At 34.0% G+C, this 72089-nt stretch overlaps 5 protein-coding genes across 5 annotated transcripts; 1 reads left to right on the top strand and 4 right to left on the bottom strand.

Moving 5' to 3' along the window:
- Nucleotides 1-18973: 18973 nt before the first annotated feature.
- Nucleotides 18974-21060, bottom strand: LOC132604790 (lysM domain receptor-like kinase 3). The gene is made up of 2 exons (XM_060318252.1): nucleotides 19783-21060; nucleotides 18974-19517 (listed from the first exon to the last, which is right to left on the bottom strand). The coding sequence occupies exons 1-2, from the start codon at nucleotides 20642-20644 to the stop codon at nucleotides 19078-19080; spliced, it is 1302 nt and encodes a 433-aa protein (XP_060174235.1). The 5' UTR covers nucleotides 20645-21060; the 3' UTR covers nucleotides 18974-19077.
- A 3043-nt stretch (nucleotides 21061-24103) lies between these two features.
- On the bottom strand, nucleotides 24104-35842 carry LOC132604774 (ABC transporter G family member 28-like). The gene is made up of 14 exons (XM_060318251.1): nucleotides 35277-35842; nucleotides 34188-34264; nucleotides 33373-33663; nucleotides 32810-32873; nucleotides 32479-32625; nucleotides 32333-32367; nucleotides 31538-31611; nucleotides 28979-29841; nucleotides 28084-28380; nucleotides 26747-27235; nucleotides 26265-26413; nucleotides 25235-25524; nucleotides 25021-25151; nucleotides 24104-24802 (listed from the first exon to the last, which is right to left on the bottom strand). Exons 1-14 carry the CDS (start codon nucleotides 35501-35503, stop codon nucleotides 24646-24648), a joined length of 3291 nt encoding a protein of 1096 aa, XP_060174234.1. The 5' UTR covers nucleotides 35504-35842; the 3' UTR covers nucleotides 24104-24645.
- Nucleotides 35843-40048: 4206 nt separating this feature from the next.
- On the top strand, nucleotides 40049-48043 carry LOC132604758 (ruBisCO large subunit-binding protein subunit alpha-like). The gene is made up of 8 exons (XM_060318250.1): nucleotides 40049-40224; nucleotides 40618-40804; nucleotides 44544-44665; nucleotides 44808-45015; nucleotides 45093-45238; nucleotides 45696-46002; nucleotides 46545-46996; nucleotides 47547-48043. The coding sequence occupies exons 1-8, from the start codon at nucleotides 40168-40170 to the stop codon at nucleotides 47838-47840; spliced, it is 1773 nt and encodes a 590-aa protein (XP_060174233.1). The 5' UTR covers nucleotides 40049-40167; the 3' UTR covers nucleotides 47841-48043.
- Nucleotides 48044-48972: 929 nt separating this feature from the next.
- On the bottom strand, nucleotides 48973-50766 carry LOC132626262 (3-hydroxyacyl-[acyl-carrier-protein] dehydratase FERN, mitochondrial). The gene is made up of 3 exons (XM_060341071.1): nucleotides 50130-50766; nucleotides 49515-49630; nucleotides 48973-49431 (listed from the first exon to the last, which is right to left on the bottom strand). Exons 1-3 carry the CDS (start codon nucleotides 50373-50375, stop codon nucleotides 49311-49313), a joined length of 483 nt encoding a protein of 160 aa, XP_060197054.1. The 5' UTR covers nucleotides 50376-50766; the 3' UTR covers nucleotides 48973-49310.
- A 17701-nt stretch (nucleotides 50767-68467) lies between these two features.
- Nucleotides 68468-69148, bottom strand: LOC132617590 (PKS-NRPS hybrid synthetase cheA-like). The gene has a single exon (XM_060332635.1). The coding sequence runs from the start codon at nucleotides 69146-69148 to the stop codon at nucleotides 68468-68470; it is 681 nt and encodes a 226-aa protein (XP_060188618.1).
- Between the last annotated feature and the right edge of the window lie 2941 nt (nucleotides 69149-72089).

Genomic DNA, 72089 nt, shown 5'->3' with positions numbered 1-72089 from the left:
TTGGTGTACCAGTTAACGTACCCAGGGTAAACGCTGGGTAGCCAAGTGCGGAGCGGATAACTACTGAAAGCATCTAAGTAGTAAGTCCACCTCAAGATGAGTGCTCTCCTAGTCCGACTTCTCCAGAGGCTCTGGTAGCACAACCGAGATAGCGACAGGTTCTCCGCCCCTGCTTCGTTTGTCAGTGATGATACATTATGGTTGTGACTGCATACCTGTCACTTCATGTTGCATGGACTAATTAAAACTTTTACCATTCGCACAATTAGATCTGAACATAGATCCTATATCTATGCACGTCTGATTTCCGAATCAGCAATTAATTATATATGTCGTTTTCTATTTCTTGTTTATTAATCTCGTGAATGGAGGTGTAAATTCTCATGCTTATTCCAATACGACGTGAGTGTGTTTGTCGTTTTCTATTTCTTATATAGTACTATCTTGTTAATTAATCTCGTGATGGAGGTGTAAATTTACATGCTTATTCTAATACGACGTAAGTATGCTGGCTTAGGAGGGTGCTTTACCCCAACTTTTTGCTCGTTTTGTGCAATGGCCAGTTCCACCATTGTTTGTTTTAAATACAAACAAAGTTGGAATCATTTTATTAAGCTTAAGCCAAACTGTTTATTGGATAGTTTATTAATTCGGCTCTTTGTAATGAAGACAATGCCAGATTGCCAAATGCCAGTACATCTGACCATCGGGTCTAGAATGATGCATATTAGTATGAAATAATATTTCCTTATTAACCAAAAAAAGAGAAAAGGTATCTGGATATATCAAGGATGAGATGGGTTAACCATAAAATAAAAATTTATTCATGTTTTAAGTTTACGTCAAATAAACAAATATAAAATAACTTTCGCAATCAAACCGTCGCAATTTTTTCCGGACTAAGAAACCAAAAAATAAAATTTGAAAATGATTTTGAACACCTAGCTCTCTGCTTTTTATCAGTAGGGCTTCAGCTGCCAGTATACTCCAATTGTACACGTAGGAACATGATTAAATGTAGATATTTAAATGAAGATTAGGGTAGAAGGTTAGTAGATAGTTAAGCGTTATCTCTCTTTTCAGCGGGATTAGGCTTGCTAGTTGTCCGGAGCATCGTGTCTGTCGTATTATTAGACTTATTCATGTAGTTTCTTGCTTTTGATATCTATTACCATCTATTGTTTATTGGGTCTCATCACACTATTTCGCGGTTGTTCGTGCCTTTTTTTTCTCCTGAAGCGTTGTACTTCTTTTCTTATTAGTTGTCATATTTTCTTCACTATCATATTTACTTTTTCATAACTATTTTGATTTGCTGCACTAAAACTGAAGGTCCTTCGTAACAGCCTCTCTACCTCCACGAGGTAGCTAGGAAGGGGTAAGGTATGCGAACACTCTATCCTTTCCAAATCCACTTGTGAGATTACAGTAGTTATGTTGCTGGAGTATTAAGCGCTCTATATATCATTTTGAAATTATAGAAAAGGGCATGGTCCGCTTATGAAATGTTTTTTAAGATTTTATTCTATACAAGTCTAAGTTGGCATGGTGTGTTGAAACTTTTTTAATCTTGTGGTTGTGCCTAGCTATGATCTAAAGGAAATTTAAATTCATACACACATTCTAATAGTCATTTTGGAGAAAAGTCCAACTTTTTTTCTTTGTCTAATTTGATCGCTTCTCAGCTTTTGAAATTCGGGGCATATTGTTTCACGAAATTTCTTGTACATGGCAGACAAATGTGACTAACCTTATTTCTAACATTATTCCTTATTGTACTTAGTGATAATATTATTTTTAGTCTTTCAGTTGTGAATAAATTTTAATTTTGATCCTTGTATTATGCAATATATTCAACACATTTAATCTTCAATTAAATAAAATATTTTTTTTATCTCTTTATGTAGGAAATATCTTATATTTAAACTATTTTTAGAAGTACATCACCCTCAATAAGAATTGACAATATAAGTTTAACATAACAAGGGAGTATATTAAATGGTAAAACAATGTACTTCAGGACATTAGTTTTGATTCACAAGCAAAGGGATCAAAAATGCACATTTCAAGTAATTAAAGGTTAAATGTGTTTAATTAAATACCATCGGAACTAAAATTAAAATTTAACAATGACTAACGGACCAAAAATATTATTAATCCTTGTATTAATACACTTTCTCTCAGAGCCAAATTCCATCTAACCGTCCAACTCTTTTCTCCAGAAAACAGATCTTATTGATTCATATCAATTTAATTTACAACTAATCAATTTATTTTACAGTCAATTAGTTTAGTTTTTAAAATCGGATTCAGATATAGAGTATGTAATAATTTTGAAACTATAATTTGAATTATAGTTTAGTCTATACATTGAAAATTGAGAACATTTTTGTCAACGAAAGGACAAGTTGATTAGGCTTTGGTTATAGGCAAAATCTTCAACGGTTACGTTCTTCCTTATAGAGGCTACTATTGTTTTAATGGCGTTCTTAAAAAAGATCAAATCCTCAGTTTATAAATTTAGGGGTTTATGGCTCAATCTTATGGATTTCTAAGTTTATATTTCAAATTTCAAGCCAATACATACATAGATATTTCATGTATATAATCTTGTGTATATGAAGCTAATCAATTACTTCGTTCAGCAAAAAAAAAAAAAAAAAAACTAATCAATTACAATTGAATATCACATCATCCAGTTGTTAATAACTCAGTTTAACTCAACTTAATCAATAACCATAACTCAATTTCAACATTAATAACCATATAAGTTGTAAGAGATTAAGTTATACACACCGTCAATGTAAGAACTTTTTTATACCGTCAGGTCACCTTTACATATTGTGGTAGGTAACTTGTCCTATTTTCAATATCACAAATCCCACATTTAAAAGAAAATTACATATAAATATCTTTTCGATGAACTAATAGTGTAAAAAATTTCTTACACTGACGATATGTATGTAAGACTTAAATTCATGTTATATTAATACTATAATTAAATAAAAATAAGAAATATAATTACACTGAATTTTATAGACCAAGCTTGATTCCTCTTCTTCTTTTCCATCTATTTATCATCTTTTTGTTTCCTCTATCTATCCATCTATTTACCTATTTTCTCTCTCTATCGATGTATCTACCTATCAAGTTTGATTTTTTCTTCACCATTTCCTTCTTTTCCTTATCTCTACTTCTATATCTATTTATCTAATCTATGACGGCTGGCAGGCTTCAAAGGAGCTAATTGCCTTGCATTTTATTAGTATAAGCTTCGTTGTGTTGACATAATATTCTGCTTGCCGATGGAGGCCATTGATTTTCCTGGTTAGAAACTTCAAAAAGAAGATTAATGCTCGATTTGCAACTTGTTAATTCCTGCCAAATTTATAGCCCAAGGTTACTTTCGATACTGACTAACAAAGGAAACCGATAAACCGTAAACCGAGTTAAACCCAAAAAAAAAAACCCCGATTAGTGGTTTGAGTTGATTTGGTTTGATATTGAGAGAAAAAACCCGATCATAATTGGTTTGGTTTGATTTTGACTAAAAAAAAGTCAAACCGAAGCCAAATCGACCCGATTATACGTATACAATTTTTTAATTATCTTATACATATATAATTTATGAATGTTTTTATACCTTAATCAAAGTTTTAGCTTCATAATATTTTGACATTAGGTTTGGCTTATAATTTTTAGCCCATAGTACCTATATATGTCCAGCAAATTACAAAAAGTCAAAACCAAAACGAAGTTTACAACTGTAGTGTTTACACCTCTACAGTTGTAATAGGTTACATGATTTAGAGTATTACTTTATGAATTCTAAGGTGGATTCTTATATTTGCTATATTTTTGTTTTGTCTAAGACAACAATTACAGAACAAGTGTGACATTTACATTTTAATGTTGTCATAAGTGGATGTGCATGTTTGACTTGGAAAAAGAAATTTTTGTTAATGACCAGCAAGAGATCAAGAAAAAATGGGTAACCGACCCACTGGAACCAAGAAGAATGGTAGCACAGTTCAAATCAAGGGACAACCAATTGAGCAGAAAAGCAACTGTTGTGGCCAATTGCTGATGTTATTGCTGAATCCCTCTGTTCCAATTGCAAAATATTAAACAGATTGTAACTAAAAATAAAAAATAAATAAAAAACTGGACAGAGAGAAAAAGGGTCGTTTTTTAATTTTTGGTCAAGCAAATGCTATTGTAAGATGCTTCGCATCGAAAAAAAAACCGAAAAACTGACAAATTCGAAAAATCCGAGAAAATTCAAGAAAATCCGAAATTGAAAAATTCGACTTTTGTTGGTTTGATTTGATTTATGAATTTAAAAACCCGATATTATTAGTTTGATTTGGTATTTATAAAATCTGAACCAACCGGTCCATATACACCCCTACTGACTATAACGGTGAAGGATGTTAAAATCACTCCACATTGGTTTTTAGGCCTCTTTATTAGATATCTTGCAATTAATCTTATTCAAACCAAGACTTCAAAACTCACAAAAGGTAGACATTATTCACCCAGCTATTTCTCCTGTTGGAGTTAGCTTGTTTGGTCAAGTTTGAAAATCAACTTATTTTAAAAAGTGCTAATGTCAAAAGTATTTTTTTCAAAAGTAACAATCTGTATTTGACTAAATATTAGAGCAACAACTTTTTTCTACTTCTAAAATATAGTTTCTGATTCTATTCAAAAACACATATATTTTTCCTATAAACTTTGTCGAACACCTCAATTTTCTAAAAAAAAATATTTGATTAGCTAGTACTATTACCCAAACACAGCCAAAATAGGCTATAAAATCTGAAAAAAGTCATTTAAATAGGCAGAGGAAGAGGAGATTAGCTAGTACTATTACTCACCACGATGACTCTCAGAATGCAGATTACTATGCAATTCTTTGATTACTTTGATAATGGATAATTTAATCAAAATCAACTTATTTCAAAATAAGTCATTCAAAGATCCACATTCCTAGATTAAAATTATACCACATCAGACAAATTGACAAGAAAGCAATTTCAAAATAAGGCAATGTCACGGTAAAATAACTGCTGACTGGTTGACTTTTGGTGTATCATAAAATCCACTGGCAATAAACTGAGATTCTTTAAAGTATATTTCACCATGCGGATAAATTGTTTTCCTTCAACTCCATCATTTAGATTGTTTTAAGGGCCATCTTATTCGTCTAATATGGCAATCCCGCTTAGTCTTGCCTCATTTGGCGGAGTACCTCAGAATAAATTTTAAAAAACAGTATTAACATGAAACCTAGATTTATTTTCTATATAAACATTGTTAATCTTACTTATACCTCACAATTGCTAACGACAAACATCCTTTAGGTCTTCTTATTGAAAAAAATCCAGGTAAGTTTAAATTTCACCAAATTTTTCATTGTATATTATCATCAAATGTCCAAATAACAAACATCCTCAATTTATTTTTGAGTTTAACCTCCAGGGATCTTTATATAAATAGCCAATCGGAATCATTGTTTATTTTTCCTATCCGGTATACATAGATTATACACTTATTATACATACATCCACCGGCTATTTTTAGTTTGATAGGTTAGCAGGACTCTATTTAGGTTAATTCTGATCTAACGTCGTCTCTGCATTGATTGCTTTGATCGATCTTCTTTTACAACATCAGGCAAAATAACTACATCTACAAATAACTGTCTACGTTATGCCTAATTTCATGACCTAGAAAGTATATGACCATCTATAACCAGTTAAATATAATTATAGTGTAAATATTCCTTATATCGTTTGTTTATATAAGTTAAATGGCAGGAGGAGATCAAAAGAAGTCTGAAAAAATGAGAATCGTTGTTGTTGTTTTAGTTATGTTGGTGATGAGTTCTTGTTCGGCTACTACAAGCAGGAGTTTGAATAATGAGCAGCAGCCTGGAGGAACAAGAACTATGGATAACCACCATTATATGAGTAGGCAAGACTTCAATAACAATTATGGTGGTGGAGGTGCTACTCCTAAAGGAGATAACACAGATGCTGGAAAGATCTAATATACAACGTATATGCATGGTATATATATCTATTAGTGAATGGGAATAAGTTGTGTGCGGTCAAAGTTCATCTCCATATTTGACCTTACGTAAACATGGTAGTTGAAGTATGCTTTATAATCTTGCTTTGGCAGTTGTAAGTGAAGTTATACTTGGAGTTTATGTTAAAGATTTGTCTATTTTTGTAGCAAAAACTTCATATCAATACCTTATCTGTATATATATGGCTAAGTTTAATTTTTATATATCTTGATATATGCACGTTGTAAAAGATACTAGCACGATCAAGTCATTACAAAGTATACATTTAACTTTACAAAAATATTTCATAATCATTTTTTATATAAATTAAATTACACCGATAATATAAAAAGTTTATGCCGCTAATGAATGCAACTTAGATCCATATAGCCAAACTTCCTGTAGTGTGTAGTTGGACCACAATTTTAATTTTCGTCATTCTCCTCCCATATTTTGTCATTATATGTATGTATCATTTTTCTCACTGTTCGATATCTGGGGACAGCTCCAAGCTGCGTCCAACACCCTTTCGCAATGATCATGGATCAAGGGCGGCTAATAGAAGCCTAAAAAATTATTTATTTTAGCTTTATTTGAATTATGTTCTCCAACTTTCTGAGATGTATATGCAAAGATTCAGTATTTTAAAAATATTTTATTTAATTGACAATATGACCATTTAATTTTTTCTTGAAATATTGTTGATCGTAGGTTAAAAATTTATTTCATCAAATGTAACAGTTATCGAAATTATTAAAATCTAAAATGCAATGTAGATAAGCAATATTGTTAGTTTGTTACCAATCATCCGAGATTTGACCTGGGTCCATTATAGGATGTAATGGTTGTCCTTGTAGAAAATGAGATTTGTTAAAAATATCAAAAATTTATCCCCAATGAAGTTGAAAATAGGTTGTCTTGAATTTTGAGGAGACTCGGAGCACTTCCCTGTTATGATGGGGTTGCATCAAGGATCAGCTCTTAGCCCGTTTCTATTCGCCCTAGTGATGGATGAATTGACGCGACAAATACAAGGTGAGGTGCCTTGGTGTATGTTGTTCGCGGATGACATAGTCCTGATTTACGAGACTCGCAACGGAGTTAACGATAAGCTGGAGGGATGGAGACAGACGTTGGAGTCTAAAGGATTTAGATTGAGTAGGACCAAGACAAAATACTTGGAGTGCAAGTTCAGTGGCCTACCGCGTGAGGCTGACGAGGAAGTGAGGCTTGGTACCCAGGCCATTCAAAAGAAAGGAAGTTTCAAGTATCTTGGGTCTATTATACAGGAAGATGGGGATATCGATGACGATGTTTCACATCGTATTGGTGCAGGGTGGATGAAATGGAGGCTCGCCCCCGGAATGTTGTGTGATAAGAAAGTGCCACCAAAACTTAAAGGCAAGTTCTACAAAGTGGTGGTTAGACCGACCTTACTGTACGGGACAAAGTGTTGGCCAGTCAAGAAATCTCACGTTCAGAAGATGAAAGTCGCGGAAATGCGAATGTTGCGGTGGATGTGTGGGCACACTAGGAGGGATAGAATTAGGAATGAAGATATTCGAGACAACGTGGGAGTGGCATTGGTGGAAGACAAGATGCGGGAAGCGAGGCTGAGATGGTTTGGGCATGTGAAGAGGAGAGACACAGATGTCCCAGTGCGGAGGTGTGAGAGGTTGACTATCGACGGTTTCAGGAGAGGCAAAGGGAGGATGAAGAAGTATTGGGGAGAGGTGATTAGACAGGATATGACACAGTTTCAGCTCACCGAGGACATGACCTTAGATAGGAGGTTGTGGAGGACTTAGATTAGGATAGAAGGCTAAGTGGCTAATCATTTCACCATAGTAGTTGTAGTCTTGCTCATTTGTTTATTGCCATTTGATTTCTGCATTGGATTGCTGCTTATATTTGTTGGGCTATTGTACTTTGGTTATCTTAGTTATCTATAGTAGTTAATGCTCCTTTCTTTCCGAACTGTTCTACCATGACTTTCTCGCTTTTGTTATTCCTTGTTATTCCTTGCTTTCTTATTGTTTTCGATATGCTTGGTCCTATCTAACATTTTGTCTTGTTTTTTCCTCTCTTGTTCTCCTCTCTTGAGCCGAGGGTCTTTCGGAAACAGCCGCCCTACCTTTCAAGGTGGGGGTTAGGTCTGCGTACACTCTACCCTCCCCAGACCCACATGGTGGGATTATACTGGGCTTGTTGTTGTTGTTGTTGTTGTTTATTCCATGAGCAAGAGTTCAAGGTCAAAACGTATAGAATATAAACATAATTTTATGAAACAAGCGGGATCAATTATTCAAAATTAATCACCTCCAAGGTCATTCTTATAAATCATCCAAAATATTAATATGTGGATCACTATTGTCAGGCGTTGAAAAAGCCCAAAAGAGACTCAGATGCATTTGCTTCAGATAGTAGCTGAATCAATTAGGCCTAAATTTGTTACATAGGGGTGTACATGGATCGGGTTGGTTTGGATTTTTCAAATACCAAACTAATTGTGTCGGGTTTTTAAATCTATAAACCAAATCAAACCAATAAAAGTCGAGTTTTTCAACCTCGGATTTTTTCAGTAAAGTCTTCATACAAAATATATAACTTGTGCTTCAAATATTTCTTTAGTCCTAGTAAGATACAACTATCTGATTAAGGTGTTTCTTAAGAAAATAACACAAAATGTGAGATGAGTGATGACATTGTACTAAAATATTTAACACAAAAAAGTAATGAAATCATTATGAAAATGATCATAATCTAAAAATACTAAGTCATGCTAAAATAAGTATAACTAATAAGTATTAATTACATGACAAAATATCATAGAAAAACTTAAATAAGTTTATGTATTTTCACTGTCTAAACTAATGCAAAACTAAGAATAGATATCCGATATTATTGTTATTCCTAGTGTTCGAATTGAATTTATTTTGTTTGCATTAGTATTGATTTGAGTTACTAACATCAATGGGCTATAAAACTTATGGACATTCAAAGTTGTAAGTCCAAACTTGAAATAATATAAAAGACAAAACAATGAAAGTCTAAGAAATGTATATAAGTTACATTATAAATAAATGTTTTTATGCATAAAATACTTTTAAAAATTATATACATGTAATGTCGAATTGTTTTGGTTCGGTTTGACTTTTTTTAATTAAAATGAAACCAAATCAATTATAATTGGGTTTTTTGTTTCCAATACAAAACCACTAGTCGCGTGTCTTTCTCGATTTGGTGAAATTTGTCTACATCCCTAGTGTTACAACTTACAAGTCCAACGTCCATCCGAAAAACAATTGGACAGGCTTTACCTTGTGATAACTCCATTCAATCAAAAGCTTTTGAATGTGAAGTCTAGGTAGATATAAATATATATATATAGTAAGTAGAAAAGAGATTATTGAGCGAACTCATAGTCACCTAATCTGTAAATAAACCGCGTCGTATTTGGGGCTAAGGGCTAGCTGACCTAGTGAGTTTCCTGCCTTCCACCGATAATCTTAAGGATTCAAATCCTGTCAGTGGCATAGCATAATCCAGGAGGGGATTAGTACTATTATTCACCAAGATGCCTCTGAGAATGCAATTACTATGCAATTCTTTGATTACTTTGATAACGGACGATTTAATCAAACACTAAGATCCACTTTTATAGACTAGAATTATACCACATCGTACAAATTGACAAAAAACAATTCAGAGATTTTATCGTAATCAAAATAAGGCAATGTCTCACAGTAAAATAACTGCTGACTGGTTGACTTTTTGTGTATCATAAAATCCACTGGCAATAAAGTAAGATTCCTTAAATTATATTTCACTATGCGGATTAAAAAAAATTCCTTCAACTCCAGCATTTAGATCGTTTTGAGGGCCATGTTATTCATCTAATATGGCAATCCCACTTAGTCTTGCCTCATTTGGTGGAGTACCTCAGAATTAATTTTAAAAAAAAGTATTAACATGAAACCTAGATTTATTTTCTATATAAACATCGTTAATGTTTTCGTACACCTCACAACACTAACGTCAAGCATCCTTTAGCTCTTCTTGTCTAAGAAATCAAGGTAAGTTTGAATTTCATCAAAATTTTCATGTATATTATCGCAATGTTCAAATAACAAAGATTTTTTGAGTTTAACGTCTGTGGATCTTTACACAAATAGCTAGTCGGATTCACTGTTTATTTTTCCTGGCCGGTATACATATATTATGCACTGATTATACATACATCTACCGGCTATTTTTAGTTTGAGCAGTTAACTGGACAGCTATTTAAGTTAATTCTGATCTAACGTCGTCTGTGCATTGATAGTTTTGATCCTTTTTTTAAAACATCAGGCAAAATTACTACAACAACAAATAACTCTATATAACAACATTTCGCTATAACAACCATGTTTTCTGTGGAACCTATATCTTTCATGTCATGTTACACTATATGTTCTCTATAATAACATTTAATTTTACTAAAATTACCAAAAAGTATCCAGACAGCGACACCGTTATAAAGAGGTTTGACTGTATAATCGGCTATAATCAGCTAAATACAATCATAGTGTAAAAATTATATATATATAAGTCAAATTCGGTATTTTTTTATCCTCAAATGGCAGGAGGAGTTCAAAGGAAGTGTGAAAAAATGAGACTCATTGTTGTTGTTTTAGTTATGTTGGTGATGACTTTGCATGGCTACTACAAGTAGGAGTGAGAATAATGAGCAGCAGACTGGAGGAAGAAGAACTATGGATAACCACAATTATATGAGTAGGCAAGAATTCAATAACAATTATGGTGGTGGAGGTGCTACTCCTAAAGGAGATAACACAGATGCTGGAAAGTTCTAATATACAACGTAGGTATATGGACGTATATCTATTAGTGAATGGGAATAAGCTGTGTGTGGTCAAAACTCATCTCTGCATGTTTGACCTTATGTAAATATGGTAGTTGAAGTATGTATTATGATCTTGCTTTGGCTATTGTAAGTGAAGTTGTTGTTGGAGTATATTTTAAAGCTTTGTCTAACTTTTGTAATTACCAAAAACTTCACGATCGTTCACCTTGTATGTGTACTAACCGTGCCACCTGAACTATAAGGCAAGTGAAGCAATGGCGGGGCCCACTTTTTCCCAAATATATCCTACACTAGTTACGTGAGGTTCGTGCTAAGTCCGGGCCCAAACCCAAGATATAAAGTAGATATTTTAATTAAAAAAATATAATTTATGTTAGTAATAATTAAATTTCACATAAGTATAGGGGCAGCCCGGTGCACTAAGTTCCGGCTATGCGCGGGGTTCGGGGAAGGACCGGACAACAAGGGCATATTGTACGTAGCCTTACCTTGCATTTCTACAAGAGGCTATTCCCATGGCTTGAACTCGTGACCTCCTGGTCACATGGCAACAACTTTACTGGTTACTCAAAGGTTCCCCTTCAAATTTCATATAAGTATATTTTCAATATATAAAAGAAAAACTTTCATTTCACTCCTTTAATATTTTAACTTTCATTTTGATGAAATTATACTATCTGATTTATTATTTCACTCTGTTATTTTATTATTTTGCTGCTATTACTACTTATATATATATACACACACTATTATTACTGATGCTTTTTTTAGTTCTCCTTGAGTCGAGGGTCTATCGGAAACAACCTCCCTACCTGTCACAAGGTAGGGGTAAGGTCTGCGTACACTCTACCCTCCCCAGACCCCACCTGGTGGGATTTTACTCGGTACGTTGTTGTTGTTGCAAATGCCGAGCCAAAATTTGACGTTTATAAGTTCTGGATCCTAATTTTTTAAAAGTTATTTAGTTCTAAATTACTAATCTATAAATAGTTAATGAACTTTTAAGACAAATACAGAATTTGTACAGCAGATGGGGTTGCTCCTTCCCTAATCAGGGGACACGGGTTCGAACCTGGGTATGAAAAAAAACTTTGGAGGGAGTGCTTCCAACCCCCCCCCCCCCCCCCAAATGGGTGCTACGCAATGCGAGTTATCTGGATGAATCGGGCTCAAATGCGGATATCGGGCACCGAATAGAAAACAAGAAAAAACAACAACAAGGAAAATTAGTTAAGAGGTTCGACAGCTTTTGAAAAGTAGACCTCGACAACGAAAAATAAATTTGACTTTAAAAAATAAGATTAGGACCTAGAAGTAATTAATTGAAAAGTTTAAAATTTTATTAAAAACTTTTGTGAGGACTACAAAAGCAGTAATATATATTTATTTATTTATATATATATATATATATATATATATATATATGTGTGTGTGTGTGTGTGTGTGTGTGTGTATGGTTTTCTATTAAATTTCAAAAGAATTTTTTTTTAGTTATTATTTGTATTTATTCAATTAAATATGTCAACTAGAAAATATGAATCCAGTCATGCAATAAGAGGGAAAAAAGGTGAAAATTTGAAGAACTAATTAATTTGGATTAGTTATATTATCAATTGAAAAGGAATTGTTAGAACAAATCAATTATAAAACTGTAATTAATGACATTGCATATAAAAACACTAGAAATGTAGACTTTAAATAAAAATATAAAGTTTCCTTTTAAAAAAAAAAATTGGCTTTAGGCCCCAAATCTTGTTGAGTCGGCCCTGTGTATATATATGGCCAGAGTTTAAGTTTTATGTACACTAATGTGTGTACATTGTAAATAAGATTAATTAAGACGATCATGAGGTCATTACAAGGTATAAATTATAGCTTTGTATAAATAATTCGTAATTAATTTGCTATTATAGGTTAAATTATACTGCCAATGAATACAACTTATATAATCCATATGTATACCCAAACTTCATGTAGTTTATAGAGTTGCATTCATGGACCAAAATTTTTATTCATTTTTTTGCACGGATTGTCCTTCTTTTGGAGTGGTCTTTAATTTTTGGCCCTCAATTTGGTGGTCTTTGATTTTTTCCCTTCACCTAATACCCCGAGGTTCTAGGTTCGAACCCTAGCTCAGTTAAAAAAAGAAGGAATTTCGTAAGGCAGAGGTTCAGATTCGCAAGGTCAAAATTCTGCCTTGCAGACCTAACTTTGGCCCGAATAGGCCTAACTTTGCTACAAAACTCTCCCTTGTGATTTTTTTTTTTTTGACTGAGCCGGGGTTCGAACTCCAAACCTCATGGTATTAGGCGAAGGGTCAAAATTAAAGACCACCAATTTGAGGGGCAAAAATTAAAGGTCACCCAAAATAAGGGCATTCCTGCGAAGTGCCCCTTTTAATTTCTGTCATTCTCCTCCTATAAATGTCATTATTATATGTGCGTAAACCTGTTAACTGAGAAACCCGGCCTGGTTCCGGCACCGGTTGACCCAACTGGTCGGTTGCCAGTTAAAAAACCGGCCATGGCTACCTATTAACCGGGGCCAGTTATCCGGTTGAAAATACTAAAATTGGAACCGGATATATATATATGTATATATATATATATATATATATATAAGTGATATGTATCATATAACTTATTGTTTTTTTCTAGGTATATAACTTTTTATTTTATAACTTAAGTATATATATATTATAAGTATATTGTAGGTATATATGTTTAAGTTATATGTTTTATAACTTAAATTTTATATCTACTAATAACTCATGAGTATTATAAAATTCAAGATTGTATATTTATAAATATATAAAGTTATAACTTTCTATTTTATAATTTAAGTAGATGTATATTGTAGGTATATTCCTAACATAATATAAGTAATATGAACTTGAATATTTGTAAGAATACGAACACAAGTAAATAGAAGAAAGCTCAATGAGCCATATATTTTATTCATTAATGGATAACATTTATTTGCAAGTTGTAATTTTTTTTAACTTGCAAATAATACATGAGTTGCAACTAAGTAGTACAAGAATAAAATCACATTGTTTCAACCATTTGGGCAATGTTTGCCATATCATATTCATCCATTGAGATATCTTCCATGTCTTTAATTTGGTCTTCTTCACTTGCTATTAAAACTTCAATCTTGTGCTCTTCGCCTTCCACTGCTGCTAGACTTTGGCTGCGCCGCTCCGATCTAATCCAATCGTGAATGCAAACTAGAACTTGCAAGCTAAATCCGGATAAGGAGTGTCTATGGTCTCCAATTTGTTGTCTTCCTTGGCTAAATGCACTTTCTGGGGCCACGGTTGATATCTGAACATTAAGGATATACCGAGTCATTCTTGCAAGTACCGGCTAATTGCAAGAAATTAAATTGCGAAAATTAAAGATAGAATTGGAATGAATGTACCAAATTGCCGGAATAAATTCCGACAATACAGCCGTTGTTGAAGGCGGCTAGAATTGCAAATCCACCAACTCCACTAACACTTTGTTTGTATAATTGCAAAATATAAAATTAAAACTTGAAGGAAAACTTTTATACTTTATAATGTATAATTGAGAGAAATTGTAATTTTAAAGTGGCTAGTTGTTGCAAAATAGCTAATAATTGAGAGAAATTGAGAAGAGAAAATTGGTGTGGGTGAAAATAAAATGGAGAGGGATTTATATAGGAGTGGGGGAGGGGTTAAAGTGTTAAAAATAAAAAAGTTTTGGGGGGTTGGGGGGGGGGGGGGGGGGGGGGGCCAAAATAGCCGTTTTAGGCTGTTGCCAACTGCCATTTTTGCAAAATGGTCCATTGGGCAACGGCTACATCTGACCCAAATTAAAAAAAATAAAAAAAATTGGCCGGTTAATCGGTAGGCCAACCGGCCGGGTCATCGATCGACATCGACTCATCCCAATCTTTAAGGAAGAGATCGACAATCCCAAGTTCTCTTCTAACCCATCTCTCTTCCTTCAAAGAAGACTTCCAATAATTTTCAGTAAGAGTTAAAGTACTCTCGGTTAACCGGTCCGCCGGTTCCAAATATACAAAATCGTACCCGGCCGGCTGAAACGATTAACCGTCAATTAGTAATCGGTAATCCGTCTCCGGTTCCGGTTCCGATCACTGGTTTCAACCGGTTCAACCGCACCGGTTGACATGTTTATATGAGCGTATCATTTTTTTCTCACACGGTTCGATATCTGGGGACAACTAATGAAATAAATAACCTAAAGTCAATTCCTAATTACAAGCCTAAGATTTATTTAATAAAATCTATATTTTAATTTTATTTGAATTATTTCTCCCAACTTTCTGAGATGCATGCAAAGATTTAGTATTTCTTAAATTCAATTGACAGTATAACTAATTTATTTAATTTTTCATCTTAGGTAAGACTTTATTAATTTCACTGTTATAAATTTCTTTCAACATATGTAATTGAAAGCGAAATTATTAATATTATCTAATAAGAAATGTAGATATGCAATATTCTTACCAATTATCCGAGATTTGACGTGAGTCGATTATAGGGTGCAATGGATGTCCTTGGTAGAAAATGAGTTTTGTTTAAAAATAACAGAAAATTACGCCCAATAGTTTTAAAAATAGGTGGCCTTGGACTTTTGATGTCGTTTTTTTCATGGGCAAGCGTTCTAGATCAAAGTCAAAACTTGTTTAACTTAAAAAAAATTATGGTCAATCACCTCCAAAACCATCCTAGTAAATCATCTATTAAAATACTGATATTCTCCTGAAGGAATTAGGCGTAAATGTGTTACAAGTCCAACGTCCAAACATAAAACAGTTGAACAGATTTTACCATGTGATAATTCGATTCAATCAAAACCTTTTTGAATGGGGGTCATTTGCATTTTTGTCCCTATAAACCAGAAATGCAAGTGTGCAAAAGGTAAGTTTTGTCCTATTAATCCGGCCCTCAGTTTCCTCTTTATGTCACTAACAACTTTCATTTCTAGTGAAGTGTTAAGTAGTACATTTTTATTGTTGACCTTTTCTTGATGGGTTCGGTTTGGGTCCAATAGTAGAGCTGCTAGAGTTTTCATCTGCAAACAACAGAGAATGCAAGACGAACGCATGTAAGCAACTTAAACATTAAATACTAGTAGAAAATTTAAATGTTACTTGTTAATTTGGCTCTTTCACTTAAACATTATCATTTAAGATGACAATTTGTATCACGCTAATGTATGTGAAGCCTTGAGGGGCACTTAAATTTAAGGGCCTATCTTGAGCGCTTGAGTGCCCCAAGTTAATTTTCAGAAGAAATTTTGGTCACAAGAACTCGCGTCTCGCTTTATGGATATTGTAGCAATGGTGCCCCAAATCCATTACGCTTACCTTAGGGCGAGTATGTATTGAAAGTGACCAAAGAACCTAGCTTGAGCTTTGACAATGAGCTTACAATGCACAGAGACTTTCTATATAGATCTTTCCTCAAACTAGAAGGGCATGACAAACTGAGTCATGATGGAGAGGTAATAATATTCTTGGTTTTCCTGCGAAAAAAAAGGGGATCTACTGGAAAATATCCAAACATTGAATTGGCCAACAACACTGAAGTTGTTACGGGAAATCACATATGTCTTGCGTCTAGTGGACACCAATTTCCTGGTTCTTTGCAATTTGAAACTAGGCGATATTCTAATTGATGATGATGATGATTGTGCGCTCGTGTGCCATTTTTGCTCAACTCAAGAGGTTTTTAAGCCAGTGTTACATAGGTTTGGCCAGTCGAATTGTAATGAGTACGTTGATCATACTACAAAAGAGGCATGTCCAATCTTTGATATTTAGCTATCGAATGACGTTTTTTCAAATTATCAACAACCCAAGTATAGCCAACGAATCTCTCGTACCTATAGTTAAAAGAAAATTAGATGTTGGTGAAAATATTATCAGAGAAAGTTGAAGAATAGTGGATGCAACAGCCAAATTGAACCCAAAATAATCAAGTTAGGTTTAGATTGCGTTCGAATGTCGAGCGCATAAGCATCTGCATATGTATATAAATGAAACAAATAACACATAAAATCAAAAATTCAATTCATTTGGCAAACATAAAGTCATAATACACGTATGTATATAAATGCACATACAATTGTATTAAGCTTTTGCAGTACGTAAACCAAATACATTCAAATGCATTTATACAACTGCTTATAGCTACGAAATGAAAATTGTAGCTACAAAATGTAATTAACTTAGATAGCAGTTACTAACCATAAATACCTCTTAGAGTTAGTTATGCCATATAAAATTTCTAAAATTAATATTGATAAAAAGAGGAAATTCCATAAGAAAGGAGTTTAGGCCCACAATGATTTGTCCTGCCTCAATAAATAGGTCTTTTCCTCTATGAGATGGATGTCATCCTTGCAATTCAACATATTTTTAACTCTTGCTGTTCTCTTTCGTCAATTTCAAGCATTTACAACTTCTATTTAAATGCATACATATTAAGGCCGAGCAAGTTAAGCCAGGATAATTGATTAGGTTCAAACAAACAATTTTCCTTATCTGGACACCTGTGAATGGCCACATAAATGATGGTCCCAAAGCAAAGAAAATACTAAATCAAAGTCGTCTCATCGACGTAGAGAATAATTGATTGCGCAATAATTAATTAAGATTGGAAATGGAAAATGAAAGTTTAGTCATGTATCTGATGAAGTCACCTGACCATGGCTAAACTGGAAAGGAGATTAATTAACAACTAAATGTGATGAATTCTGAATAATAATACATATATCATTAGGTAAGTGAGACCAATGAGAACATGATCCCGTGGATCCTGCAACATACAATATCCTAATGCTTAGCTTACAGCCAAATTTATCAATAAAATATTTGTCAGAATGAATGATTCAAGCCCGTGCATTTTTTTTTAGGTAGAAAGAATTTATTACAAACTACAAGCCATGAATGTTTCTTCAGTGTCATATTCCAAATTAAACGTTGATTTTTTCAACACTTACAAGTTACGATTATGCTGTCGTTATTTTTGGTGCACTTATTTCTCATTTTATTTACATATTAAAGAGGGGCATGTTAACTCGGCTAAGCTTTTCAGGGTAAATTAGACCTGATTCGTTTGATTCAACACAGAGGAAAAATAGTTTAGTGCAGTGGACTAAGGAAGAGGGGGTCTAGCACATCCTTTGTGTCACAGAAATTTATTTTCATAATTAATTTAAAATAAAATGAAAAAACTGCATGATTGTCCCGTCAATCAATAGTTGAAAAATAATATCTAACCTTCACTTAGGGGCTAGGGCTTGCTTTTTCTTATTTTCATAATTTATTGAGTGAAAAATAAAATGAAAAAAACTTATCAATAGGCCAGATTGTCAGTCACGTCAATCAATAATTGAAAAATACTATTTCTATTTCATACTACTACTTTTTCTTCTTCTTTTCTCCGAGAAGGTTCATACAAAACTAGTATTGCCGCCGCCCCAATTTACATGGCAGTATTTAGTTGAGCATAAAATTTAAGAAAAAATATTTAAAATTTATGATACAAAACGAATCATAATACATATGTGATTATAAACTATAAGAATAAAAATGAAAATTTTTTGTTAAGATATTTTAAATAAGGTAGTACAAAACAAAAAGTATGTCATAAATTGCGATGATTACTTTGAAACTTTTGTTTTCCTTAATAATAAAAATTACCAATTTGATCTTACTAATAACTTTTTTATCTTTCATAAAATGAGGGGTTGAGAGCTCACTTGGTAAATTTCATGACTGTACCGTTAAAGTGGAAAGGCCAACCAACCTTCCTCTCCCCGTCCTTGGTGTAATTACAAAAAGAAATCATCCAATTTAGTACTACTAAAATAGTATAGCAATAAATAAACATTCATAATGTGGGTCAACTAAAAGACACTACTATAAAATATTTGTTCTATGTCTTCCTTCATTATCTTGCATCTAATTTTCTATTATACCATATCATCTACCAGTTGCGTCACAATCATAATTGAAAAATGACAAAATTAGCAGCCTAAAAGATATTCTCCTTTAAAATAATTGGTGGATTTGTGCCAAACTATATTCTCTTGAAAAAGTACATTTCACCTCAAATAAAGAATCAATCATCTCATCGAGCTGCTAATGACACGGATATCTCTGTGGGCATTTTGACCCGATCCGACCAAAATTTAGACTCTAAATACAACTTCGATATCTTACCCGCCACGCGGCGCATATCTGGCCTATCATCAGGCTCCACGTGTAAACAATCCAACGCCAATCGAATTACCTTCTTTGCCACGTCAACCGGAAACGAATCACTCAACCTCCGGTCCACCCAATTCCTCAACCGCCTGTCCACGTCATCGCCACCGCAATCAACTACTTGCCTCGCCGTCTCTATCACCGATATTTTACTGTAATTTCCAGTTGCCTTGTCGTACTTAAACCTCACAGGCTCTTCCCCGGAAAATAATTCCAATAAAACAACTCCAAATGCGTACACATCGGATTTCTGTGTCACTACTCCGGTCAGCTGAAACTCCGGCGACATGTAACCTCTCACACCTGTTGGGATTGTAAAAATCAGGAAATCATGCGGAAGCTAACTATGGTAAATCGAATACAAAGAAAAGTATCCTAAAATACGGTTTGGCCAAAACAAAATCTCTAAACGAGTACATTTTAAATGCTAATGTGTCTTAGTGGTGAAAAAAATATCTAGATGTCCAAAAAATTTAACGAATAGCTAAAAGAATTTCCTTTCAGTAAAATTATAAATTTACTCAAATATAATAGTAAAAAAAAATAAGGATAAAAACCCTAAGAATACCTTCAAACTCGCGAGGTTTACTAGCCGATAGCTCCTCGCCTATCTCACCGACGTTTGTCACGGCCTTGTTCTGGGTTACACTGCAAAGCTCTGCCGCTCCGAAATGGCAAATTTTTGCGTTAAAAGAAGGCTCTGTAACGATGATTCCACTGCTCTTTACATATTTATGAACTGGACTTATCTCCAAACCGGTAGTATTGTGTATATAATCAAGGCCTTGAGCTACATCAGCAGCGATTTGCATTCGAGACATCCAAGTGGAGAGAATCGTATAGCTAGGGTTTCTAGGGTTTCGGAGACATAGAGAAAGGTTAGAACCGATAACGAAATCGTATACTAAGTAAATGTGATCACCGGAAATTGATGCGCCGAGAAGTTTAATTATACTTTTATAATGACTTCTACAAATAACTGATAATTTCGCTCTTAATTCAGATTTCTCCATTGATTTGTGGATTCTTCGCTGGAAGATAATTACATCTTTGCCATGGAGAGTGCATCGCCATGATTGGGATGATGACGTGGAGGAGTAGCGCTTTGCAAGGAAGTTGTTAGTGGCTGCACGGATATCGGAGAAATCGTAGACTTGTGGATTATCAGGTAATGATGTTCGGAAGCTGGAAAGAGATGCTTGGCTGGAAACTGATGTGGTTGCTACGGAGGTGTCGAGGCGGTATTCGGAGCCTGAATTGGATGCGTAACTGACCCGGTTGCTGCTGTTTGATGGGCCGGGTTGAGAAATTGGGGATTTTGGTGGTTGTGTAGAAGATGTTGAAGATTGAGATTGTGTTGGTCTAGAGGATCTTTTTGGGGTTGTTGAAACGGGTTGTGCAGCATTAACTGCCATTTTCTTTTTACACATAAAGAATGGGATGAAAATTTGGGGATTTTGGAGAATTTGGTTACCGTTTATCTACTGAAAATCATATCAGTCGGGAAAAAAGAATCAGGAAATCAGTCAAAGAACCTGGTTCTTATGACCAATCGGGAAAAAACGAATCAGGAAATCAATCAAAGAAGCTGATTCGTATGACATTCAGGTATGTTACTTAAGTTTTGTCCATACTGCTACGTTCTTAGAACCAGGTTTCTAAAACAGTGGAACTTCACGAGACATATATAGTTAAAGAGAGAAGGTTTTGAATTGAATGATGTGATGAACTGGGGATTGAATGGACTGGGTAGAAAGGAAAAGGAGCAGTACGAAAACCGAGTCAAAGAATTGGTGATGAATGATGAAAGGGGAAAGGTTAAGAAATTAATGATTCGTTAGTCGAATTAAACTTAAGGTAGGCGTGAGTAGCGGCTTAATAAATTAGGAAGTGTGGGGTATAGCAGATGCTTCGAGGTTAGCAGTTTGGGTTTGTATCCTGGAAAAAAGCGAAGGGACTCGTAATAAAGGTTGATGTTGAAAATGACAGGAGTCTACCAACTAGGAAATGACCTTTTATTAGTTGACCGCTTCTGGTTATTGCTTCGTGTTTGTTATTACTACCCTTCCTTCAAACCTTTGTAAGATCCTACTCCTTGTTCTTCTCATTAAAATATGTGATGCCTTTTAAACAGACTAATAATAAAATAATACTATTGCGTAAAATGAAATAGAAAGAATAACTTAAATGAACAAGAGTCGAAGCAAAGAATATATCGGAAGATGCATTTGCAACTGTTGAGTCCCACATCCGCTCACTAGGATAGGAAGATCTCATTCAATGATTTTGATTGATCCTCACTTAATGAGTTATTTTTTCGTTTCAAAATACTTGTCACGTTTAACTTATCGAAAGTCAAAATATATAAATTTTAACTAACATTCAATATTGCAACTTATATTACTTTACGTATAGTTTGTTAATATATAAATTTTAATTTTAAAATATTAAATCAATTTAGTTCCGTAAATTAGTCAATAAACGTGACAAGTATTTTGAGACGAAAGGAGTATAATTTTTAATGTTGAGTTAAGCTTAAGGTTTAGAGTATTTCTTTAACATACAATAGTTGGGTCTTTCTAGATGGTCATTTTAGGAGGATATACTGTAGCTGCATATTTAATTTGTTTCCGGAAAATATAATATCTTCTCCAACCTATTCTGTTAATATGGCCACCAGTTGACGTTGAAGTTAATCGCAGAAACCGGGGACAGAATCCTTGTAAAGTGGGTGCCCATACGGAGGGACGTTAGTGTCATGTCTAATTTCTTTGAACTGTTTGATGGATCAAGTCTTACTTTTTGCATCATAGACCAACAAGACATTCCATAGTTTAGTTTGAACTTTTTTAAACTTCGTAGTTTGTAGTAGTATTTTTTTATGCAATTTTTACATGTAAGATATTGTCTTTAAATAAACTTCATTGGCATATGAAAAATCTCTCGAATTGATCAAGATGACAATGGTAAATAAAGTAGCACTTGTTTTTTACTAGATGACATGGCGTAATTGAGGAAGTCTTTTACTTGAATCTAAGCTTTGAAAGTTTTGGAATTGATCAACACGCCTACCTTTAATTGGATACGCCCAAAGAATTTTCTGGCATTTGCATTGCTTTATCTTTAGGGAAAAAGGTCAAAAATACCCCTCTACTTTGAAAAAGGATTAAAAATATCCTTCGAATTTATCTTAGGTAAAAAATATCCCTCTCATCGTTAACGTTTTCAAATATATCTCTGTCTTGATGGAAATTATCCCCCAAAACATTCGAAATCATTTTTTAAACCCGCTCTATCATTTAAACCGGACCCAAATAAATAATAACCCATAAGATCTCCTTATTCACTCAATACGTAGGTTTGAAGTTTGAGGGAGGGTCTTCCGTTGACTTTGAACTCTAATGGATGTAAAGAACAATCCGCCAAAAATAAAAAGAAAAAAGATCCAATATGCAATACTTTGAGCACAAAAAAGTCAGCATATGAGTCTTTTAGTTTGATGTCATTATCAAAGTGCATACAGTGACATTTAGTTCGTATTTTTTCAAAGATTTCATGTTAAAAATTCAATCCCTACAGTATACTCACAACACAGTTAAATGCTATGACAGACAATGTCAAAAATGTCATTAAATGATAAGAAAAGGAAGTCGATGAAATCATAGGCATACATAAAGAGAAAATTTATAGTCTTTTGACATAAAAATTAACTCAAGATTAGGTAAAGTACCTAATTTCTTAATCTGAGTGTTAGTATCTCCGTTACGTGCAGTTGCAATTAGATACTGATAAAGTTATAAAAATCATAGTTATCTGTTGTCATTAATTGAATTTTTATTGTTTTGAGTGTAGATACCATCGTCTGATGTCTTATTTTTACAAAAAGAACGCATCCTTAAAACAACTGAAATCAGGATATTAATTTAATAGAATGGGTAGTTTGTTTATTTTTATCATTATATCAGAACTAAAAGAATGAAATATAAGCGCTCAGTAATACGAACACCTAAATACTTTTATTGGTGACTTCATTAGTGATGTATGAGGGGAGAATCTTGCAATAGTTATAAATCAAACTAACTTTTGGACATCTCGTCGAATCTATATTCCATGTGATTGCAGTGGGAAAAAGGTTTAGGTTATTCCCTTTAACCTTTTTTACCATAGAAAATAACAACAAAAAGTTGTTATTCCATCAACTACTTGTATGACCCACTTCATGATGTGTTTCTTTCTCCCTATTATACTGTCTTCTAGATATTATTATGAGTAAAATAAAGAGAGTGAAAAAAAGAGGATGGGAAAAGTGATGTTATTTGTGTATCAACAAGACAACAACCTCCTCAACGTTGTTGTGACAGTGGATGCACTTTTGGCATAATGATATTTTTATTATTATAAAAATCGGTGACTAAGAAATTCAGCTAGTCAAAAGGGAAATCAGTTAACTCGTAAAAAAAAAAAAAAAAAAAGAGAGAACTTCCAAACCCCACGAATGGCCTGAATTTGAGGACAACACAGTGTCACAGTATTCATAGATCAGTGTCGTAATAATAAGGAAATGAAAGGCCTTCTGAATTGATTTGACCATGTAAAACGAAACACGAGGTATACCTAAAATCATGTGAATGAAGATTGCTGGAAAGGGTTTAAAGTCAACTTTGGTGTAATAATTTAAAGTTGGATGACCATCCATAAAATAAACCCTTTCCCATTTGTTCAATTAAACTTGCTAATTCTTATTGCTTTCACAAGCACTCAAGTTAAACCCAATGAGTGTGGAAGATTGGCAATTATTTCCTTTTGGCTCCAGAAATAGCTGCCATTACAGGCAATATATTTTTCTGAAACAATGACCATACCATGCTATTGGGGGGGGGGGGGGGGGGGCGGTGGTTTACAAAATGTGCTGTCTATAACTACACTAGTTACTAATTTTTGTGCAACATCCCCAGCTCTTGCATTATTGTTTTGCAGCATAGCTATAGTATTTCCAGAATTCACATTAATATTTGGTACCTTTGTCCCTCCAGTTTCTGAGCAGTAGTTGCACAATGATCTCCTTGTCAACTTTCAAAGGATATGGAAGAAAAATTGAGTACAGTAGTCAAGACAGCATTCTGCCATTTCTCTTGAAGGATCATAGCTAATTACAAGATTCTGGAAGCAAGGTAACACCACTTCCAAAGAAACTAAACTTATATAGCTCATATGTACATTTACACAAAAATTGTTGACTTGCAGTTGCCACCACAAACATATTTACTGTTTTTACATTGTGGTGAGAAGACAGTCGTATACTCGTATACATAGTTCTTGTACAATGGTTTTTGATTAGGGACCCAACATTATGTCAATTAAGTCTGCAAACCTGCATTCTTCCATGGTTGTGCTAGAATGCCAAGCAATGAAGTAAGAGAACAGGGAAGACCTATTTTTTCTGGAACATCACCAAACAGAAGAATGCTACACAGCGGCTGAGAATGCCCACAAGGATGAGGTATAGCAAGCAATAATACCAGTCATTAAGATCATAGTTCCTTGACTTTAGTAAACCACATCTTGAGATCAGCCACACACCAGAGTACCTGCAACCAAAATAAATAAAAAAAGAGCAGGAATTTTACGCTTGAACAACTTCTTTAACATTGTTCAGATTTGGCTTTAAGAACCTTTTTAGTGCCAAGTGCCAAAGACCAGAAGCATTTGACTAATGTCTGATGGTTAATGACAAGCTGATCATAAACAATAGAGGAGTAAGCCATTTTGACATATTAGATACAAAGAGGGAAAGGATGTACCATACCTTCTAGCTGTTGCAAGCAAAAATGCTTCCAAAGCCCACTTAGGATAGCAATAATCGCCTATTTTTGCCATAAGTGGGTCGCCATCCTGGTTTGCAACGAGAGTCAAAACAACTGGTAGCAACACCGACCACTGACGGACAAAATTAGTTTGTTAAGTATAGAATCACAGTAAAGATTTCATATTATATCACTGTTTAAGTCCAAAACACCCACCAGTTGGGCTGGACCAGGTTCAAAGTAGATGGCCAAAGCATAAGCTATTCCCGTAACGCAGTATGTGAGACAAAGCAAGATAATGTAATTATCCCAAATAGTGGATCTTGGATTATTGAAGAAATAGAACATTGATAGATAAACTGCAGGCTTTACAATTGTGCTGAAATGGTCAAGTGTATCCTTGGCCATAAAGTAAGCCAAGCTGCTCATGCCGGATGCACTCTCTCTCCAGTAGTATACTTTATCTAGAGCAAATGACCTCAATGCTGCAATCTTGCCAAGGAGAGCTGGAAGTAAGGAATAAACATCATGTTAGATCAGAACAAGGTTTTAGCACATATGAAAAAGGCTAATTGCAGGATTTCAGTTAAAATCTTTTCACAAAGGAAGGAACTAACATACACAATTTATTTTTAAAAGTTCCATGGTTTTCTACCATGTAGACAAGACATACTTTTAGAGCAACAGATACCATGCTTAATCATTAATCCAAGTTTTTAATCTAAACTTGCGACTTTAGAATTCATGGAACTTTAGCACTTATATCAGTTTGCGTTGTATCTTCCCTTTTTGAGATTCAGGATATTATGTCTCTGTTAGTAATAATGATGTGAATAGTAATGAAGTTCAAACAAACAGCAAGCTAGGAACTACTTTATTCAACTAGAAAAGAGTTGGCCAGCTTGATATGATAATTTACACACTATGCTAATCTCCAAGTGCAGCATATATTGTATTTGAAAAAACCCTTTAAAATTATTAAGAAAGAAGTGGAGTTATTTGGGATGAGTTAGAGATAAACTGCTACGAGAAATCATGATCTGTGTTCTGCAAATTTCTCAAGCAGAACTCAAAATTTTTTGAACCTAATAAAACTTGTAAACTTCCTTTTTGGCATTTCTCTCTCAAGAAGTGTGAGTAAAAATTTAACTGTCTTAGACTTCAAGTTAAATGTCATTTTACTAATTGTACATGCTGAAGCAAAATAAGACAAGTGTATATCTGGTGTCTCGAAGTTTTAACTTACAAACTGCAATGACTGTGTAAAGGTAACCCTGTGCCCCAAAGCTTTCATCACTCACTTTAGCAAGTGTTCCTAAACATATCCCAGCAAGTAATAGTATAAGATAATCGACAGATTGTATCCTCGCTTCCCGCAGTCGCTGCTTGCCGAGTCTGACATTGCAGTACTAAATTGTTAGTAGATGCCATTCATCGAATATCACAGATTAACTTGAAATATTCATAAAGCAAAGAACATACTGTGCACATATTTTCCTCATAAACTCTGACTTAAATACCTCATAATATTTATAAAACTGCTTGTCAGGCTCTTGGACATGTTAGCTACTACATAAATATATATAGTCTATGGAAAATCACACTGGACAACTTCAAAATATTCTAACACAGGAATTGAAGAACAAAATACATGACTGAGCTTGCTAGCATATATCTTAATAAATAAATAAAAATTGTAGTATTGGAAATGAAGGGAGCGAGTCATACCTTCCAAGGAAATACCTATATTGGAGTAGGACACCAGGTGTTTTCCGGTTCGACAAGTCATGTGATGACAAAAGTCTATGCTGTATATGGTCCTTCTTCTGTTCAACATTGGATTTGACATCCGACCATAACTCTCCTGCGAAAGATTGATCAGGACCAATAGCTGCAGAACTTCCTCCGTGAGCTGAATTATCACCAGCCGAGGAAGCTGCTGATCCCGAAGAACCTAGCATGTCTGGTGGTACTGCATAACCATTATGAAGCATCCATCTAAGAGGAAGATCTTTATAGCTTACTCCTATACTTGTTGGAAGTTTATAAATTCCCTCTAAAATATCAATGAAGTGATCTGGAGGATTAACACGATCTGGGACATTGATTCCAAGTCCTGAAAAGTACTCTTCAACTTTTGATACTGGTCCATGGTACGCTGTAAGGCCACCCTTAGCTAGAAGTATAAAATCGTCGAACATCCTAAACAAAGTATAGCTGAAACAAGAAATTTTCTGTCATTTAGTGTGAGGAGAATACAACTTTGGCTAACACGTTTATAATTAGATACAGAGCAGGACTATTAATCTAATAAATCAAGGATGGCGATCAGCAATTAACAAACAACTATCTGTTACGAAATCTAGCAAAATATAACTTATTCTATTACTTCTACAAACAAAAAGTGACAAAGATTTTTTATACTAGTAGGCGTAGTATTACCTTTGTAGTTTCCTATCCTTCGATTCCTTGTTACTATTTGCTATCTCTGGTACTTCGATTATCATATTAGTTTGTTGCATTTACTGTTACTTTTCTTCATAGTGCTTATCTATACTATTTTGCCATGGCTTCTTAATTTTCTTCAATCCCTGTCTAACTTTTTTGTCATGCTTTCTCCTGAGCCGAGGGTCTTTCGGAAACAGCCTCCCTACCTTCCAAGGTAGGGGTAAGGTCTGCGTACACTCTACCCTCCCCAGACCCCACTTGTGGGATTACACTGGGTATGTTGTTGTTGTATTTTATATGTGAATGTGAAATTAAGAAATGACTTTGTGAGAAAATCTAGCTATAGATATGTTATTCTCTTACTTCTAGCCTCTCTCGAAACAGAATTAATAAAGAAGTACTATAAGATGAGACCCAAAGTCAGAATGTTGTTTGAGAATATAGGAACGGAGAGCAAAATTCCTTTTGTTATTACTGCTAGAAACCTCTTCACTACCATGCTTCAGGTTTCCAGACCAAGTATTTCGGTTGTTATATCGGAAGACATTCCAATATATAGTACAATCAGCATTTTGATTGGAAGACCAAAGAGAAGAAACTATGATTGCAAACATTACCTTGGTTGATGAAGCACCATGCATATATTCACTCCTTCAAGAGCTTCACGACGAAGTGCTCTAAGCAATAACTGAGATGAAGTGCTATCCAGACCAGAAGTTGGTTCATCTAAAATTAACAAAGAAGGTTCTATAACCATTTCGAGCCCAACATTTACTCGCTTTCTCTGACCCCCAGAAATGCCTCGCTTCTCCACTGTCCCCACAAGAGAATCTCTCACCTGTTGCAATCCCAGGGACTCTATGACTCTTTCAACAACTAAAACCTTTTCTGGTTTTGCCAAATCAGCAGCCAATCTGGAAGAACGATTGGACATTGACGAGCAGATAAGAATAATGTGAAGCAAGTAGCGGCAAACTAGAAATATAACTGCAACAAACAGAAACAAGAAGCAAGACTAACTCTTTTCCAGATAATAAAAACAGGCACTTAGTTCTTTTGTTTCCTAATTTTTTTTCAAATACCGTGAAGTGCATAGATTTCAGACCCTCAAAATGAGTACTTTAAAAAATCCATTGCAAAACATGGAGTTAAGAAGCATCTGAGAGTTGCTTCTAACATAACCATATATATCATGCAGCAATTCAATAATTAGGACAAAGAAAGCATAACTTTTTGGAAACACCAAATTACTGGACTCTATAACCTCTGAAATAGAAGACTCGTGGTATGAAGGAACATGCAAAAAGACAGAATTGAAATTTGGTAACTTGCAAACATATTTTTCAGAACATGCGGACAACAAAATCAAACTTTTTCGGAAAAGTCAAAGATTCACTATTCGACTTGAAATCGACAACTACTTCAAGTTCAGGAAATATGGCAACTTGGAAGATATTGAGTCAGCAATAACTAAGCTTTAGGTAGAATAGTAACAAAGCTATTGTGGCATACCTGCACCGAGCACTAAACCAAAGATTCTCCTCCACTGTCAAATTTCCATGCACTATATCATCTTGAGGAACAAAGCCAATAACTTTCTTGTATGACTGAATAGAGTCAGACTTTCCATTTATGAGAATGGAACCAGTTGTAGTACACCCTGCTGCAGCTTTTCCAGTCAATGCAGATAGAAATGTTGTCTTTCCAGCACCAGATGGGCCCATAACAGCAGAAACACGGCCAGGTGATAATGTCCCAGTTACACACCTCAATAGATGTTTGTTTTTCCCCTTCAAAGTTAGTGTCAAATCTTTAAAGTGAATCTCAATAGGAGGCCTGGGCCTTATCTCAAACTCACTTGCCATGTTGACTACTCCAGAAAAGGTCATATCTTTGTTCTGCTCCTGCAGAGCTTTTTCTTTCTCGATTTGCCCATATGCATATCTAAAAATTTGAGTCCTTGAATGTAATTGTTTACCCTTGTCCTTTTTAAACTTTTTATCCCCAGTTTCAATGTTGGAAGCTTCACTATCAGGGTTCTCTTCAGATGCATTGATCATCTTCTTGAGGTTGTGTTGCTTCTTTGCTTTTGCCTGAGACATACCTGGGGGCAAGGGCAAGCCAGAATCTTTACCAGGTTTAAATTGATCACTATCCTTCTGCACGTCCTGCCTTGTTGACTTTCTACGGGAGAATGTCTTCGACAATTGAGACCCCATGCTAGCAAGGTTAGATTTCCAGTTGTTTTGTGCCTGAGCACTTTCCCTTGCACTTCTTGCACCGGCTTCTCTGGACTTGGCTTGTTTTCGTTCTCTACTGCTCAGAACTTGGTCAGAACAGTTGTATATAATGAGAAGTATAAGCATGATTGCACCCTATTGAAAATGAAAAAACCTGTTCAGAATTTTTTTATGTAAAATCTGAATCTTACGTCTGTATAAATAACAAATATGTGTATCTTTGATTGTGGAAAAATACTTGAACAGAAAACCATATATATTAGAAATCCAATATCTCTACAGAATGAAAAGGTATGCAAATCTGAGGATACAGCATTTTTTTTTTTCAGATAAAAGGAGAATCTGTTAGATAATTACTTAAGAGAACATTTTGAAGTTCCATTAACACAAAACCTCCAAATTACAGCTCCCAAATAGACATCCATTGCATAATACCAGGCCCAAACAACTCTGTATTCACATGGCTCAGTTGATGTAGTCTGAATGTCAGTATTATAATGAAATATGTACTAGATTCTGTATCCATAGTTGATGACAAATCCTCTGATGAATCACCAAGAAACTAAAAGGTCAAACATTGATTCTGTTGAAAGTCAAGGTATTAGAATATATTGAGGTAACAGTATAGAATATTCACTCAAATTATGTAATAGTTAGAAACCTCGGTATTTAGGTAACTTTCCTTATTTGATAACTTTCCCTAATTCATTTAGCCTAACTTACCATACTTCTAGTAGCCGAAACTCCTAAATAAGGAGTACTCTTGTATATAATCTATAACCAATTCAATAGAAGCACTCAGTCTCTTTGGTCTAGCTTAAGATAGCATCATAACTTTTAGGATCTTGATAAAAATGCAAGTAGTTACTTGGTAGACAGCTTATGTCGCCTATCTGGACTATATTTTTCCTTCTTTTCATAATTTTATTGGTCTTCTCTATTTCTTGTAACTCTATTGGTGACGCCACCTCTTCTGGGTCTCTTCTAATTTTATTATAATCATAGTTACAACATTGGTCTTCTTGGTCTCTTCTAAGTTCTAATTATGTTATGATTAGGAATATCAGAGTCTAGGTAATTTTCCTCACTTATTATTCATGTATTCCAAATTTTCTTATTTCTTGTAGCCTAAACTCTTATAGAAGGAGTCTCTTGTATATTGTCAACAACCAGTCCAATTGGAGTACTATCTTTTATTTCCTCTATTTTAACAGTTCCTTCAGATGTCTCAATGGGGAAATATTCCCAATAATTGAAGTTACTTGAATGAAAAGAATTCCAAAGAAGAAAAAAAAAAAACTATTTTATCAGAAGCCTCTTGCTAGTTGTAACTTGCGAAGATGAAAATTTGAAGAGAAGCAACTACAAGATGTATTATCTTGGTACGTGTTTCCTTGTTGTTTGTGTGGTTTTAGTGCTTCAATACTCCACCATTGGGATAGAAGGATATCAAATTATGTCCAGTTGTATCTCTCCCCTTTCCTCCTGCTTATGAAGAGAAATGGTAAGCGAAACGAAAGATGGATAGATGGATTATCTTGATCTTCCCTTCCCCTTTTCCCTCTTCTAAAAGGAAATGGTCAACCTGAGACGGAAGATACAATATCCTGTTCCCACTCCTCCCTCGTCTCAAATGAATTGGTGAGCCGAAAGATATAAATCTCCCCTTGTGGTTTCTCTTTCTATCAGTTTCGCATGAACCACATGCACCCACTTCAAGCCTAACAAATAAAACATGCATAGACATGCAACGCTAACCAACTAATATTTTCATAAGCACAACAATTAAATCGATAGTCATTGATAACTTAAGAATGAGATGACCACTTACAAACAACATGATACCATAATAAGTGATATTTTGGTTTGCAGTCTGACGTTCACAAGTTGCAAATTTATAGCAGCCTGCGTGTGAATACATAACTGTTACACATTTTTTTTTTTAATTTGGCATGTTCAATTATCAAAATATCACATGCAAAAATTCTTACTTAATATACATCCATTTTGTCAACTGGAAATGCAGCAGCAAAAACAAGTGGTATTGTCTTGAAGTTAAAATAATATATGCTTCAAAACAAGAAGATATTCTAACCTCACGACAGCTAAAGGAGCTCTAATAAACCACCCTCTTAGGAGAAAGAATTCGAAGCAAGTTGTTGAAGTGTGCGAAGTAGATCAATTATTTTCACATCCTGACATGTCCTGGATCTTTCCAGCCATTATTATTATATCTTCAATTTATTTGATCTTATTGATATGGTAGACATCAGATTAAGGAAAGACAATCATTGAGATGACAACATGCCTAATTTGGATCTGAGATAAATACTTGGATACTCAGATCCAAATTAGGCATGTTGTCATCTCCCCAACAATATTGGTTCAACAAGCTGCACAGTCCCCAACAATATTGTTACTTTTTTTTCTTCTTTATTTCAGAAATATATAGTGAACTGAGACAACAAATGGGAAGAGATTTGACAAGTGATTTTCACCAGTACTATGTGTCTAGAAACATCAAACTTGATTCATTTTCTGACATTCATATATAATATAAGCAACCAATATAGAAAGCAACTCAATACTGAAATAAAACTGACTGTTATTCAAGAGAGAGACTTACTTGTTTGTTCTGTTGAACCAGCTCTGCAGTAATATCTGAAAAATGCATAAATTAGCTGTAGAATACATTATGTCATCGCTGCCTAAACTTGCAAAGGAAAAAGGGAAAGCATACATGAGCTACTTTTTGGGGAGAAAAATAAATACCCTTTATTGCAAGGAATCTTCTGGACAGCAGTTGGACAGTAAAATCCTGCTGAACAAAAAAGTTCAGTAGCACTCATAAAATCAGCCCACATATCTGCTCCACCACAAGTATGATTGGCGTCTCCAGGAGGAAGTTGATAGCGGTAGCTGCATATTTTCAGGCAGGTAATATCAGAACAAGAAAGTGAATGTGTGTTTGTGTAGGTAAAAAGAATAATAATAATAATAATAATAATAATAATAATAATAATAATAATAATAATAATAATAATAATAATAATAACGATAATAACAAAACAACAGCAACTACAGCAGGAAATATGAAACTTACGGATCACATATACCAGTGGTCGTGTTGAGTTTTGAAAGAGGGCAATAAGCACCCATCGGGCAGGCTTCGAGGGAAGAAAAGGAAAACCAAAAAAGACAAATCAACAAGAGGGGAAAAAAAGAAGAATTATCAGAAAGTTATACTAAATGTCACAGCTTTTGATTAATTTTTAGAGCAAATAAATGCATAAAGCAGCTCAAGATGAAAATTAAATAGGTGTACATATTGGCTCATCTTTTAAGCAGTTATAGGTTGTGGTTTGCTATGATCAATTGCTTCGAGCTAAATAATTGGAAAACCAAAACAAACAGACGAATAAAAAGGAAAAGAAAAAGAATAATCAGAAAGGTCTAACAAATATCATAGCTTGCTGTTGGACCTTAGAGACAGCAAATGAACCCAAGCAGCTCAAGAAAAAAAAAATCAAATTTTTTGAGCTTTTCCAAAATTTTGGTTGCTGATCAACTGATTTGAGATAAATAACTAGTCCAGATAACAAACAAGTTTTCAGTAACTGCATAAGCTTGTTAGTCATTGTTAACTTCCAGAATCCAGATACTTACGTATCATGCAGGTGAGACCATGAGGACAGAAGAAGCCTTCACAACAAGATTGACAATCTAGAGTTCTAGATGGAATCTCCTTATCATTTTCAAAGTCAATTTTCGTGTCATTTCCAGCACTACAAGCCCAACCTGGCTCACATCCAGAAATCCATGATGATAGATTACAGTTCTTGTTCGGTCTCAGGTAATTAGAACTTCTTGCTGCTCCACTTTCATCCGCCACTTCCAGTAAACTAGTAGAGTAGAACTTTATTTCTGCTACAGTACATAAGCGCTGCTGAACACCCCCTATCAGGCCACCAAACACATTGTGAATATAAAGACTGAAAGATGAGAAGGGAGCTTAACAAAATGTCATTAACAACTCCATTGCATCGCAGAAATTGATAACTACTCACTAGAAAAGTGAATCAATTATTCAAATTACCAAAAAGAAAAGGCCTATTATGGAGGAATAATTAACTTTTTGGTTGCTCAAGAGAATATTAGCTAGTAAATGTATAGGTTTAGCATATTACGTACAAATATACATATAATATACATATTGTATACACAGAATGTACATATAACATACATAATCAGTGTATAGGTTTTGTAAATTTTGACTAGCGCCCATAATTAATTTCAGCCAACGAGCCAAAATGAAAAAAGACGTATTAAGTAATTGATCAGAAACTGTAGTCCTATATAGTAACATCATTCTGAAAGATTTTAAAGGTAATCCAGATGGACCCTTATGAACTACACAAGCAAATTTCAAGCTCGACAAGGCAAGGTGAGTGTTTCGGAGAATTTTATCCAGCACCTCATACCTTTTGTCTGTTTAAGACACCCTTCCAAAAAGCCTGAGTTATCGGAGAAATTGAAAGCAGCATCCCACTCTTTGTCTCTGTAACATAATCAAAAGTTATCAACTGACACCAAATGGTTACCCACTACCAAAAAATCTCTATTTTCCACTGAATTTCCAAAAAATGTTCAGTGGCTATTTCCCATTGAATGTCGGTGGGAAAAACCTAAATAGTAGTGTTTTCACATGAAAAAATTAAGAAGTTTCCCAGCGTTTCAATGGGAATTTGTTTCCCACCATGCGTTTTCCCAATGAGGTGGGAAAATCATGTTTTGTAGCACAAATTTCCCACTAAATGTCGGTGGGAAAAACCTCTATTTCTAATAGTGACCCTCCATAGATTTGAATCATCAAAACAATCACAAAAAATGAAACAAATTTTACGAGAAGAAAACCAATTACATTCCCCTATACCACAAGATTATTTGCAGAATCTTTAAAAACGACTCCCTCTGTCCCAATTTATGTGGTACCATTTCCTTTTTGGTCTGTCCCAAAAAAAATGTCACATTTCTATATTTAGAAATAATTTAACTTTACGAGATGATTTGCAGCCACACATTTATATAAGGCTTGTTTTGGACCACACATTTCAAAAGTCTTCCTTTCTTTCTTAAACTCCGTGCCAAGTCAAATGATGCCACATAAATTGGGACGGGGGGAGTAACTTCTTATTGCTCCTCTCAGTCTAGAATATATGATAATTTCACCATATCTTACTCATTCGAGTATATTTAATAACAGAAGAGCAGAAGAATCTGCTCTTTATGGCACTACATATGCATCACACCATTATTATTTCTGCTACTATGATTAAAAAAGAAGAATTTTTTTTATTATTGACAAAAAGAAAAGGGCGTCGGAGAGAATTTATATAGCCGACCACAACTAATTTGGATTTGAGGCATAATTTTCTATTACATATAAGCATAATTAACAGAGAATTTAATGTACCGTGATCCTATGCAAGTTATGCATGTACAAAAAGTTACGTTCATTGAACCCCAATTTATAAATTATAAGTAAGGAGAGAACAAATATAATGACGTACACATTTTCGATGCAAAAATCCATTTGGCCTTTCAAATTTTTGGTCATAATGGTGGACAAATTTTTGATACGTGAAGCAAGAACACTCTTGACTAGTGTCATCCCCATTGAATTATTGCTAGTAGTTTGCTGCCCATAAGCAAAATTCGCCATAACAAGCAAAATTGCAAAGGATAAAAAGATGTGTATGAATACATTGTTGGGGTTCCCTTGTTTTAATCTGCACATTTTTCATTCATTAAAAGGATAATCAATTGAAATAAATTGGAAAATTCTGTCTGATTTTTGAAGAAGCAAAAAATTGTAAGAAAGAGAAAGTTTGGTATGATAAAATGAGAAGTGGTTTTTTTTTTTTTTTTTTTTGGGGAAAAGAAATGGCGGGGAGGTGATATAGGAAAGGGAGAAACTGTATTTGAGTTCGAATTTTGCGGCTACCTGTCTTTTAAAATTGTGAATAATAAGAGGAAATAAAAACAAAAATATAAGATTTGTTTTATGAAATGGTAATGGTTTTTTTTATTTTCATTCCAATTGCTCGATGAATTTCACAAATAAAATAGTTATATAAGATTGAGTAATTTCTAATCTTTGCTTCCTAGGTCGCTTCCTTATCATTAAGTAGCTTTACAGTGTACTTATAATCAAATTTCGTCTTCTAAAGTATAGTACTCGTAAAAAAAGTATCCACTTAGCCTTATTTTCTTGAATAAAAAAAGTGTTCACTTATCAAATCAAGACAACATTAACCTTATTTTTCAAATTTACCTTTACGAAGTGTTCTGTGATCAAATTCCAATATATATTTAATTAAGAGCGGTTTAGTCAAATTACTTATTTTAGTTTAGGAGTTAGTATTTTCTTAAGGGGTGTACAAATAGTTTTTTACTCAGAGGGAGTAATTAATATGGGGAGTTTAATAAAACAATCTCCTAATAAATGATTTCTTAAACGAAGTGCCAAATTAAGGAAACGGAGGGAGTAGAAATTACACGGACGAGAAGGTCAAGGGCTTCTCTGAAACTAGTCTCAAACATTGAATATGTAATTGGTATCTCTCCGACTTTAGGGACCTTATTGAATTCGAAAAGATTAACACAGTCTCTTCTACTGCAAGGATTAGCACTTGTTCACGTACGCTCTGATAATATATTAAATTTAATTCATTTATATTTTCTCAAACTCCTAAATTTGTAAAGTGATGTTTTAACTTTTAACATGATTTTGAATATGTGTTACAAAGGTCAATCTTTTTCCGATAGCATTCAAAAAATTGGTCATAGATTTGATATATATATATATCAAAGAAAGTCTTTTTAGGAACATCCAATAAAATTCAAAAGACATGAGAGGTAAATACAACAAGGACGAATAAAAGGAATGAAGATAGCAATTCGAAAAGAAATAATACTTCAAGCTAGCTTAAATATGTAGTGCAACTGATTCTGCAAAAGTAAAAATTGAAGTAATTTGATTGACAAATCAAACTTATTTTAAGACATTTTTCGTTTTAGTAAAACAAGTTTTTTTAATAAAAAAAATAGGGGAGGGGATTACAACGTGGGGATTCGAACTCTCACAAATAAAGTGAAAGTTCAGGTAGCCAATCAACTGAGCTACTAGATTCTTATGTAAAATAATTTGTTCATTACAATAATCTTTTTAAATATACTTTTGCTAGTTCAATATAATAATGAAGTGCTAATATTCCACCAAAAAAAAAAGTGCTAATAAAATGAACCTTTAACAAAATCAAATATTGCTATGATGAAGATCGTTAGATATCTTTGTTAAGCAGAGTAAAAGATAAGATAGAACGGAAAAGGGCCAAAATTACCCCTGAACTTTGAAAAATAATACGAAATTATTTTTATTTTATTTTGCTAGAAAAATTATCCGTATTATTTTTGCTGGAAAAAAAAATCGGGTCGAGTTGAGTTATTTTAGTGGGTAAAAAACTATTTGAGGGTAAATAATTTTGAAGGGCTGGGATGATGCCACGTGGCAGCAGTTAGACATAAGGGTATAATTGACCCCATAGTATAACTGTAAGGATATAATTGACCCTAAAGTATAATCAAGAGTATGAATAAACTATTTTTTAAAGTTCAGGGGTAATTTTAAATGAATAAAGTATTAATCGACGCACATGGTTGGGATTTTGAAAAACGAGGAGTGCATTAACCATGCATTAAAGGTTGACAGAATTCACATGCAGACAAAGCTGAGAAACAGACAATTAATAGAGGGCCACGATGGAATTATAATACTTAGTAGGCGTTTGTCCATGAAAACTAAATATTTTTTACTTTATTTAAAATTTTAGGCCCTGTTTATTTATAGATACAAAAAAAAATTAACTTTTTTTAGAATTTTGGAGTTGGAGTTAGAGTTATGTTTGGCCATAGTTTTTGAAATTGTAGTTTTTAGTGAAATATAGTAGGCGTTTGGCCATAAATACCAAAAACAAATTCACTTTTTTTTGGAATTTTTGAAGTTGGAGTTGTGTTTGGCCATAATTTTTGAAATTGTAGTTTTTGGTGAAAATGTAGTTATAAAAAAGTGAAAAAGTGATTTTTTTTAAAAAAACAAGTTTTTTGAGTTTTTGATATTCCGAAATACAACTTCAAGTTGTATTCGAAATATTTATGGCCAAACGCCCAAAAGTGAAAAAAGCGAAAAAAAAAACTCGAAAAAAGTGAATAATTTTTATGGCCAAACGGCACCGTCCCGTTTGGCCATAAGAATTATTCACTTTATTCCGGAATTTTTTTTCACTTTTTTCCGGAATCGGCGTTTGGCCATGAAAATTCCGAATACAACTTGAAGTTGTATTCCGGAATACCAAAAACTCAAAAAACTTATTTTTTTAAAAAAATATTTTTTTCACTTTTTTACAACTACATATCACCAAAAACTACAATTTAAAAAATTATGGTCAAACACAACTCCAACTCTAACTCTAAAATTCCAAAAAAAAAATGAATTTTTTCTGGTATCTATGGACAAACGTGGCCTATGTAGGCGTTTGACCATAAGAATTATGCACTTTATTCCGGAATTTTTTTTCACTTTTTTCACTTTTCAGCGTTTGACCAAAAACTTGTTTTTAAAAAAAAATCATTTTTTTACAACTATTAGAGTTGGAATTGAAGATGAATTTGTGTTTGATTATAGTTTTTTGTAAAGAATATTTAGTTATTTGAATATATTGAAAGTGAAAAATGTGAAAATAAGATTTTAGTTATTTTCTAAATTTCAAATACAACTTCAAATTAATTTTCAAATAAAGTGAAATAATTTTTCTAAAAAAAGTGAAAAATTCGCATGGTCAAACAGGCCCTTAGATTTATGACATAGCAAGAAAGAAAAGGAAATGCAATAGAAATGTTGCTCAACATTCAACACATCAAATCCATATTTTGACGCACGTTCTTCACGACATTTCAGTTAAAAGGCAAAGCAAAAATGATCGCATTACAAATTTTCTTTTTTCTTTGTCAAAACACTATACAAATGATTGGTTAATTATATAAAAAAATAAATTTTGTACATCTAGTGTATGATATGAAAAACAGGGATATTATGGCTGATATTAACCTAAGATAAGCGTCAAAAACACACTTCAATTATTACTATTTTTTTAGTTTCATACCTAAACTATCAGAAGGTTGAGAAAACTACCTAAACTATTACTATCTAGTTTGCAAAACACACCTCAAATTATTCTTGAATGGCATGTGATCTACACTCTCCATTTTATATAAAAATGTTGCCAAGTATTTTCCACGTGCATAAATAATGTCACAATGGCACCTACATGAAAATTTAAAAAGAAAACTATTTGTTTTAAAAAACAAACTGAAAAATAATAATATTTGTAAAAAAAAATAGTTTAAAAAATGGAAAAGTTATTTAAAAAAAAAAACTGATTGTTTAGTTTTCACACTTTAAAAAAAAAAAAAAAAATCCATTTTTTCTAAATTTTTGATTTTTTTAAAAATCCAGATTTGTTTTTTTTAAATGTTGATTTTCTTAAAAAAAATAATGCAGTTTTTTTAATAAAAAAATATTATTTTTTAATTTCCATGTAAGTGCCACCATAGCATTATTTATGTCATGTGAATAAATTTTTTGAGAAAATTTCAGCTTCACTTGTCTTTTGGAGAGTGAGTTCACACATTTAGTTCAGGTGTGTTTTGCAAACTAGACAGTAATAGTTTAGGTAGTTTTCTCAACTTTATGATAGTTTAGGTATGAAACTAAAAAAAAAAATGATAGTTAGGGTGTCTTTTTGACCCTTATCTCTATTAACTTAGTATATTGGATTGACATGTAGTACGTAGTTACTCTCTCCGGTCAGTTTTATTTGTCCATTTTTTTAAAAATAGATTTTCATTTTTACTTGTCACTTTTAACATATCAAAGATAAGATAATTTTATTTTTCCTAGTTTACTCATAGTATTAATTACTCACTTCACGTTGGTAGGAGTAAGGTCTGCGTACACTCTACCCTACGCTGTGGGATTTCACTGGGTTATTGTTATTGTTGTATTAATTACTCACTTCAAAGCATTTTTCAAATTCAATAAAAATATGCACCAATTAATATAAATACATTGATAAATTATATACTTCATTTATTATTTTTTAAATAGCGTGAAAAATTCAAAATGGATAAGTAAAAGTGAACGGAAGGATTATTAAAGAAGTTGTAGTGTAACATTTGGTCAAAACTAAACGAAGAATTTAATAGCCTTTTGGGAGACTTCACCTAACCAGGCAGGCTTAAACCTTATTGCTACCTCCAAAACCCCACCTAACACCCACTCCTTATTCCTAGTAGAAGGAAGCAGCTACTTACACCCTCTTCACTCTACTCTTTCTTCCAATAATGGCATCTGCTAATGCTATCTCCACCGCATCTATCTTTCCTTCTTCCTCTAAACTGGTACTCATCTGTTTCTTGGGATCTTTTTTTTTGTTACTCCCTCCACTTCAATTTGTTTGTCTTGTTTTAACTTGCCACAAATTTTATAAAAGTAAGGGTCCTAAAAAATAAAGAAAGATTTTTGAATCTTGTGCTTCTAAACTGAAGATATACAGAATGTAACAAAATGACTGTAGTTCTCGTGGTCTTAAACGTATCACGTGAAAAGTTGTCAAAGAAAAAAGTAAAGAGACGTTATTTTTTAAATAGACTGAAAAGGAAGTAAGACAAAAAAAAAAAAATGAAATGGAGTGAGTATATATTTTTGATCTACTGATCTTTATCTTTTTTGTTGGGATCTGCTTAAAGTTGTGATCTTTATGTGTTTGTTGGTCTATTGGGGTGTTAATGCAGGAGGGTTTGAAGGAAAGAAGGGTGAATCAATTGCAAGGCCAGAAATTCAACAATAAAGGTTCAAAGAGCAGATTAGTAGTAAGGGCAAATGCTAAAGAAATTGCATTTGACCAGAAATCAAGAGCTGCCCTTCAGGCAGGAATTGATAAGCTTGTCGATGTTGTTGGTGTTACTCTTGGTCCTCGGGGTATGTTAGATAAATCAAAGTTTTCCTTTTTATTGTTTATGGATATTGCAAAGTACAGCAGGTTGATGGTAAGAGTAAAGCTATTCAAAAGTAAGATAATTGTTTTTGATACAGTGGATTCATATAACCACTAGATTAATTTTGGGGGTTTGAGGTAGAATGTCTTTGCTATCAAGAAAGTCATTCTCCATGGTGTTTGGTTAGTGAGTGGAAATTTTTTGCAGAAAAAAGTATATTCAAGATTAATACTTATAAGTAATACGTAGCAAAATATTAAAATATCAGTAATAAAATATGACATTGAACGTTAAAATAGCAAAATATTAAAATATCTTGCAAAAACAAAAAATCTTGATATTCTTTTTATCTTCAAATTCTAAATAGATTAATATAGGTGAAATTATTTTCTATTTTTTTATTTAAAAAGCATTTAGAAGGAAGAAAGTGATCTTTTATGTGCATATGTTAATAAATTTAAAAAAAAGGTGAAGAGAATACACAGAAGTTTAGATAAAAATCTCAAACTTCAGGCTCTTAAAAAAAGATCTTACCTGTTTATTCACTTAATAAATTTTAACATTAGAATCATTAAAAAATAATAACATAGCTGAGAAAAAAATAGACAGCAAGAAAATAAAAAAATATGAAAAAAAGAAGAAGAATAGTTGATTGAGAAAGTTCTTAAGACGAGAGGTAGGTAATTAAAAGGCACAACACAAGAACTATAAAATGGTATAAATCCTTGGATGGTCACCCAAGTTTAGGGTATTTCCTACAAAAGTTACTTTTATTTCATTTAGGACAATAAGGTCACTCAAATATCACTATTTTTCTCAAAAAATACCTAAACACCTCAAAAGTCTCTTTCTCTCTTAGTTGGCATGCCATGTCACTAAAGCCCCATTTTTTTTTATTTTAATAATAGACATATTTAACTCATCAAATTCATATTTTATACCCAATTAAATATCACATGGTTAAAAAGCGGCAAAAGAATCAAACCATACTTTTTATTAAGCCACTTTTTCAAATCTATATTCTTTTTAATCTAGATTCAAATATATTATCTTTCAATTTAAATTAAATTTCAAGTAATTTAATTTTTCTATTCAAATTCAAGGTTTTTTAAATAGCATATTTTTTTCCACATTAAACAACATATTCTTTCCACATTAAAATATAATTACACAAATAACACAAAAATTACATTCTTATTGGTTTAACTTTTAAAAAATCTAATTAAATCGTATATTTAAAAAATAAAGTTAGTGTAAATTTTTTCTCTTTATTTTTAGTTATCTATTCTTATATATGTATGTGCAATTTTTGGCATTTTCATTTTCATACCATCGAGGTCTTTTTATTTCTCATGCAAAAGGTATAGAATTTCATTACTATAATACTTATTTTAAAATATTATATTATAACTTTTATTTTTTATTTTCAAAGAAAACTGTTTCCATTCCAAATTAACACCGTGTTGATTATACATTGAATTCAAATAATAATTACAATTTGTAGTTATGGTTTACTTGTTTCGCGCGTATTCGGGTGTATTGAAATATACCCCTCTAAAATATAGTCAGCCAAATATATATCTATATCTATATATATATATATATATATATATATATATATATATATATATATATATATATATCAGTCAAACAACACATACAGTCAAATATTCTACATTGCCAAAATACAGTCAGCGAAATGCATATGTATATAGATCAGTCAAACAACACATACAGTCAAATACATCTAGTTTGCCAAAAAATACAGTAAGCCAGATGCATATACTTTATAGTTATGAGTTGTAAATACAAATACCTTATAGCTACAGTTTGTAACAAAATTAAAGTGTAGTTATTATACTTAAGTACCTCCTATATATTTAGCTATATCATGTAAAAATTCCTTCTTAGTATATGCATTAAATTTTTTGTTATATTATCTACGAAATGTAAGTGGAATTAGTAACGTAAAAGTTGAATGACAGTCGACAATTACGTTTGTCAACTGTAAACATATTGATTAAGAAAACTACTTACAAAACATTTTTATATGGAAAAAGTAATTCTAAGTTCTAACACTAATTAATTTTCATATGAATTTAGTTTTTTTCTTAAGATGACTTATCAAGAAAATATTAAAACTCAAGTATGTGGAGCTTGTCATATAACCTATTATAATAAGAATTTCTGGCTCTTCTCACACTATTCTTTTAAATAGGCACCAAACTTCATTTTACGACAACTCTTTTTAAAACTCTTTTTCATAAATAAATTTGTTCAGGAAATAGATCTTACACTCTCTCTAATCCTTTTCCATTTGGAAATATTAAAGCTACATGCAAGAAAGCAATGAAGATTAGTTAGATCTTTCACTGAAAAAATAGTATAAAAAGAAGTAGGACATATATACCTTTCTTCTGATGGAGTGAAAATGAATGATGCAATCTCCATACTATCAATAGTTGTTAAAAGTAACCACTTCATGCAAATTCCAAACGACAAAAATGAAATTAAACATGAAAGAAACAGTATGCATTACTTTTATGTAAGAGTTCAGATACGACGTTACACGTAAGTATACGTAAATTAAAATAGTAAAAACACTTGCTTATATTGAAACTCTATTTCTCTTGATTATGCTAACTCTTACCGGACAACCTGCATTTGTTTCATCAGAATATAGGACATTGAGAAACATATCAATAACATGAAGCAGAAGAAAATAGGAAGCAATTGAACACGATGGGATTCTCAATAAATGGGATTGGAAACTAACTTGGAATGTACTACCTTTCAGCACCATCTTAGTAGGCATTTATAATAGAACACTAAATGTGTGAGTTTATGAGAATAGGGAAAAGTGGGGAGGTGAAAAGGTATCTAACTGATATGCAATCATAATGGTCATTGAAATGCAATAAATTGGTTTAAACGTGCATGGATGAGGCTCTTTATAATTCAATTAGTTAATAGATTATTATTTTATTAGATAGAGAAATGGAGGGAAAATGTCAAAAAAAAAAAAAAAGGAGAAAAAAGATAAATATGAATGGTGGCCATAGAGAGGTGCCACATCACCTTGTCTATGTCTAGCTTTATATTATATATAGATATAGATACTTAGCAAATTGGAGAGTGCTTTTATGAATTTTTTTAGTACCAGATGTCAATTATAATGTCTTAGTGTTAGTTGAAGTTCAGATAATCGTAAGGAGAATGACTTTCACTCATAGGTAAGGCAAGCCATTTTCCCCCTTTTGACGGAAAATGACTTCCTTGTAAAAAACATTTTGCTGGAAAATGATATTCATCTTCATATAAAACATAGTCGTAGTTTTTATTAATTCTTGATGTCTTAAAACCCAATTATGAGTACTCAAGTCCTTTTACTTTTAATGATAACTTGTAGTTGCGCCCTTGGGAACATTAAAACGGGTGCTCTATGGCTTTGTACTGCTCTGTGTTACCTTTTTGTTTCCTTTATGGGCTATTTTCTTTCATATCTTAGCAACAACAACAACATACCCAGTATAATCTCACTAGGTGGGGTCTGGGAGGTTAGAGTGTACGCAGACCTTACCCCTACCTTGGGAGGTAGGAAGGCTGTTTCCGATAGACCCTCGGCTTTCTTTCATTTCTTAGCAAACTAGAAATAATTGAGGCAGAAAATAAGCTTGGTTCATATGATTTTAACTCGTGATGACGTGTTTACTTTCTTATAGGAAGGAATGTGGTTTTAGATGAATATGATACCCCGAAAGTGGTTAATGATGGAGTCACGATTGCTCGCGCCATAGAGCTAGCTGATGCCATGGAAAATGCAGGCGCTACCCTTATCAGAGAGGTTGGTTATTTTCTTCCATGAAGATCATTGTTAAATCTGTCCTGAATCTGTTTAATTGCTCTAAGGACAGACAGTAAGAACAATTGTCTTATTTATCATACTCCTTGATTTGTGTACTGAAAATTTGGAATTTATGGTTAAGGTTGCAAGCCTAACCAATGATTCTGCTGGTGATGGGACAACAACTGCATCAGTTCTTGCCCGGGAAATCATTAAACTTGGTCTTTTAAGTGTTACCTCTGGTGCAAATCCAGTCTCTCTGAAGAAGGGCATTGACAAAACTGTAAATGCTTTGATTGCAATGCTAGAAAGGAGGGCTCGGCCTGTTAAAGGTCGTGATGACATCAAAGGTTATTAAGTTTCCTTCTTTTGTTATTGCTAAAATGGATGACAATAAGTATTTTACAAATAATTGTCTTCCCACCAGCTATCGCTTCTATCTCTGCTGGAAATGATGATGAAATCGGAACCATGATTGCTGATGCAATTGACAAAGTTGGTCCTGATGGTGTTCTATCGATAGAGTCATCCTCTTCCTTTGAAACAACTGTTCGTGTTGAAGAGGGGATGGAGGTATGCACCTACTTAGACAAGAATGTATTCTCTACTGTTTTTTTCTAGGGATAATTACCTTTTTGGACCACTCTAGAAAATAATAGCCAGCTAATGCATATTTAATGTATATCAAGTACAAACATACATATAATATACATAATCAGCATAGGTTTGGTATATTTTGGCTAGCACCCGTAATTAATTTCGGCCAATGGGCCAAGAATGAAACAATCTCTTTTCTATTTGGCGGGTAGTTCAACTGTAAACAGTTGTAGATCCGAGGTTTAGATGTTGTGGGTTCTGAATTGAGAATGTGGGTTACGAAATATATATCTAACTCTAAGTAAGACTTGGTTATCACATAATACGTAGGGTTTGAGATGGAAACTGTGGGTTCTGTTGAACCGATAACCCCCTATGGTTCTGCCACTGCCTGTAATGTATGTTAACCCAAACTTTGCTCCGTTATTTGCAGATTGATAAGGGATATATATCCCCACAATTCATCACCAACCAGGAGAAATTAATCGTTGAATTTGAGTTTGCTAGAGTGTTGATTACAGATCACGAGATTTCAGCAATCAAGGATATTATGCCCCTCTTGGAGAAGGCAACTGAATTACGAGCCCCTCTGCTCATTATTGCTGGAGACGTAAAAGGAGAAGCTTTGGCTACTCTTATTGTGAACAAGCTACGAGGTATACTGAATGTCGCTGCCATCAGAGCACCTGGTTTTGGTCAAAGGAGGAAGGCTCTTCTCCAAGATATTGCCATTGTAACAGGTAGTTGAACTTGCTTGACCTAGTTGTACCACTTCACAAATGTGATAATAGTAGATTGGTTAGAGTAAACTAGTTCCGAACCTGTCTGTGTTTTGTCAGGCATATATAGAAGGCATTTGTCCAATGGAGATGTTCATTTAAGATTGTTAGCATCATTCTGGTGTGATTAGACGCCTTTAGAATAATCTTAAAAGTAAATAAAGAAAGTGGAAGCATAAAGAAAGTGGAAGCATAATCTTGAACTAGATAAATGGAAGAACCATAGTACCTTGTCTTCAAAGAAATGTCCTTCTTTTCCTCTTTTATTTTCTATTTTGGATGTGTATTTGAGGAGGAAAGAGGGAGGAAGTTATACCCGATACTGGTGGGATGTTAAGCAATAGAATACTTAGATAATATGTGTAATTTTACTCTCCTTGAATTTATACAATTTTCCAGTCAGCTTATTTAGCAATTCTTTTTTAAGAGAATTTGGTTAGTGCTGCTATGTGTCTACCTTACAAGGAAACATTTCCTAAAGTGCTGGTTGTGTATACTTTCAGGAGCGGAGTATCAGGCATCTGATTTGTGTATGGATATTGAGAATACCCCAGTTGAAGCACTAGGTTTTGCTAGAAAGGTGAATATCACCAAGAACTCAACAACCATCCTTGCTGAAAATGTGTTGAAAGACGAGGTACAGGCTAGGATTTCTCAGATTAAAAAGGAGTTGGACAATACAGATTCAGTGACTGACTCCGAAAAACTTGCTGAGAGAATTGCTAAGTTGTCTGGAGGCGTTGCTGTCATAAAGGTAGGAGCTGCAACAGAAGCTGAGCTTGAGGACCGCAAGCTTAGAATTGAGGATGCAAAAAATGCAACTTTTGCTGCAATTCAAGAGGGAATTGTACCTGGTGGCGGTGCTGCTTTGGTTCATCTATCAACTTACGTCCCCTCCATTAAGGACAATCTTGAAGATCCTGATGAGAAGTTGGGCGCTGACATTGTGCAAAAGGTAAACAATGTCAATTTACTTCTATCAAGAAGCTCCTCGTTATTTATTTTATTTTGCAAATATGTATTGAAGTTGAGTTGTGGGTACCTATTAGATTACGGAAAAGGTCCAAATATGCCCTTAAAGTATTCTAAATTGAGTAGATATGCCCTTCGTTAATAATTTAGCTCACATATGCCCTTACTGTTCAATGGTTGGTCCAAATGTGCCCTTAATTTAACTGGAGGTCCCAATTAACCTAATTAGCTTATTAATAAGCAAGAGTGCCAAATTTGCCCTTAAAGTATGCGAAATTGAGCATATCCGCCCTTCGTTAATAGGAAAATATCCAATTAGACATAACTGTACTGAGCACTTACTGCATATGTAGTAGCGGACCGTGTTTTTTTTTCTTTTTCTTGTCCTTTATTATGATTCCTTATTGGACAAAAATCAAGTTTGTAACTAGTGAAAGCCTGTTGAACAGTGTGCATTGGGATGAGTCTCTTATCAAAAGCAATAAAGATTTCTTGTTTCTTCTTTCTTTTTAAAATCTTAATTGTGGTTGCAGGCATTAGTAGCTCCAGCATCTTTGATAGCTCAGAATGCTGGGGTTGAAGGGGAAGTAGTAGTGGAGAAGATAAAGGCTAGCAAATGGAAGATGGGTTACAATGCAATGACTGACAAGTATGAGGATTTAGTAGAAGCTGGTGTTATTGATCCAGCAATGGTAACAAGATGTGCTTTGCAGAATGCAGCTTCAGTTGCAGGAATGGTACTCACTACACAAGCGATTGTCGTGGACAAGAAAATGCCTAATGCTGCACCTGCATTCGCTCCTCCTCAAGGACTTCCCATGATGTAATCGATAATTATACAGTAGTAGTCAGGTATTTAGGACAAAGATTATTGTTGATCATGCTTGAAGGACTAAAAGAGAAGGCCATGTTATTTTCAGCTGGCTCTCTAGCTGTAATGTAAGCTGACATAAAAAGTGCATTGGCTCTGGGACTAGCTGTAAACTTCTTCCATGGAGGATTAATAAAATTTTCAGTTATTCACGTTCCATTTCGTGGAGTTATGAATTGTTTTTTCTGCGGTTTATTTGTTTAATCATTGACCAGGAAAGGAGAATACAATTAAAGGGAATTGAGAGTTTGGAAAGAAAAAGGTTGAATACAGGAGCTTCAAAATTTCAAACTCGATCACGCGTGCAAGTGAATTGTGAAGTGTATAATGTTTTGCAAACTTTTAGTGATTTTTGTTCTCATTCTTGTTTGACCAAGCTTTTAAAATCAGTTTATTATGAAAACTACTTGTGGCGAAATGTAGTTTGTGTTTGGTCATTTAATTTAAAAAACACTTTTGAGAAACAATTAATATTTAGTCAAGCTTTTAAAATGTGATTCTATAAGTGTATTTTTTTCAAAAGTGTTTTTAAGCAAAAGCTATTTTTTTAGCTTCTAAAAAGTTGTTTTTGCTACTCTCCAAAAGCTTGGCCAAACACCTCACTTTTTTTAAATAAACACTTATTGGAAAAAACAAGTTTGGCCAAACAAACTATTACGTTATTTAGTGGTTCTTTCTTCTTTGCTTATTACGCAGGGAGTGGGACTTTCGTACTTCGGATGGCAAATTCTTGCGCATGTAAAACAGTCTTCATCCTTTTCCTTTCAAAATGGCACTGGAAGCGGTTTATGCTAGTGCTAGTGAGTTGAATTGTAGACTCATCTGTTAATTGGACATGATTATAAATGATAAATTGATGTGAGAATACATATTAACTAATGTGATTAAGAACGATATTTGCAAAATATATATCATTACAATGTACGAACATCAGATTGCAAATAAACCTCTATTAGTCAGATGTTGTGTTTTTCTCTTGCAGCCTACTTCATTTTTCTCAAAGGGCAGTATCTCTATTGGTGGAATCAGCCTCAAATAATACGTTTTTACTTTTCATTGCTTGATATGTTTAAGCCATTACTAGTATATTCAGCAGGAAGGAATCAAAATTTAATACTCCATAGGTTTTACAGCTCAAACGCTGTCACACTCCAATGACAAGTGCTAGTCCAAGGACAAAGTTTGGCACCAAGTACAGCAATCAAATGTAACTTTAATGTGTATCAGCAGTTGCTAACTAGTACTAACTTAACCTAAAGGCTCTGAACTGAATGACATCAAACACTACCATCTCATGTATGCTGTGCAACTTATAGATGCAAATGATCCAGGATTGCAATTAACTCTGGGATATTCCCTTTGTATTTCTTAAGAGATGCTCGTGCACCTTCAGGATACTTTTGCTGACGAGCTAAGGTGTTACTGATTAGCTGGAAGTACTTGACAAGTGAGGTGGTTCCATGACCAGAGATGGTAAAACTGCTGTTGCTTCACCATCGATTACCAGAGGACCGTCATGCTTGATACATTTTGTTGACAGTTTTGCGCTGGACCACAAAGAGCAATGCAATTAGGAGCTACGAACTATGTACTTTGTGTCGATATCAATCATCAGCCAATAGGTACTTACATGTACTTGTTTTTTATTTGTCTTATGCTTGTTGCTTGTACCTCAGCAATGATCTCATCTCCTATATAAACAGGCAACTTGAATTGCAAGGTTTGTGAGACATATATAGCTCCGGGCTGGAGAAGTAACCAAACAACAAGAATTAGAGTTACACTAAGGAATTGTTCAACATAAAACTAGACCTAAATGGCACCTTCTCCATCCAACAATATGGCATATTTTGCTAGTTTAAGAAATATATCATCATATTCAGATTTACGCTATATACACAAAAAGTTTGAATATCAGTTAAGCTCTCTGTGCAGTGTGTAGGTTAACTGATTGTACACTTCTACTTGGCTTTTAAATAACCTGATGATAGTGTTAAAATCATATTCATCTTATCATTCTATAAAAGTATCGTATCTTGGCAAAGTATTATGAAGTTTTGGTTAGATTAGATACACTAACGGTGTATAGCTTAATCACTGCAACAGATTATTTACCATCATTTCCCGATTAATAATCCACTTTTACGATACATGGTTTACCTGTAATTGGACTTTTATATACATCTTTACCCTGTCATTGAATCAAAATTAAAGGGGCAGGATTTAGGAGTCTAATAAAACTTACAAAATGGGTAGCAAAAATCCTGGGAAATAAGGAAGCAACAAGCATCCCATGAACAATGCAGTCATCAAAACCAGCATTCTTGGCGCATTCAGCATCAAAATGCAATGGATTAGCATCGTGTGTCAACTTAGAATAATCAAGAATATCGGCATCTGTAAATGTCCTAGCTTGCTTCAAAATGCTTCCTATTTTAAACAAATTCGGGGAAGCGGACGACGACGATGAAAAGAAACGTTTTATAAGCATCTTCTTCAAACTTCAAACAAATTGTCACTCAGGAGGATTGAAATTTATCAATTATGGTAAAGCAGGGAGTAAAAATGATAATAAGTCACAAAATAAGGACTGCGAATGCTGTTAATTGAACCCACTCAAAGATTTAGTTAAATACAAACAGAGAAAGAGCAATTAAAAGGGGGTATATGAATCTGAGGGCTCTTTGAAACAAATCATCGAACAGATTATGTGCATTCTGAGGGTTGGAATATCCTTGATTCGCCGTACCAATTGGAAAGCAGCTAGATAGTCAGAGCATTGTATCCGATTGCAAACTCGGGTTTTGAATTTTTTAGGCTTTTTTTGCGCGAAATGTCCTTCAAAAGGATTGGTCTTTAATTTTTGCGCCTCAAATAGCAAAACTTTTTGTTTCGGGTTTGAACTCCCGCTCAGTTAAAAATTAAAAAAAATAACAAAGCATAAGTTAGGATTCGCAAGGCATAAGTTGGACCTATGCCTTAAGTTGGATTTCAAACTTATGCCTTATGTCTTAAGTTGGGTTTCAAACTCTTCCTTAAGGGAAAAAAATTACTTTGCTGAAATTTTGCAAACCTCTGCCATAAGGCCAGGTCTACCTTAAGGCCTAATTTTGAGTAGAAGCATGCCTTAAACTTATGTCTTGCGAATTTTTATTTTTTTTATTGAGACTGGGTTCGAACCCAGAACCTTGAGGTATTAAGCGAAGGAAAAAAATTAAAGACCACCAATTTGAGGGACAAAAGTTAAAGACCACCCCCAACGAAGGCCATTCCTGCAGATTGTCCTTTTTTAGGACCTGCCTAAGGGTCATTCGCACAAATGCCCTATCTTGGGGTGGTATTTAACTTTTGCTCATCAAATGGTCTTTAATTTTTGTCCTAAGACAATTTAAGCAACAAAAAGTGGTCAAAAAAATAATAATAAAAAAATCGATCTACCCTTATTTATGACCTAATTTTGCAAGGTATAGAACCTTTGCCTTGTCCCGCATAAGTTCTATAGGAATTAAGTTTTTTGGCTAATTAGTTATTTAGTGCCGACAGAATTAGTTATTACACAACATATGCCAGATAATTTAATTCCTGCAGAACTTATGCCGAACAAGACAAAATTTCACTAAACTTATGCCTTGCGATTTTTTTTTTTTTTGGGTAAGAAAACAACGAATTCATCACCTTTACTGAGGATCAAACCCAGAATCTATGATTTCGTAGACCAGCGAATAAGGGTACTCTGGCCCACAATTTTTCATTAAATGAGAAGCAATGACAAACATTAAAGACCAGCAATTTGAGGGGCAAAAATCAAAGACCATTTTATATAGACAATTTGCGCAAAAAAGGCCCGACTAAAAGACTTTGGGCTAAGGCTAATAGCATAGCGGGAGAATAGCCTATATATATATATATATATATATATATATATATATATATATATATATATACTAGTTATGGCAGGCCCGTGCTAAGCCCGAGCCCAAACTCAAAATATAAAAATTTATCGCACTTTTTTCAGCAGACAAAACTATAAACATAAAACAATATGAGCTTAACCCGCAAGGATTTTGAGTAAACATTCTAAAAAAGTTACTATTTCTTTTTTAGAAGGTAAACAACTATTATGCCTTATTACCGTTACCTAATGCTACAGCAATCGTCAAAAGAGACAATTCCATTGCACAATTTCTCATTTATCCCATTAAAGAGGAAACTACAAAAATCATGATGATATCTATGGTATCCACTTCGAAAGTATATTTATCTACACTGGTTGAGTTACTGTACTTTCACTATTAATTATATTACTTGAATTGTGTGAAGAACTAAATACAAACGAGTTAAAGGTTTGGGAAACATCCTCCCCAGGTCACTTTTATATGGATCCAGTTAACTTACAAAGTCACTACTTGTATACAATTTTTTTTTACAAGTGTACAACAACAACCATATACCCATTGTAGTCCCACAAGTGGGTAGTTATATCAAAGCAAAATTTTCATTCCACTCCTTTAATATTTTAACTTCCATTTTGATGAAATTATTTACTTCAAATCAAATGTGGAGCCAGAATTTGACATTTATAACTTATGTATCCTAATTTTCTGAAGTTATTTAGTTTTAAATAAATAATCTATACAGAGTTAATGAACTTTTAAGACAAATACATAATTTAACTTGTGCAGCGGATGGAGCTGTTCCTCTCTTAATTAGGGATTAGGGTTTCGAACATGAATATGGAAAAAATCTTTGGAGGAAGCGCTCCCCCCGAATAGGCGCGATACAGTGCGAATTATCTGGATGAATTGGGCTCAAATGCGGATATCGAGCACCAACCAGAAAACCAAAGAACATGAAAAATGAGGTAGGAGGTTCGATAGCTTTTCAAAAGTAGATCTTAAAAACAAAAAAAAAAATGACTTAAATAAATAAGATTAGGACCTAAAAGTAATTAATTAAAAAGTTTTAAAAAATTTTGAAAATTATTGTGAGGACTACAAAAGTCCCCAGGTTCGATAGCTTTTGAAAAGTAGATCTTAAAAACAAAAACAAAAAATTGACTTAAATAAACAATATTAGGACCTAAAAGTAATTAATTAGAAAGTTTTAAAAAAATTGGGAAATTATTGTGAGGACTACAAAAGTCCCCACATTTGCTCTTATATATAATAGTAATAAGAATAGAGTATATTTACAAAGAAATTTGTGTATGAAAACTTTACGAAATGTGTATATCTCGCTCAAAGCTTAAAATTTTCGCTTAGAATTTTGTGTATGAAATATGTATATATCGTTCAAGGCTTAAATATTTCGATCAATTTTTGTGTGTGAAAACTGTATAAAATATGTATATCTCGCTCAAGGCTTAGAATTCTCATATTTTTCATGTATGAAAACGGTATAGAAATGGTATGAAATATGTATAGCTGTATAAAATTTGTAAAAGTTCATGTTAGGTTTTTGGAAATTTAATACAACTAACAACATTGTATACAACTTTCATACAATACTAATACAAATTTAAGACAACTACAACAACATATAAAACTTTTTAAAAAATAGAAATAAAAATCATACAAACTCAACATTCTTCTTCTTATCCTTGTACCATTTTGCTTTCTTCTTTCTTTCTTTCATCGTTAGCCCAAATGCAACCACACCACTTAGATTGCTCGACTAGCAACTATTCGAGAGAAATTTAGTGTTGATAACTTCAATCTGAAACCCTAGTTTGCACTGCAGTGAACGAAGAGGAAGCTGATGGGATTTGTATTTCACCCTAAGACGGGCAGATTAATTTTTTCTAGATCTGCCTTTTTTCAGATCTGTGTTTTTCCAAATCGTGTTTGTTTAAATTTTTCACCAGAGCGTGGCTTGAACTCGCCAAAGAAGACGTCAGAGAAGAAGAGAAGGGTAGGGCGGTGAATTTCTCAGAGGAAACGGAGAATAGGGAGAAGGGGAAAGGAAGGGTGGGGTAGCTCTGTTTTGGATGAAACAGAGAATGGGGAAAAGGAGAAGGGAAGGGTGGGCTTTTATTTTTCTCAGATCTGTTATGTTTTGTAATTAAGTTGGTATGTTTTATAAATAAGAAAAATTATCCTTATGTTTTGTAATATAGAGTCTTAACTAGTATTACTGGGTCATTTTTCCATAGCAATAACGCTTCCCTCATTTCTTCTTCCATGGCCCAGTAGAACTTTTTTTCAGTGGCATTTACTTAGCTGACCTTAACTAATTTAAATTTGAGATTATGGTAATAGTTTTTTCCCCTTGAAATAGATAATATTTGAGCTAATAAATAGATTGACTGATCATAAGAGTTGCACTCCTCGAATAGTATACATGCAGAAAGCTAATTAGTGAAGAGAGCTCTCGGTCTATAGATCACAATACGGATTAGAAATAGGAGTTCTTACGAGAGAACGATTTCCTGTAACGTGGAAATACCAAGTGGTGGTTATGAGCTTTTTTAGCACCATATGGTTGTCTAGTGGCACTTAGAGGTTACCTTAATCTTTTTTTTTTGCGCGGAGTGCCCTTCTTTTGGGCTGGTCTTTATATTTTGCCCTTCATTTATGCCTTCTTTAATTTTTGCCCTTGCCGCCTGTTTAATGAATATTTTTTGACGAAATTACTCTTACCCCATTAAAACCCTTTCTATTTCGTCATTTGCCCTTTTCTTTTCTTTTTTTGCTTCTTCGTTCCTCATCTGTTTTGTGTCTGTCTTATCTGTTCTAAAATTTAGGTACGAATTTGGATATTTTGCTCGTTTCAATATTTGTTTTTATGTTGAATTGATATCTTTGTCTTCATCGTTTTTTATATTTAATTGATCCTTTTTTATTTAAAATTATAGTGTTTTTGTTACAGTGTCTGTATGATTTTTTGAACTCTAGTTTCGTTCCCCATGTATATATTCTGGTTTTTTGAATGTCGTATTATGAATGTTGTAATATGTTTTAGTTGATTTTGATATGCGTTTTGGTTTTCTCTTTGTTGAATCTTTGAAGTTTTGTCTGTGAACAGCTGTTTTATGTTGTTGCTGTTGTTTTTGTTTAGTAATCTAGGTTTTGTGAAGAATGTGTTTGTCTGAGGCAACATATGCCGGGTCCGGCAGAGTTGTTGCTTTTTGAAACTGAAGTTATGCCGGTTCCGGCATAAAGTTATGCCTGTTCCGGCATAACTTCATGAATTAAGTTAATTTATGTGTGTCTTGGTTTTTTGGTGTTGTCTTGTTAATAATTTTGGTTTTTATGCAATCTTTATGTGTTTTGGTGTTGTTTTGTTAATAATGTTGGCCTTTTATGCAATCTTATGTGTTTTGGTTCTTTCTTCTATTATGCAGGTATTTGTGTACCAGTCTAGGGGTTGATTTTTTATTATGGTATATGTTAATTATTTTCATTCTCATTTTTGGTTTATTCTTATCTAAACTCTTGGATTCTGTTGACATTAATTTTTCTTTTATAGGAGGAACATCCCTTGGTTAAGTTTAAACATTGGGTTGAAGGAGGTGGCATGTGGAGTGGTGATTTTCATTTTCGGAGTTTGATTTTGTCCTTTTTGAGTGTCTCTCAATTGGAGTTGTTGAAAAAGGGTGTGTTTGGACAGTTTATGGATTTGGTTGATGTCCGCCTGAGTGATAATATTTTCCATTGCTTGATCTTATCGCAACTTACATCTAGTAATGATAGTGTGTTAAAGTTTAAGATTTTTGATCGCGTGTGTGTATTTGATTCCGAGTCTTTCCATCTTATTACTGGGTTGGATTCTTGTGTTGGCGATTTTAGTGTTGTGTCTAGCAGACCAAATAGATTGTTGAGACTTTATTTTCCAAATCAGGATACAATAAGGTTGTGTGATCTCAGGAGTTTTTTACAGATCAAGTCAAGTAATCGTACTGGTGGTTTTTGGGAAAGATCTAGTGATCCTGTTAGACTTGCTGAGGTCTATATATTGGAGAGGGTTTTGTTGGGTCGTAACGAGAAATGTGTTGTTAAAGGTCATCTAATGAAGATAATTGACGATGACAGTCTTCGGGTGTCTTATCCTTGGGGTTCTCTTAGTTTTAATTGGTTGGTACGGTCGATTCGTGGTTGTGTGAAGACTTTCAAGAGCACGCCATCTACACGTTATATGATTAGTGGTTTCCCTTACGCTTTAAATGTGTGGCTGTTGGAGGTTTTCCCTATCTTTCGAGGGTTTTCAAGTTTTCATGGTCTGAAGTCTCCTCGTATGTTGTCTTGGGGTCCTTCAAAGCAAGTTGATTATAAAGTTATTACTGATAATTTCTTCCATGCTGAAAAAGTATGTGTTCCCCTTTTGTTGATGCTTCTTTTTCTTGGTTCTTTTTCCCTCTTGTTATTTTTTGTGTTTTTGTCTAAATTGATGTGTTTATATTGTGTTATAGAGATTCAAGAAATTTATTGTCCATGCTGTTGTTGTTGGTACAGAACAAGAGATGCTGGATTATCCAGTTGCACTTAAATTTCCTGATGATTCAGGCCCTTGTTCTTCCCGTGCGGTTTTGCCATTTGAAGTTACTTCTCAGATAGTTGATGTAAGTTGTACTTTGCTTTTTGTGTTTTTGGTTGTTTAACTGAATTCTGAGTTAGAGGCTTTGTGGTATAGTATTTTAGTAGGAGACATTTTTGTAGTCTTTTCAGTTTTGGTTATGGAAATTAAAGTTTATGCCCCTTGAGCCATACTTTTTGGTTTTGCAAACGTAGAATCTGCCCCTTCCGGCATACATTTCTCCTTTCATATTTTCAATTCTGCCCCTACCGGCATACTGTTCTCATTTTGAGACTAATTTTTGTAGGTAACACATTTTGCAGTCTTCTCTGTTTTGGTTTTGGAAATGAAAGTTTATGCCTCTTGAGGCATATTTTTTTGTTTTGCAAACTTAAAATCTGCCTCTTCCGGCATACAGTTCTCCTTTCATATTTGAATTCTGCCCCTACCGGCAAACTGTTTTCATTTTCAGACTTCAGTTCTGCCGGTTCCGGCATACTTGTTCAACATTAATTTAGTGACATCAAAAGTAATGTGTTGTTTTATTGATCTGTTATACAGGGTGTTTTGTCTGGTGTGAAGAAGCAACTTGATGATGAACGATCTACAATTGTCAATCAAGTAAAGGTATGGCCTTTTATTTTTTTATTTTTGAGTTTGTTAATATGATATGTATACTTTGCATGCTGCATTTGTTGTTTTTGTTTATTCTCATTTTATTTTCTTCTTTGTTTAATTTTTTTTTTTTCGTTTTTTTGTAGTCTTTGGATAGCCGTTTCGAAGAATTGGATAAAAATTTTGTTGGCGCGATTAATGCTGTGGATAGCTTAGTTCGTGTACATGATGAAACAAAGTCAGGTGTAGCAGCTTCTGAAAGTGCTAAAAGAACTTGTTTAGAAAGTAGACTTGACAGTTTGGAAAGTAAATTTGATTATGTGATGCATTGTGTTGAAAGTTTAGTTCGACTGCATAGCGAAAAGAAATCTTGTAAAGCAAGGTCTACAAAAAATGAGACATCTCCCATGCTCGATATGCTCTGTGATGCTGTTGTTTCTTCATCAAGTCAATTGTCTGATAAAACTCAAACTATTTCTCAGTTTGAAAAGGAATATGTGAAAGAAAATAAAGACCGCGCAAAAAAAGAAGCACTTAATGAAATTGCTGCAATTAATGATGCTTTTCCACGCAGAGATATTTTGTTTTCTTCTAATGAAGCATCACAAAATGTAAATGAAGTAGCAGCTGCTGTTGAAAATAGTAGAAAACGTCCAAGATGCGAAGATGGAAACAAAGAAGAAGATGGTACTAGAAAACGTCCGAGATGCGAAGATAGAAACAAAGAGGATGATGGTTATCCTAATTGGTATTTGCTTACACCAAGCAGTACTCCAGTTGAGAAACGGTTGAGTTCTGCTGCTGAAGATATATACTGTACTGCAGAAGAGTTAGGAAAGTGAATTGATTTTTTTGTTGTTATTTACGGCAAGTGTTATGTTATTGTGTTTCTCCCTTTTTCGAATGATGTATATGTAAATTGGTCTTTCATTTCTGTACATATAATGAAGTTTCACTTTTTCAAACTGTGTTCTGTAGTCTGCCTTAACGGGCATACTTTTGCCATTTTCTCAATAGATGTTCTGCCCTTTCCGGCATACTTCTAAGATGGAAGTAACTGTTTTTCCTAAAAATAAAAAAGATAATTAAAAAGTGACTCTTGTTCCAAAACATCTCCAATAAGTGCGACAGTTACTTCCAATTAATGTATTAATTATTTTGTTTTTTTAAAAAAATGGAAAGAAAAACTGAAAAATTCTTTGTATTTTTGTCAATAGTTGCGACAGTTACTCCAATTTAAATTTTAGTAACTGTTTTTGCTTTAAAAACAAAAATCAATAATTTTAATCTTGCCGCCTCCGGCATAAGTTTACCCGTTGGGAACAGAAATTATGCCCCTTCCGGCATACTTCTAAATTCGTAGTAACAGTTTTTTTTTCCGCTAGAAATAAAAAAAGATAATGAAAAAGTGACTCTTATTCCCAATATCTCTAATAGGTATTTCTACATTTACTTCCAATTGAAAATGTATTAATTCTTTTCTTTTTTTTTAAAAAAAAAAAAAAAGAGAAAAAACTGAAACTCTTTGTATTTTTGTCAATAATTACAACAGTTACCTCAATTCAAATTTCACTAACAGTTACCTCAGTTCAAACTCCCTGTATCCTCATTCAATTGAAATCTAATCGTTTCAACAGTTATTCCAATTTAAAATGCACTAATTTGAACTTCTATATAAAGCCACACAGTTATGCCTACAACGGCAAACTTTTATTCCTAACACACTTATATTATGCCGCTTTCGGCATAAGTTTGTCACGTGGTTAGCACGTGTGCAGTTTTAAAAAAAAAAAATTGTTCAATATATATTGCCCGCTCTTCCTGTATTTTACTTTTTATATTCGTTTGTTCACTTTAAAGTTGAAGAAGGCAGTTGCTTTGTCACATTTCCTATATCATCTTTATCATTCATTGATTTCTCTTAGTGGGGTTTCAATTTCATCTGTAAGTTATTAGTTACTATTTCATTACTTGTTGATAAGTTATTTCCTTCAATTGTTTGTGTCTGTATTTTATTTGAATAGGGTTTTCTATTTATTTTTTTTTCCTTTTTACGTTTTTGGTAATGCATTTTGGTAATGTATTTTTGTTGGTAATGTTTTTTATGTGTTTTTTTTTCCTTTTTTTTCCTGATTGAATTTTATGTTTTGCTCATGTCAGTATGCTAAATCATGAGACGACAATTTGGACAAGTTGCTGACTATTATATTCCTCCGGAAGAGTGGACGGACATATGCATCAGTGCTGTATGGCGAGGGGATGAAAAGTTTGTTAAATTTGTTGAGAAATTTCTTACAAAAGAACAGTTGGTAATTTTGAAGAATCGTCCTTTTGGGAAATTTATGGAATTACATAATATAAAAATGCCGGGTATCTTGGTGAATTTTATGTTGTTGTCGGAAGTTCAGTGTTCTGAAACCAATGAAATGCATTTTAATATACAAGATAAACTTGTGACATTTACAGAGCAATCATTTAAGAGAGTCATTGGGTTATCAATTACTGAACCTCCTAGATCTTTCTATGCTAAATATAACAAAACCAATGGCAGTCGTCTTTTGAGAAGATATTTTGGTGTTGGAGATGGTAAAAGGAATTTGGAAATGAGGATTTTGAAGAATGTGATGAGTGCTGAAAATGTAGTTTGAAGATGACCTTGATGCGGTGATGCTAGCAGAGGTATACATTCTTGGTCGTGTTTTATTGGGCGGTAGAATTGATAAAAAGGTGTTGTGGCAGCATATTGTATACATAGAGGACACTGAATTGTTTGAGCAGTTTAATTGGGGGTCTTTGTGTTTTGCCGAACTCCTGAGGTGTTTCAAATCAATATATTACCAAGGGACAAACAGACATACCATTGATTATGGTGTTGTTGGTTTTGTTTTTGGCTTTAGTGTTTGGGTTTGGTCTAGGTTCAATGACTATCGCAAACAATATGTTGATATTATTGGCAATTGTCGTGAACCTCTGATGTTGTCGTATGTCAGCAAGAAATCTCCACATTTCAATGAGGTGAAGAAATTGCTTGTATCTGAAGAGTACACGAGTGGAAAGGTAATGGTGTTTATTGCCCTTTACTTTTCGTTTAACTTTTAATGTGGTTTTTCTTTTTCTATTTTGATGTCATTATTTATTATTATTGTTGTATGGATTTTATTTCAATAGCGAGGTAAAGGGGTGGTTGATGAATCTCCGGACAATTCAAGTGCTGATGAAAGTGAATCTGAAGATGCCAATATTGCTGGCAAATCCAGTGAAAGCTCTTCTCTAGAGCGTCGCATTGAGGTATTTCTCACGGGTCCTCTCTGTTTTTCTTGTAAAAGTTTTGTTCCTTTTTTTTTTCTCTTGAGTTTAACACTTTGCTGTATTTGTTTATATTCACAGTTCCTGGAAAATGTTTGTGATGTTAAATTGGATAGGAGTTTGAATAATCAACAGAAGGAGAAGGCCCGGATGGATCAGCTGATTTCTGCTTTGCAAAAAGCAGGGTTAAATTTTGAATCCCAAACTGCTTCTCATGCTGAAAATGTTCGTCGACATGTTGATTCTCCTCGTCATGTTGAAAAGGGTAGGCGCAAGAGCATAAGATATGTTCGTAAAAGTGCTGCTGCTAAAAGGAAAACTAAACAAGCCATGCCTCCTAAAAATGTTGATCAATCTTCCGTTGGGCAACGAAGAAGATCGGTGCAGTCTGATGTTGAGGAAGATGTTGCTGATCTTGAACAGGCATTTTGGGAATCTGAAACTGCCACCGGAGATGAGGGGGGCAACGGTGTTGATTTGTCTAATGTTGAGGGTGAAAGTAATCAAGAAATTCAGATGGAAGATGTGCAAGCTGGTTCTAGTGAAAGAACCGTTGATGACACAGAGTTGGAGGCAAAATCCTGTTTTACAAGAGAAGAAAATTACGCAAAACATTACAAGATGCAAATGCTTCTCTAAATGTGGCATTTGAAGATGTTTTTGGAGAAGGCCAAGCAAATGTGACATGTCCCATGGAGACAGATGTTGAACAAGTTTAATCTCTAAATGCAACCGAAAATGTTGAGGCTGAATTGCCTTCGGTAATTTTACATTTATACTTTGTTGTTTTCTAAATCTATGTTGTCTGGCACACTTTTCTGGTAGTTGACACTTTGTGTGCTCTTTTTTGTTTCCCCATATGCAAATGATAGTTTTGCCCGTCCTGGCATAATCCCTTTTTTTATTGCAACTCATGTTCTGCCTACTCCGGCATACTACCTTTTTCACAAAGTTATATTTCTGCCTACACTGGCATACTTTCACATTTTATATGCAAACTCATGTTCTGCCTCCTCCAGCATACTCATCTCTTTTGGAAAGTTATTTTCTGCCCACTCCGGCATACTTTTACTTTTTGAAACTTAAATCTTGCCCCTTCCGGCATACTTTTCCCTTTTTCAAGCATAAGGTTTACCCCTTCCGGCATATATTTTCAAAACTTGTTCATAAATCTTTTACCACTTTCAGAATTTGTTAATTTTTTATTTTAATATTTTTGTTTCGATGATGGATGTTGTGTTTCTTAATTTGTTACTTTATGTAGGTTGTTGTGGAGGAACAATTTGCCATTGAACTGTTTGGTGACGCCAATCGTGAAGAATCCAACGTTTCTCCACCAAAAGAACATATACTTGAAAATCTTGAGCAAATTCAAGATGAAGATGTGATGGTTTCTGATCATCTCGAACGAGATTTATCTCCTGCCAGAGATGATAGGATAGAAGAGGGTGATACGTTGGTGTCGCCTCATCATGATGAATCCATTGTATCTCAAGCTGAAGGAAATGCAACTGGAAATGTTGAGGCTGAATTGCCTTTGGTAAATTTACATTCTATACTTTGTTATTTTTAACACTTTGTTTGCTCTTTTCTGTTTTGCTTATGCAAATGATAGTGTTGCCCCTCCTGGCATAATCAACCCTTTTATTGCAAACTCATTTTCTCTCTACTCCGTCATACTATCTTTTTTCGCAAAGTTATATTTCTGCCTACACTGGCATACTTTTAGTTTTTGAACTTAGCTCTTGCCCCTTCCGGCATGCTTTCACATTTTATATGGAAACTCATGTTCTGCCTTCTCCGGCATACTCATCTCTTTTGGAAAGTTATTTTCTGCCGTCTCCGGCATACTTTTACTTTTTGAAACTTAAATCTTGCCCCTTCCGGCATACTTTTTTCTTTTTCAAGCATAAGGTTTGCCCCTTCCGGCATATTTTTCGAAATTTGTTCATAAATTTTCCTTTTTGTGAACCTAATTTCTTCTTGTTTCGACATAATTTTCAATCTTTTACCACTTGCAGAATTTGTTTATTTTTTATTTTAATATTTTAATATTTTTGCTTTGATGACGGATGTTGTGTTTCTTAATTTGTTACTTTATGTAGGTTGTTGAGGAGGAACAATTGGGCGTTGAACAGTTTGGTGACGCCAATTGCGAAGAATCCATTGTATCTCCACCAAAAGGAGATATGGCTCAAAATTTTGAGCAAACAACACTTGAAAATCTTGAGCATATAAGACGTGAAACACCTGAAGCTCAAGTTTCTAACGAGGGTGATGAACATGATGTTGTTCCTCATATTGGGGTTATGCCCGAGCCTATTAATGCAGTTGAGCCATTGAGGAGTGAACCAGCCAATGCAGACCTGCCCGAGCCTATTAATATGGTTGAGCCATTGAGGAGCGAACCAGCCAATGCAGACCCGGTTCAAGTCAGTACTCCAAGGGAGTCCGCTGTTGTTGATGGAAAGGGTGAGAACTCTCAAGGAATGGAGGACAATTTTCGATATGTGTCCTTTGAAGATATTGTAAATGTCGCTTCTTCCGCTGTCAAAAGAGAGTACTGTTAGTCAAACCCCTCCTATTGCTGAAGAAGAACCTGTTGTTGAAGTGGCGGAAGTGCTATCTTCCTTGAAGACAAGGTGCCAGAGGAAAAGGAAAGTAGTGGGTGATTCCCCGGCACCCGGATGGATGCTATATTCTGGACGAAACGATCTTCCTTTTGAGTCACGGAAGGACGAAAGTGACTGGGATGAACAGTATAGAAGGATGTGCCCATTCCATTACTTCAAAAGCAAAATTGTCGTGAACTTTTGGAAAAAATTTATCAATCCTCAAAATCTTCCAGCAAGTAGATTTCAACCTACTGGGTAAGTTTTTAGTTATTGTGTGCTTTCTTAAAAGTTATTTTCTGCCCACTCCGGCATACTTTTACTTTTTGAAACCCAAATCTTGCCCCTTCCAACATACTTTTCCCTTTTTCAAGCATAAGGTTTGCCTCTTCCGGCAAACCTTATTCATAAAATTTCCTTTCTGTGAACCAAACTTCTGTTTGTATTTTTCTAATTTTTGTTCCCTTTTCTTTAATCAGGGAAGAAGATGAGGTAATGTATCCTGGAAAGTTGAACCAACTGAGTGAAGTTTATAAGTTGGGTGATGTTGAGCCAAAATATAGGATGTTTTTTTTGGAGCTGTACCATGATGTCTATGCGCTTAATGATGAGGTTCGTGATTGTCTTTTACTTTTTCTTTTCTTATTTTTCTATTAGTTATTGCTTTTTGCATTTTTTTTTTCTTTATTGTTGAATCGCTAATTTTTTTTTCCTTAACACAGCATATTGATGTGATGCTATATTATTTGAGGAAGAAAATGATGTATCATCCTCCAGCTGCCAATGCTGTTAAGTACACAACCGTAGATATGATGTTTGATCAGCTTGTGCAATTTGACATCAATAGATACTACCAAGACCCGGTTAATTACCACTGGTATGCTGGCGGTTGTGATGATGCATTTTTGCTGAGTAATATTGTGTATGGGCAAAGAGGAAAATGTGGTATATCGTGGGAGAATGTCGACAGGGTATTAATTCCTATTCGCCCAGGATCTGATGATCCTAAAGCAATTTCTCACTATGTACTTGCTGTTTTTATGATTGATGAGCATAAATTGGTAGTTTATAACTCACTCAATCATAATGATGATCGTTTGGTTTGCAATCTCGAGGCCTACTGTGGTATGATCCCTAAGTTGTTGGAGGTCAATGATTTTCAATTATTCAGACCATCATTCAATAACTTCAGTAATCTGACATATACCTGGGCTGCCTATCCAAAGCAAGGATCGTACGCTTTATTCTTATCTTTTTTAGCTTTTTCCATTGTTTTTTGTTTATTGTTTTTGGTTTTCTGTTGTTCAAAAACATCTCTCTTTTATGACTTTCAGAGATTATAATTGTGGTCGTTTTTTGATCAAGTTTGCTGATATGCTGATGAGTGGTGAAAATCCTGCTGATTGGGATGGTTCTGTTTTGATGGACTACATGAAAGAGTGGTCAATCAATTTGGTTTGTCATGGGAAAGATAAGCTGAAAAAGGGTTATGACACGCCACCAGATACAGCTGGAAGTGATTATCATGAGCATAACAATATGGAGTGTGATTATGAGATGAAAAAGAGAGCAAGATCTGTGAAGAAAGCAAAAATATAGTTTGTTTTAGTCGAGCTAGATCTGTGAAGAAAGGAAAAAAATAGTTTGTTTTAGTTATTTTTGCACCATGTAATTTTTTTTTCGTGCGCCTTTTGTGTTTTTTGTAAATGTTATAAGATTGTATAGTTTGTTTGTGTTATAAATTTCAACTTTAAGCCCCTTTGTAATTTGATGGTGTTCATTTTAATCTCAACTTATCTGTGTCATAAAAGCTGTTATTTTGTTGAAAATCCAAGTTATGCCCTTTCCATCACAACTTCATGGTGGTTGTGTAATAGAATTTTGCCGGGGTCGGCTTAGTTTCTCATTTTGTAAATAGAATTTCTGCCCATTACGGCATAATTTAAGTTCAAAAAAGTTGCCAAAACCAGCAACAAAGACAAACCCTTTGAAGTTATTGACCAGTCAAAATGCATTTATTGGGGATTATTTGTCACGTAAAGCTGTTATTTTGTTGAAAACCAAAGTTATGCCCTTTGCATCACAACCTTATGCTGGTTATGTAATAGGAGTTTGCCGGGGTCAGCATACTTTGTCATTTTATGAATAGAAGTTCCGCCCATTCCGGCAGAAATTAAGTTTGTGTTATAAATTTCAACTTTAAGCCCCTTTGTAATTTGATGGTATTCATTTTTAATCTCAACTTATATGTTCATAAAAGCTGTTATTTTGTTGAAAATCCAAGTTATGCCCTTTTCATAACAACTTCATGGTGGTTGTGTAATAGAATTTTGCCGGGGTCGGTATAGATTCTCATTTTGTAAATAGAATTTCTGCCCATTACGGCATAATTTAAGTTCAAAAAAGTTGCCAAAACCAGCAACAAAGACAAACCCTTTGAAGTTATTGACCAGCCAAAATGCATTTATTGGGGATTATTTGTCACGTAATGCTGTTATTTTGTTGAAAACCAAAGGTATGCCCTTTGCATCACAACTTTATGCTGGTTATGTAATAGGAGTTTGCCGGGGTCGGCATACTTTGTCATTTTATGAATAGAAGTTCCGCCCTTTCGGGCAGAAATTAAGTTTGTATAATTTGTTTGTGTTATAAATTTCAACTTTAAGCCCCTTTGTAATTTGATGGTATTCATTTTTAATCTCAACTTATCTGTTCATAAAAGCTGTTATTTTGTTGAAAATCCAAGTTATGCCCTTTCCATCACAACTTCATGGTGGTTGTGTAATAGAATTTTGTCGGGGTCGGCATAGTTTCTCATTTTGTAAATAGAATTTCTGCCCATTACGGCATAATTTAAGTTCAGAAAAGTTGCCAAAACCAGCAACAAAGACAAACCCTTTGAAGTTATTGACCAGCCAAAATGCATTTATTGGGGATTATTTGTCACGTAATGCTGTTATTTTGTTGAAAACCAAAGTTATGCCCTTTGCATCACAACTTTATGCTGGTTATGTAATAGGAGTTTGCCGGGGTCGGCATACTTTGTCATTTTATGAATAGAAGTTTCGCCCTTTCGGGCAGAAATTAAGTTCAGAGAACTTGCCACAATCAGCAACAAAGACAAAACCTTTTAACTTTTTTGACCAGTCAGAATGCATTTTATTGGGATTAGTTGAGACGCCAACTATTTGGGCAGTCAAACGCATTTATTAACTTTAATTAAATGTATTTTGACTATACTTATGATTTTACACTATAAATTAGACCATTTTTACATTCACTCACATTTTATCTCTTTCTTATACAACTTTTGCCACATAACAATGGATGTGAATTTCGAGAAAAGGTTAAGCAGGTCCTATGTCCTTAACGATGACTTTGTATGTGTAAATGTTATCAAGAAACTTTTTTGTTTTCATCTGGGTTTTTATTCCATTCATCCTTATTTTTAGTAATAATTTTGTGTGTTTATTTCGTTGCAGATCCTTCCAAATGACATCTCAGACAGTCTTCCGAACTCTAAATGTGAAGCCTATGTGCTTTATGGTCGGCATTACTACAAGATGACTTACAAAGTTGGTGCATATCGGCGCCTTTGCCAGGGGTGGAAAGACTTTGTTGATACCAATGGGCTGCAGGAAGGAGATACTCTATGCTTTAGGCTTGTTGAGTGCAATGCTGGCATAGGGATTATTGTTAAGAAGAAGAAGGAGATTGTAGTTATAGACTAGATCTGCTCATAATTTTTGTTTTAGTATGAATGAATTTTTATTTTTAGTCTATGTTTGTTTTTTTTTTTTTTTTTTTTTTGTTGCTCTCCAAACTTTGTATGAATGAAATTTTACTATGAATGAATGAAATATTTTACTTAATGTTAATTGTGTTGTGCTGAATGTTTTTTCCAATTTTTCATCATTTTAAAATATTTTATAAACAACAAAGCACATAAGTATGCCCCTAACAGCATACTTATTTATTTTGTAAGCGGAAGACATGCCAGTTCCGGCATAAGTGTAAAACTTGAAAACAACATAGAGAAGGAATATTGTTATGTCGCAAGGCACACATTTATTAAACTTACCAGGATGTAGTCTTTGAGATACCAATTTCTTTTTGCCATTTTCCCCGGCAAAAACTATTATACCTGTCAGAGGAGGCATAAATTATAAAACTGGATAATTAAAGTTGATGATTTTTTTTCTTTTTCCTCAATGTTTTATGGTAGAGAATTGTAGATTTCATGTAGGGACATTTATCTGTTGCTATTATATAGTCTTTTATTATCAGCAACAAGAAGATAACAACTTAATAAAAGAAAATAATAAAAGAAAGAATGGACAGAAGAATAAATGAGTGATAAGATGCTTGAAGTCTCAGTCTTAGTAATACCAAAGTTTTGCCATTTCTTTCAGGAAGAGTGTGCGTTATGCGTCAAGAAACATAAGATAAATTCATATAAACCATGTATAAGAATGTGATGTTAGGATGACAATTTCCTCTTCCTGTATCTTCTTGAATATGGATTGAGAGCTGGATTGTGGTTACAGGTTGCCCTAGTGTGTCCAAAGAACTTGCATCTACCACATCTATATGTGTACTTTGTTGATTTTCTTCTTGGGCGATATCTTTTTGTTTGTTTTCTTCCAGGTCTTATTTTAACATCAGGCGGCGTTATTTTAATATCCATAATATTTTGTGGAATAATCCATGAGTCTTGATTTCCAACTGATAGTATTTCACCTTTGTATATCTCTTGGCAGGCTTGTTTCTTGAACCAGTCCGCATAGTATGTAGATTTTGGCAAACTTCTTTTGTCTAAAACTGCCATGGCATGTGTGCACGGTAACTCATCAGTTTGGAACTCCAAGCACTCACAAGTCATATTCTTCAGGTCTACATTGTATTGATATCCTTCATCTTTCACAACAAATTTGACGGGAGTCATGTTTTCTACCTGTGGAAATTGACAATATAAATGAGTGATATTTTTTGTGGCAATTTTCAGATTATATGAGAGTTATGCCCTTTCCGGCATACTTCCTGTACAATGAAAATAAGATTCTGCCCCTTCCGGCAGAACTAAGTATAAAATAGGGTCATAGTTGTTCCTTTGTCCAGCATAACTTTTGTGTTTGGTTAATTTTAAACTATACATTGCTCATAAAACTAAGATTGAAGTGTGTGTTGGTAAAATCTACTTACTTTCATTGTGAGCATAAAAACAGTGTAATAGTTATGCCCTCACCGGCATAATTCCATGCTAGTTAATATAAGTTTCTGCCCCTTCCGGCAGAACGAAGTATAAAAATAGGGTGATAGTTTTTCCTTTATCCAGCATAACTTTTGTGTTTGGTTAAAATTAAACTATGCATTTCTCACCAAACTAATATTGAAGTGTGTGTTGGTAAAATGTACTTACTTTCATTGTGAAGCCTCTACTTATCTTTTCAAGCAGAATCTTTTCAGCCCAACATGTCAGGTCATGGGACGGTCCTGTTGCGTCCAATTTTCTCTGGTAAAACCAATTTTGCAGCTTGTTCTAGATGTAATCAATATATGTCATTATTGGCAACTCCCTTGCTTTCCTCAATACAGAATTCATTGTCTCGACATTGTTTGTTGTGAGCATGTTGTAACGCCTGTTGGTGTGGAATAAACGTGCCCATCTTTCCGGTGGTTCTTCTTCTATGTATTCTGCAGCTTTTGGGTCGATTTGTTGTATCTGTGACATATAGGTACGAAACTCTGCCTGTTTGTAGGTAGTTGCTGCATTGTAGAACAGTGATAGGATCGCTTCGGATGGGAAATATTTCTGCAAGTTCTTCTCCATGTGGTAGATGCATATTCCATGCTGGGTATCTGGATACAGCTCTTTGATTGCAGTTGCAATTGACGAGTGGCGATCGGAAAGAATTGATAGGTCTTTGCGCGTGCCAAACACCTTTTTCACGTGTTTGAAGAACCACCTGTAGGATTCATTATTCTCATAGTCAGCAATACCAAATGCGAGAGGAAATATGCTGTTGTTTCCATCTTTTGCTACTGCTATCATGAGCACACCGCGGTATTTTGATTTCAAGAAGGTTGCATCCACCATCATTACTGCTCTGCAATGTTTCCAACCCTCAATTGATGCTCCATACGCGAAAAAAGCATATTTAAACTTATTGTCAGCGGTCCATTTGATGTTAGCAACTGTTCCAGGATTTCTTAATTTCATCATGTGAAGATATTGCGGTAGAAGTGTGTAGTTATTTTCTGGGCTTCCTCTTATGACATTATAAGCGTGTTGGAGGGAACGCCATGCTTTGTGGTAACCAATGTGCAAGCCATATCTGCTTCTCATTTCTTCAATGACAAATTTGGGTGTTATCTCTTGTAGTGTATGGCGTACTAGGTCTGTAATGTATTCCGCTATGACTTTTGAAGTTGCATTCCTCATGTCAGAGGTGATGAAATTTATTGAAAAACTATGTCTCTTTTCAAAGTTAACTACTTTGAAAAGTTCTGATCCTCTGAACCTTGAACTGCGGAAACGCCAAATGCAGGTTGGATCAACACATCTGATGTAATACCGTTGCGTGCATGACTTTTCTACCTTGTACTGTTGATGACGAGTAATTGCAATGTTATTCATGCACTTTTTCATGGTATCTTTGTCTTTGAATAAAATGCCAACTTCTATTTGATCAATCGATGCACTAGGTGTCAAAATTTGTGTATCATTTTGTATCCTCTTCCTTTTTAGTGTCTTTGTTTTGTTGCATGGCTGTGTTTGTGTCTCTTCAACTGTCATGCTCGGAGTAAGTGATACAACATTCATTGAAGTTGGATGCTGAGAAAGGTCATTGTTTACAACTTGCTCAATGTTTGGTGGTTGCCATTATAGCTGCTGAGGTGTCTGGTTAGGAGTTACTATCTCGCTCTGCTCAAGTGGAATCCCAAGGTTATGTCCAATAGGGCTGTGTTGTTTGTCATCCAATCCAACTTCAGACATGTCTTCTTCATAAGCAATGCAGAGTTGTCTGTCAATTTCCTCTATGGTTTGTCCTTCTGTCATTAGGATAGATTCATTATGATGTTCTTGTAATGGGTTGTCCTCCGCATCAGCTGAATCGAACTCTAATATGAAACGGGAATTCCTGAAGTTGTCATTGTTGTTGAGCAGGTACAAGCAAGTGTGAAGATCAATGTCGTTTGTTACACGCATCCCTTTGGATGTTTTCTCACTGGTGTCAAACCATATGTTGGCCTCTTTTTGCTGAGTATGTTGTGTATGCCCCGCAAATATTTGTTGAGTGAATTGTTGAAAATTTACACCATCATTGACAAGTATTAGCTTGGTTTCATGATTAACATAATTGTAGGCGGCGTCCCATTTGCCGTTGAAGGCTACGTAAATGCATCTTAGTGTCATTTTTTTTTTGTTAAACTTCCTGCATAAAGAGAGATTCACTTGAGAAAAAACCAAAATGAAATGTATTTAAGTTGTTAGTTTTGAAAATTTAAGTTTTGCCCTTCCCAGCAGGCTTTGTATGTAAAGTCATGAAGTATGCCTGAAACAGCATACTCAACGATTTTGTAAACAGAAGTTCTGCCGCTACCAGCATTATTTAAAAACGGAGTAACTGTTTCTGCAACAGTTATTCCAATGAAATTGCAACAGTTATTTTCATGAAACTGAAAAACCTCCTCTGTCTTTATCCAATTTAAATCAAATCCATGCAACATATATTCCAATTGAAAATGGACTAATTTATACTTCTATATAAACCAACACAACTTTGAAGAAGGAAAAAAAAACACTTTACTTCTGAAAACCAGATATAATCACATACAAAATGAACCAAAATCAACATATTGTACATGTTAATGGTGGCCACGGGCAAGCACATGAACATGCCCATCCTCATAACTAAATCCATCCTAATATTGCAAATTTGCAAATTACTCATGAAATTGCTGATATCAAAAGAGATATAGATTTTCTGAGGGCTCTTTACGGTGCTCTAAGTAGAGAAAATGATGATCTGCGAAGAGAATTACGATTTGTAAGGCAGAGGTTATTCCAGCACACTGGCCAAGTTGACGATGGGGCAATTTGCAATGGGTACACGTGAAATTAGAACTGATGATGGTAGTTTGGTACTTATGAAGTTCGGATTTTATGTTTTGTATGTTTAAATATATGTTAATGAAGTGTAAGTTTCTTTAGGTTTGTAGAATTTTACTTTAATGGCTTCTAAAGAGAAGTATTGCCTTCTACGGCATACTTGTTCAGAAGTTTGTTCAGAACTTTGCCAGTAACGGCATACTCTACTACTTTGTAAATTGTACTTTTGCCTTCTCCGGCATACTCTACTCCTGTAAATTGAACTTTTGCCTCCTCCGACATAAGCACTTTTTGTTTTGCTGATGATAATGCAGTAATTGTTTTTGGTTAAAAAAAATAAAAAAAAATGAAAACCTCCTCTACCTTCATCCAATTTAAATTAAATGTCTGCAACAGTTATTCCAATTTAGAGGATTGACGCAACTGGACTAATTTATACTTCTACATAAACCATAACTTTTGCCTTCTCCGGCATACTTGTTATGAAATTGGTTCAAAACATTGCCGTTAACGGCATACTTTACTCTTTTGTAAATTGAACTTTTGCCTCCTCCGACAGAATCAATTTTTTTTTTTGCTGATGATAATGCAGTAACTGTTTTTGGTTTAAAAAAAAATGAAAACCTCCTCTACCTTCATCCAATTTAAATCAAATGCCTGCAACAGTTATTCCAATTAGAGGATTGACGCAACTGGACTAATTTATACTTCTACATAAACCAGAACTTTTGCCTTCTCCGGCATACTTGTTATGAAATTGGTTCAAAACATTGTCGTTAACGGCATACTCTACTCTTTTGTAAATTGAACTTTTGCCTCCTCCGGCATACTTGTTCTAAATTTGCACACAGTTTACCTTAATTCAAGTTTAAATCGATAAGCATTGCCTGATTTAAATTGAATTTACTATAATTACAATTTCAAGTAAATAAGCACTGTATACTAATTTAATTAAGGTATAAAGTAATTAAAATCAGAACAAAGCATTAAATCCAATCGATTCTATTTTGCTGAATAATTTTATCATGCGTAATGTTCAATCTGAGTT

This window comes from Lycium barbarum, chromosome 1, assembly GCF_019175385.1.
Source record: "Lycium barbarum isolate Lr01 chromosome 1, ASM1917538v2, whole genome shotgun sequence".
NCBI classification, from domain to species: Eukaryota; Viridiplantae; Streptophyta; class Magnoliopsida; order Solanales; family Solanaceae; genus Lycium; species Lycium barbarum.
This window is presented reverse-complemented; position numbering and strand designations above follow the sequence as displayed.

Excerpts from the sequence above, each read along its gene's own strand:
- LOC132604790 (XM_060318252.1), bottom strand. The coding sequence starts at position 20,644 with ATGTGTAAAAAGAAAATGGCAGTTAATGCTGCACAACCCGTTTCAACA. Across the intron at positions 19,518-19,782 it reads TAAACCTCGCGAGTTTGAAG|GTGTGAGAGGTTACATGTCG; the intron begins GTATTCTTAGGG and ends CAATCCCAACAG.
- LOC132604774 (XM_060318251.1), bottom strand. The coding sequence starts at position 35,503 with ATGTGCAGATTAAAACAAGGGAACCCCAACAATGTATTCATACACATC. Across the intron at positions 32,626-32,809 it reads ACCACTGGTATATGTGATCC|CTACCGCTATCAACTTCCTC; the intron begins GTAAGTTTCATA and ends GAAAATATGCAG. Across the intron at positions 25,525-26,264 it reads TTACACAGTCATTGCAGTTT|CTCTCCTTGGCAAGATTGCA; the intron begins GTAAGTTAAAAC and ends CCTTACTTCCAG.
- LOC132604758 (XM_060318250.1), top strand. The coding sequence starts at position 40,168 with ATGGCATCTGCTAATGCTATCTCCACCGCATCTATCTTTCCTTCTTCC. Across the intron at positions 45,239-45,695 it reads GTGTTGAAGAGGGGATGGAG|ATTGATAAGGGATATATATC; the intron begins GTATGCACCTAC and ends CGTTATTTGCAG. Across the intron at positions 46,003-46,544 it reads AGATATTGCCATTGTAACAG|GAGCGGAGTATCAGGCATCT; the intron begins GTAGTTGAACTT and ends GTATACTTTCAG.
- LOC132626262 (XM_060341071.1), bottom strand. The coding sequence starts at position 50,375 with ATGCTTATAAAACGTTTCTTTTCATCGTCGTCGTCCGCTTCCCCGAAT. Across the intron at positions 49,631-50,129 it reads GGATTTTTGCTACCCATTTT|CCCGGAGCTATATATGTCTC; the intron begins GTAAGTTTTATT and ends TTACTTCTCCAG. Across the intron at positions 49,432-49,514 it reads CAAATAAAAAACAAGTACAT|CGCAAAACTGTCAACAAAAT; the intron begins GTAAGTACCTAT and ends TTTGTGGTCCAG.
- LOC132617590 (XM_060332635.1), bottom strand. The coding sequence starts at position 69,148 with ATGAAATTAAGAAATCCTGGAACAGTTGCTAACATCAAATGGACCGCT.